The sequence below is a fragment of the Ctenopharyngodon idella genome, chromosome 17 (genome assembly GCF_019924925.1).
Source record: "Ctenopharyngodon idella isolate HZGC_01 chromosome 17, HZGC01, whole genome shotgun sequence".
Classification (NCBI taxonomy): domain Eukaryota; kingdom Metazoa; phylum Chordata; class Actinopteri; order Cypriniformes; family Xenocyprididae; genus Ctenopharyngodon; species Ctenopharyngodon idella.
The window spans coordinates 11,363,200-11,416,178 of NC_067236.1; the positions used below are offsets into that span (position 1 = coordinate 11,363,200).

General features: G+C 37.2%; 2 protein-coding genes across 7 annotated transcripts; one reads left to right on the top strand and one right to left on the bottom strand.

Moving 5' to 3' along the window:
- Positions 1-21,295: 21,295 nt before the first annotated feature.
- Positions 21,296-27,586, bottom strand: tmem30b (transmembrane protein 30B). 3 transcript variants are annotated; one of them, XM_051868299.1, is made up of 8 exons: positions 27,445-27,586; positions 25,906-26,092; positions 25,485-25,592; positions 25,296-25,403; positions 25,077-25,167; positions 24,841-24,984; positions 24,525-24,731; positions 21,296-22,419 (listed from the first exon to the last, which is right to left on the bottom strand). In XM_051868299.1, the coding sequence occupies exons 2-8, from the start codon at positions 26,089-26,091 to the stop codon at positions 22,235-22,237; spliced, it is 1,029 nt and encodes a 342-aa protein (XP_051724259.1). In that variant the 5' UTR covers position 26,092; positions 27,445-27,586; the 3' UTR covers positions 21,296-22,234. The 3 variants fall into 3 exon arrangements, with proteins under 3 accessions (XP_051724259.1, XP_051724260.1, XP_051724261.1); XM_051868300.1 differs by having other exon boundaries at positions 27,403-27,471; XM_051868301.1 differs by having other exon boundaries at positions 27,308-27,452.
- A 180-nt stretch (positions 27,587-27,766) lies between these two features.
- kdm1a (lysine (K)-specific demethylase 1a) lies at positions 27,767-42,698 on the top strand. Of its 4 annotated transcripts, none has more exons than XM_051868288.1 (21): positions 27,767-27,912; positions 28,814-29,095; positions 29,627-29,804; positions 29,935-30,068; positions 30,677-30,755; positions 32,087-32,179; positions 32,357-32,463; positions 32,559-32,640; positions 32,767-32,861; positions 33,356-33,373; positions 33,936-34,078; positions 34,209-34,299; positions 34,381-34,515; positions 36,714-36,787; positions 36,897-37,008; positions 37,208-37,340; positions 37,434-37,621; positions 39,381-39,495; positions 39,811-39,938; positions 41,468-41,614; positions 41,703-42,698. In XM_051868288.1, exons 2-21 carry the CDS (start codon positions 28,835-28,837, stop codon positions 41,889-41,891), a joined length of 2,502 nt encoding a protein of 833 aa, XP_051724248.1. In that variant the 5' UTR covers positions 27,767-27,912; positions 28,814-28,834; the 3' UTR covers positions 41,892-42,698. The 4 variants fall into 4 exon arrangements, with proteins under 4 accessions (XP_051724248.1, XP_051724250.1, XP_051724247.1 ...); XM_051868290.1 differs by having other exon boundaries at positions 29,627-29,792; XM_051868287.1 differs by having other exon boundaries at positions 28,814-29,094; positions 29,623-29,804.
- Positions 42,699-52,979: the final 10,281 nt, after the last annotated feature.

Below are 52,979 nucleotides of genomic sequence, written 5' to 3' on the forward strand. Positions count from 1 at the left end.
TATTATGAAGAAAATATGAATTATGCAGCGACTGAATGGAGGCGGAGAATTGAAGAGCAAGATAGACGGAGACAGATAGAGAGAGATAGAGAATACACAAAGTGATATCTGTATAATAGACCTTGATGTGAAACACATGGTCCAGAGCACAGGTTAATTCATTTGAACTCGGTTTGGAATTGGATGATAGTTTAGGGAGCATAAGTATTACATATGAATGCTTTTGCACTGGCCTGCCATCCATCTGAGATGAGGTCTGCTCTGTATTACATAAAACAAGTGGAAGGATAAGGCAACGTCTGGCATGCCCTTCATCAAGACCCACAGTCTCAATAATGAACAAACTGCAGCCATCTGTTGTCAAACTTAGCTTGATGTTGGGCTGATTGGAAAAAATCTATGCCCCTTTGTGTCCATATTACTCCAGATAAAAGCTAAATCCTCTCTGAATTTGAACTTGAATACAATGCTCTTTCATATCAGGATGTCAAATCTTTTTTGAAATGCCAAACTGTGACAAGTCGTACACATAATGATATGACTCATTCGACAAGCGGGGCAGCTGGGAATTTAATTTGGAATGGTGGTGAATGGGGAATGTTCCAGGTCATGTCAGAAATATGAAAATTAAAATGAACAAATTTAAGGTGGGAATAACTCGTATTTACATACAGTATTTCTGGCATGGCAACACACAGCAGTGTTTCCAGCACCAGTGCTCTTCATGAGCTGCACGCAAAAACAAACCTACAGAGCGACCTGCATAGAACGATCCATATGACCCGTATGAATCTTTCATTTAATTATTCGTTCAAAAGACTCACAAACTAAGTCTGATGAATCCTCCACTAAATAAACTCACCAAATCCATCATAGCAGCTGCAAATCAACATGATTCACCTACTGAACTGCAAATTACTTCAATATAAGCATTAAGACTGTTATTATTTGCAATGCCACCAAGAAAGCAAAAACATATTTTTCTCATTAATTATTAGATTTCTTTGTGTATACCACATTTATGATTTTGTGCATGTTTTTATTCATTTTTACAGCTTATCTGAGACAATTAAATTGATAAGCAGGCCTACCCAAATGCAATACTATATGTATAGAAAATACATTTAAAAAGAAACTTAAAAGAGAACAAATGCAGAACAGTTTTTCCTCATATTTCACTAAAAAAGTTTACAGTGAGCCCCAGGGCCTGTGATTTTAAGCTGACTGCGTATACATGAATAAATTCATGTTTTTCTTTTATTTGTCTGTACTCAATACAAAGCTATTGAACAAACACAGCACTGCAGACTCCGAACAAGTTTTTGAATAATCTTGAACTGAACCTCAATGTAAAGTTATTTTCTATTATATATATATATATATATATATATATATATAGATTATTTTTGGGTACACTGAGTTCATAACTATACAAAATAAATCTCACTAATGAATTTACTGAAACATTAGCTCTGTTTCAAAACCTATTCAGCTGCATCGCTGCCTACATAGGCAGCTGTTTTCTATGAAACAATCCTAACTGAAATGGAACCCATTAGTGATTGATTTGAAACGCTCTACATAATCATGAACTCAGTGCGCCACACAAAAAGCACTCACGCTCCTCACAGGAAGTGAAGGACAGACTCAACTCACAGCTGAATTCAAAACAGGCGAGAGGAACAATGCAATATTTCAATAAGCATAAAAAAACAGCACACACCATTTAAAGGGAAAATAGTTACCAATTTCTATTAGTAATATATATATCTACTGCCTTATAGTGCATTATGGGATTGCGTTCTCTTGAAAGGAAGCATGTGATGCTCTCTTAAAAACTGACTCAAGAAGATTTCTTAGGCTACTAAGATTCTTAATAGCAACCTGTGTATTTGTGGCTTCAAGATAGCGACCATACATCTGTATCGTGTTTTATTTTCTTTATTCTTTTTTTCCCATTTAAATCATTTATAATTCATTCATTTATTCACATATTTAAATTTGAAATGATTTCATTGCTCTTGCAATGCTTGCTTTTGTTGTTTAATCATATGACTGTGTAGTCTCAAGAATTATTTGTCTTCACGAGTTAGAGATAAGAAAATGCCTCCATTTCAAGGTTTTTAATGTCACAAGATGATGTTGGGAAACAGTTATTTTCCATTTCTTATGGTTTATTATAATAACACTTCTTGGAATTGTGCTGGTCAGAAGTACAGGACAAAGTTCAGACGAATTAGGGATTAGTGTGAGTATTGAAACATACACAACTAAGATTGTTCAATAAACACAGGACTTTTAGTTGTACAGTGATTTGGGGTATCAGACAATACTTGCTTTTATCTGTTTTTGGGTATCAGACAATACTCTGCTGACAGTTTTGGATACCAGACAAAATGTATGTCTTCTGACAGGATCTGGTAAAGAGACTGGATCCAATATTCTGGTCATGGAGATTTGATCTAATATTTTTTGTCAGCAGGATGTCGGCACGATCTAACACTTTTGGAACAGCTTTCATGTCGGAAGTGTGCCTATGATACCTCAAAACGCTGCTTATGGAACCAGCCAGTTATCAGTAATAAGAAAACTAACATATTTTGCGGTGCATATTTTGGGGTTGCATCTGCTGAATCATTCCCATCTTGTTTGTTAAGGGCAAAGAGAGTGCAATTTTTCCAGACTAGAGTGAACATGTTAAAGATGTGGTGACCACTAACAGGAGCAGCCGAAAGAAAGAAAGAGAGTGAACATGTTAAACATATCTCCCCACCAGAGACCTGCTGGCATAAGAGGAAATTACAGAAGCTTTACCCTACTTTTCTACATGCGTGTTATCGCTCACCTGCACAAACAGGAAATGAGGCATGCTGAAGATACAACCGCCATTTGGTGTCACAGATGAGCGTTCATGTTGAGAAGGGGAAACGCACACACTCGACATCCTCACCATGAAACCCCCCCCCCACACACACTTCCTGATTCCATCAGCATAATTGCCATGGAATTCTGATAACCTGCTGTAGAGCATGATGGGATTAATTAGAGCAAAGAAGAGACTCTTTTGTTACTGCTACATTTTCCTTCTCCTGCTCATTTACTGCTGTTCACCCTCTCAAAGTCAGTGTAGTCTGGCACTCTGTCAAACAACAACACTCCTTCACTCCACCAGGACTCAACCTGAAGGTCCGAGAGAGACAGAAAGGATTTATGCACTAAGCTCATGTTTAACCACAGCCAAGTCAGCTGGGAATCACAGCATAAAGGCCAGTGTTTCATGTACAAAACACTTTGGGGAATCTCCTGAATAATGATTCAGAGCTTGAGAAAGTCTGCGTAGAGTGAAGCTTTAGTTTTCAGGTCTAGTAGAAGTTGTTTCTGCTATTTTGGCCTAAAGAATTCTTAACTTTTCTTTTCCTCAAGCCTCCCTAATGGAGTCTGAGTGCAACAAATCATCATTAATTGGTTACAAGCCTCAGAGTTGGTAATCAACCTTCATGCAAGCTAAATATTCATCTACCTCTCATTCGCTTCACATTTAGGGAAAGGTATTAAGAATGCATCTGTCAAAGGGCCCTGCAGGAGAGAACGAGGCTCTGTTCGCAACTGCCACCTGAAGGCTGTTATAAACAGTAGGCATCCACAGAAGGCAGCATCTCATAGGCATTGATACAAGCCTATTCAGTACTAAAAATCCGAGTGAGCAAGTTTATTACCTGCATTCAGATTTAGCAATTTTCTTCAGGTCAGTCCTATGTTCATAATAAAAAATCTGTTTAAATGTCCGACGTATTATCTTGTTCTTTTAACAGTTAAGGGGTTTTCCCGTGACTGACAGCACTAGTCAAAGCATTTGTCAGTTGCATCTTGTTCCATGTTCACAACAATTCAGTCTTTTCAATGTAAAAGTCTTCGCTACTGACTGACACACTCATAAAGACAGTCTTTGCCGCCATCTAATGGCATAATAATGTAACTTCTGTTGCTGTTCACAGTCAGGGACTATTTTTTCCGGTGGAAGGAAGGCTTTTAATGAAAGTTTACTTCATGAAAGTTGCACTGATACATATTTTTGCCTTTAATATTTGTATTGTGTGGTAACCCTTTTATAAAAGCAATAAGGCAGTTGAGGCTAGTGCTGTATCATGAATAAGTCACGGCTGAAGGGGTTGCAGGCACTCCCGCTTCGCGTCGTGCCTAACAACGCCCTTCAGCCGTGACTTATTCACGATACAGTACAGCCTCTCGTACCTTATTGCTTACATATCTAATAGACAGCATTATAATGACTGAAATGTTGTTTGTTAGGGCATGTTAGCAGTATGATCAAGTACTGAGTCAGTTGTTAGCTTAGCAAAGAGCTAATGTCAGAATATGTTGAAAAGAACTGTAAGACTTAGTCTCAGTAAACAGTAGTTTGTCATACAATGTGAAGAGCACTATATAGCAAGCGTAATCGATTTGCTGCCTATGTAGAATGTTGCTTTAGAACGTAGAAAATAAACCAATATGTTGGGAAAGCTACAACTGTAACTTGTCAAGCTACATGGTAGACCCATAAGCTAAAGTTGAACAACCATCAAGATACACTTATGAACAAGTAGTTAGCTACACTACAAGGTACTAAAAAATAGTTAGCTTAGTAAGGAGAAAGCATTAAACAGCATTTGATCAGTAGCATTTAACTACACATTAAAATCTTTTCTAAATACCCTGCTGAAAAAAAAAAAAAGTATCGTTAGCAACGTATATGACCTCCCAGTCCTTACAGCCTCATCTGTTGGCTGGTTTTAAAGGGGTTTGGGCCACCAGTTGGCCGCCCAGGTAAACCAGCTAAAACCAGCTTAAACCAGCTAAGCAAAGTTAGTGGCATTGCTACCTTTAGCTAGTTACTTGCCAATATAGGATTTGAAATAGAGGTAGTGTGTTTACTCAATATGTTGCAGCACCCAAACTGAATCACACCCATGAAGGGACTCCAGATATTTGTGTCCTGGCTGGTTATCATTTCTTTTTATAGGTCAAATACCACACTCCACACTTCCAATCTTCTGTCTGCCTCTTATCTCTTACGAAAGGCTGGCCATTGCTTCAACCTGAACTTCATAGCTTGCTGCACAACTCAGATTAGGCCAGACAGCCACTTAATCTCAGAGCCCGAGAGCTCTATCGGCCAAGAGCCAATGAACATGTGATGGAACTCAAAATGACAGAAGAGAGACAGAAAAGAATGGAGAATTGGAGAAAGGGACTGAATAAACAGGAAAAAAGAGAGAAGAGGAGAGATGGACAATGAGACAGCAGGACAGACTGAAAGCGGAGAGATGAAGGGGATAGACCGAGAAAGTGTAAATGGAAACTCAAATGACAGAGGGATAAGGAGATGGGCCATTACACAGATCAGAGGAAGGAGAGGGTAGGTGGGCAGCACTTTATAGTGTGTGAACTTTATCTGAACGCAAAGAGTAGAGAACTTCACAGCGGATACGAAACGGAGAGAAATCCATTCTGCTATTTCCACTCCAACTATGATCAAAACAACCTGCAGATATAGAGGACCACCAACACACACACACACACACACGTTGGTTGACAACCATCACGTATAATATGAAATTGTCCCTTATTTGAGCGCAAAGAATTGCTGTCTGTATTAAATCTAACAAAGTACCAAAATCAAACATTGAAATGTATTAATATACACTGATTTGCATAGACCAAACAAAATGATTTACATGCAAAATGATTAGCATGCCATAGGCTGAACAGGAAAAGTGGCAATTTCATAAATGCATAAAGCAAAAGTGCAATTGACATTCTTTATTGCTTGAGTGTTTGATTTGTAAATGTCAAGTGAATTCAAATTTTAATGCTCTTGGCGGCTATACAAAACACTTTGTGATCGTCATAAATATAATGAGTCATAATTATAAAGTCATGCATTCAAATCTCTTTGATTGGAGGCAGATGGCAATGTACCTTTTCTACCAAAAATGCAGCAAAGTTTTTTTAACTCTACCTCTACAAAATGACGAATAAAGAATGCGCATCAGGAGTGTTTGTGAAGATTAATGAAGATGCTATAAACAAAATTGTTAAATATTCTAGATCTATCCACTTTTCTCACAACTTGGAAACTCAAAGAAAATCCTGAGCTTCCCACTCATAATTACGACATTGTGATGGCATTCAACTTGAAGATAGATTTTTCTGACATGACTTGAACACACTATGGCATTCATTGACTAACTGAGACTCAAGATGGTGCCAGTTGCATTTATATGAAACAAGAGACATCGCGAGTCCAGTGTGGCTATGAGAGGTGTGAAAGTATCACCAGTTTCAATAATGAAGCAAGATCAGACTGAAATACAGTGCTGCCATGGATGACAGAGAATATTATGAAATATCTTGTTGCTAAATGTAGCGACTCACCAATCAGAATCAATTATTCCAATGTGTGTTGAAATAAGCCTATTTATTTAGCTATCCTACCTGTACATGGTTATAGTTGTATTTTATTATTTGCATTAAGCTTTGCTTATTGAGAACAGGTCTGCACTGCACCTGTGTTTTCTCAGGAAAGAGCTATATTTTCTCTTCTAAGCTCAATCTGAGCAAAATCCAACAGTAAACTTGTGTTTCTCTCGCTCTTTCAGGTCTTCACTGTGAAAGGTGAATAAAGATGGAGTCCTAGTAGAGCAAGACACACACGCACACCTATTTGGGAGTCCAGGGGATTGATGGCTGACAGTTCTTAGCCAGTAAAGAAGAAGAGCTGTCATAACGCTGATAAAAGACTGATGTCCCGCTCAGCATGATGAGCTCTTGTCAGAACCAAGCCCTTAACCAGAATGAGGGAAAGCCTGACCTCTGTGACACTGCTGTCAGCATGGAGGAAATACAGCTGTCTGGCAGTCTGCTTACAGCGCACCGGCCTTCGCACCACAGTCAGGGGTTACACAGACTGCTGAGAGTTTTACATGCTCTACATGTGTGTGAAAACAGTATTAATAGACTCGGGTCAAAGCCTCAGGGGCTGTGGAAATGTAACACACACTGCTTAGCATTCTTTCATGCCTTACCCAAGGTAGCTGTGGCCTCCTTAATTGTGTCTACTGGTCAGCAGGGATGCGCCAGAGAGGATCTTGGGTATGAGAATATGAATATTACTCTGTGTCCTAACCAGGTGTGATACATTTCTAGTGACAAGCAATTTGTCTAAATGTAAAACTGCTGCATGACACAAAGTAGATTTACATGCACAGTTATGGTCAAGCTGCAGCAGATTTTTGCATTGTCAAGTTCAAGAATCATGTGACACTGAAGTCTGGAGTAATGGCTGCTAAAAAATTCAGCTTGAACATTAAAGAATAAATTACATTTTAAAATATATTAAAACAGAAAACAGTTCTATAAAATTGTAACAATATTTTGCAATATTACTGTTTTATTTTTGATCAAATAAATACGGTCTTATTGAGCATAAGAGACGTTAAAATTTTTTAAAAAATCTTTCTGACTTTTGATGGTACTATATCTGTAAAAAAAAAATTATTGATTTTATCACTTGTTTTTCCTGTTGCATCTTATGATTTGGTGTTAAGTTATTAACGAAACATTAATTGTCCAAATTGTGAAATATCTGTATATATTTTACCAGTGAAAGCTACTACCCTGCATTTACTATAGTAGAAAAGTGCCAGAGGGCAAAGCTGATGTTCACACAATTACACAGGTGTGTAGAGTGATCCAGTGCAAACATTAAATCTTAATTTAACAACAAAAACAAAAGAACCCTGGATCAATTTTTAAAGTGTATGGAGGAAGATGCTTTATGTAATAAAATAGGGGTAAAAGGCAATACACCTGCTACCCACAGAAAACAAATGGACAGCTCTTCTGGCTCATGTAAACAGACACTGGTGGGTTCATCAAAAGCTCTGGGCTGAAAATGCTTTAAAGGCATAGTTCACCCAAAACTGACAATTCTGTTATCATTTACCCACACTTATGTTGCTCCGAACCTGTATGAATTTCTTTCTTTTTTTTAAAAGAATGCTGGTCACAACCTGCAAGCACCTGCAAATGTTTACAACGCAAGCAAATACAGAAACGTGCTGCAAAAAGCAAAGACCACAACGGAAATATTTCAAGGGGACCCCAACAAGTGACGAACCTCGCTGGGACCGCTTATTGTTCAATGTCTAGTGGTGTTGTCGATGATCTGAAAGATGTTTTTGTTTGTTTTAACATCCTGATTGTATGTGCGTTGTGTGAGTATTTGCAGCACATGTTGTCAACAGGGCTTGGCATTAACTTTTTTGTTCCCCAGCCACTGTTGCTAGTGGTTTTCCAAAGTTACAAGCCACTCAGCATTTTCAATGGCCACAATTTTGCCATCAATACCATGGGGAAAAAATGCCATATAGATATTTCTAATATTATCTCATAATTTGGCAGCAGGTATATATGGCTGCTGTCACTTTAAGACCTGATGCACAGATCCATTATTCTGTTAAACATGCGTTTTCTTTCTTAACGGTTTACGTTCACTTAAAACATAGGCCTAACTGACTGTTTACATGAATACTCGTGAAGACTGACATTTTGACATTATTTTGTGTGTATTTGACTGTTTAAGCACAATAAGCAGTGAAAAAGAACTCAATGTAGTACTGAGAAGTGCCTTTATGTGCACGCACTTTGGGTGTGAGCACAAAATCTGCAGGAATGAATAAGATTATGCGCAATATGTAAAATCCCACGCCAAAATTCAAGCCCTGTAACACCAACAATATTCATCCGGTGCAAATAAAATTAGTGAATAAGGGGAGGCGGGTTTGTGTCAACTTGCTGTCGGAGACATGAGAGAGCGAGAAAGCGCAGTTGCTATCGTGTATCTGTTCTGCGGAAAATGAGTATTGGAAGTATTGAGTATTCAGATGTTTCAGTATCGAAATGTATAAAAAAAATCTATATTTTTTGACAACACTACATTGCACTTAGTTTATTATTTCAGATGCCTTTTTAAAAAAAAACTACAATTGAAAAAAATTTATATTACATATTCAATTCAACCCGCCAAAGTGGCTAGTAGGAGTGACTGTGTTACACGCCATTGCTGAAATCCACCTGCATTTGGCGGGTGTTAATGTCAAGTACTGGTTGTCAAACTGATTAAGATGTTTTTTTAAATTTTCTGGGGGTTTTTTGTTTTTTTTTCTATTTACATGTATTTTCTTCAGTTGCAGCGTGTTGAGCTCTCTCGGCCATCGTATGGAACTGTCAAACTCCAAAATAAAAAAAGGCACCATAAAAGTAGCATGAAATATTCCAGCTCTTCTGAAGTCATATCATAGTTTTGTGTGACAGAAAGTCACTATTTACTGAAAATCAGCCATGACGAAAGCAGCACACTCTTGGTGGATGAATCATTCCTTTAAATCACCAGTTTTTCAAAATTGGTGTGCATATTTTGTTCATGAATTTGACTAATCAAGTTCTCGAGTTCAACTCACTGACTCGATGATCTTGGTGCAGCTATTAACAAGCCAATGGAGGGAAATATTATCAGTGAATAACAACTTACATTTCAAAACTATCGTATGGCTTACAAACTATGGAATACATGGTGAGCAAATTTTCACACCGGTAGGGGTGCGGGTGGGAGGGGTATTCTATATAACATATTCTATAACTGTTTTCCCTGCAGCGTCTCAACGTCTGTCTGCTAGTCACATTATGTCTAGGATACTTTCCTTTGTGTAATCCAGAAAGCACGATCACAGTAGAACGCCGACAATAAGCACTCTTTGCTGCGAAGAAAACAATAAATCGCCGCGGGAGTCTTCAAGAGGACTCCGTGAAGTATACTCAATGCCACCCGGCCGCCGCCATCTTGCTGTGAGTGACACATGTCATCCAGATAAAGATAACTAGGGGCTGGACTAAAGACATCGCCATCTCGGACATTATATAGAACAATGACTGTAGATCTAAAGAATAGTGACATTTTTTAATATTTGTGGATAATAATCAGATTTATTTCACAGATGAATGATGACTGATAAATGCAAGACAGATAAATAAATACATTTCAATGAAGTGTTAATTTCATGATGAAATCGTCACATATTAAAATTGCTTTTGAATGCACGCTAGCTTTTTACGAATCGTGTACTATGTGTATAGGGAGCAACAGTACTTGACCGCACATTTTACAAAATATTTGTCAATGACGCTCAGGATCTGTTGCACAACAAATACCCCGCCATCGTCTTGTCAGTCATCTCTCCTTACTTATCACGTGATAAGTGAAATCTGACTCCTGCTGCATTGTGCTGCATGGAACAGAGCAGATGCATTCAGTTTATAATTGTAGCGTCCATTGTCCAACTGAACTAAATGGTTTTTATTTCTATAAAAGAGCAAAACGACAGGGTAAGTAATGTAATTGGTGTACCGCCGAACACAGATAACACCGACTACCGCAGCAAGCCAATTATGAACACATGGAATGATTCACATGGACCACATTTATGATACTTAAATGGTTATTTTTTGCTCTGTTTGAAGCTTGAAAACTCCAGTTCCCATTCATTGCAATTTCATAGAAGAGCACCCAGCACATTACTCAAAATTCAAAAATTCAAAAGAAAGGTGATGTAGGTGAATAAAAGATGACAGGTATTATTTTCAGGTGCACTAATCCCTTAAATACAACTTTCCCTTCAATGCCAGTTGATGTGGTGTCACAGTATCACACTTTTTGTGGGATGTCACAGCATTTTTCTCTTTGCTATCCCTCCCTATAGCTCTCCAGTCAGTCTCCACAATGCAACAACATGCCAACTGCTCCGTCAGTCCAAAGGGATTGTTTGAGAGCAAGACAGCCTCAGGGTTGATGGGCAGAGGAAGACAGAGTGTGTGAAGGGCAGTGTCATCTGCTCAGCTCTGAGTGGATGTGGCAGTGTGAAACAGCGCTTCATCGTTCAGCTTTTCCAAGCTGCACACCATCAAACACTGACACATAAATATGAAACAACACTTATGAGGCTCAGAAATACATGAGAGGTGCACAAAATGTCAAAAGATGAGCAAATCCATTCAAAGATGTTGAGTCACATCAGAAAGAATATTCCCAAATGAGACCTATGTAATATCTCAACTGTTTTTCCTAGACAGCGGTGATATCAAAAGGAGAGCAGAATAAGAGAGACTTGGAAGAGTTCACCCAAATTCTATCATTTGATTCACCGTCATGTCATTCCAAACCCATATGCTGTTATTTTTTTCTGTCAAGCACAAAAGGAGACATTTTGGCTATTGTTCATACGAGTACAATTCATTGTGCCCACGGTTTTCATGCTCAAAGAAGGACCAAAAAAGACCATGAAAGCATTCATATTCTGAAGCAATATATTAGCTTTGTGAGGATTGGACCATCAGTATTCACAAATAATCTTTCCCTTTTCTAAAGCTCTGATATGTTATTGGTCTATGCATATGTGCTCAGATTGAAAACCATCATAGAAGAAAATCCTGAAACCTCCTTCAAAAAGCTTTTACAAGTGGAAAATAAAGTTTTCTCCTGGGAAGCTGTGATGCACAAATAAAGATTCAGACAATGACAACCCTTGGCCAATTTCTACACAGTCTTCCCTGTTTGTGTTCAGAAAAAGACTTGTAGACCTGAAGTCATTACCGATGTTATCAAAACGCACTTATTGAGGGACGCTATAGAAAAAGAAAGGCAGCGTCAGAGCGGGAGATAAATATCAGTCACGTAGTAGATTAAAAGCAGTGTGAAAGAGAGATAAAAGCACATAACATAGACACTGCATTGGCACAGAAATGTAATTTCTAAGTTCTAATTAAAGATTTCAACTTGTAAATTATAAAATGGAGATTTCCACAAAGCAGCTTAGGATGTCAACCCTTAGCCCCGTGGTGACCAAGCACAAGGACATTACAAGAAAAGGTCTAAAGTGCCAGAAAGTAACCTTGGGAGGAATGGCCAAAGTTGACAAATATGAAACAACAATTTCAAGCCCCAGAAGCGAAGCTGTCTGTCCAGAATGATTACTGCTCCCAACCGCTGTAATCTCCATGTCTGAAAAAGTTATATGTCATTATATATCGTCTATATGGTATCGTAATTGGTATTGTAATACAAATACCAAGCAAAAACACACCCATTGAGTGTATGCATACACTATGTAACATAGTCCAGTAGGTTAGACTACTGCGTGTGCATATATAGAGTGTACGCTTTCACTGTGTGATTTAGTCTATTAAAATGCATTTATAATGCCCCCAGAATTCAAGATAAGGGGCAAAAAAGCCCCTGTATGTCTTTTATATTTATATAATTTAATATAGTTAACCAATATTACACAAAGAGCACCATTTTTCTCCAAATATCAGCATGATTACAAAATGTGATATTGATTTTATACAACATACAGTTTAATAAACAAGCTGTTTATATTAATTGATTTACATTTTAGACACCAAATCGCTTGTTTTGCTCTATTTCGCCGACGAAAACAGTTCCAAACAAAGTCCACAGAATTGTTTTGCGTCTCTGAGCAACGCTGAATGAATCGGCAGTTTGAATGAATCGGTTGAATCTCAATGACTCACTCATTAGGGACTTGCTGCCACCTACTGGCGGGTTTAATTTCAGTATCTTTATAAAATGATAAGTATCTTTTCATTTTATAAATAATTTCAAATTCAAATGACAGTATTTATCGTTTTATATTTTCAACATAAACATTATTTATGCATCTGTAACTGCTCTTGACTGATTAACTTCAATAAAGTTTAAACCAATAGGCTAGTTATATAGTTATACATTAGATTTCTGTACCTGAAAATCTCCTGTTTAAGCCTATATAAAAAACCTGAAAAGCATCATTTATTTCATTGATATGTTTATTCTGTTGTATCTATTTGTGCTATAATCTGATTATTTGTTAGTGAGTTAGAAGGTTTTAGTGTCATAACCTTATTTATTAAGGTTACATCTATCAAAAACAATGAAAACAATAACTAAGCTTATTTTATAAGCTGATTTTCTTTTTTTTTACTTTATTAATTTTTTTGTTGTGGGGCCAGTGAAAATTTTGGCAGGGCAAGTAAAAATTTGTAACATAGTAACAACTATATTTTATATATATATATATATATATATATATATATATATATATATATATATATATATATATAGTTGCAAGAAAAAGTATGTGAACCACTTGCAGAATCTGTGAAAATGTTAATAATTTTAACAAAATAAGGGAGATAATACAAAATGCATGTTATTTTTTATTTAGTACTGTCCTGAGTAAAATATTTTACATAAAAGATGTTTACATATAATCCACAAGACAAAAAAAATAGCTGAATTTATTAAAATAACCCCATTCATAAGTATGTGAACCATTGATTCTTAATACTGTGTGTGGTTATCTGGATGATCTACGACTGTTTTTTTGTTTTGTGATGGTTGTTCATGAGTCCCTTGTTTGTTCTGAGCAGTTAAACTGAGCTCTGTTCTTCAGAAAAAATCTCCAGGTCCTGCAGATTCTTCAGTTTTCCAGCATTTTTTGCATATTTGAACCCTTTACAGCAGTGACTGAATGATTTTGAGATCCGTCTTTTCACACTGAGGACAACTGAGGGACTCAAACACAGCTAATAAAAAAGGTTCAAACATTCACTGATGGTTCAGAAAAAAATATGATGCATTAATAGATGGGGGGTGAAAACATTTGGAATTTGAAGACCAAGGTAAATTGTATTTAATTTGTCTTCCGGGAAACAAGTAAGTATTTTCTGTTGCTTCCGAAGGGCAGTACTAAATGAAAAAAAAACTCCTTCTGGAGCATCAGTGAATGTTTGAACCTTTTTTAATAGTTGTGTTTGAGTCCCTCAGTTGTCCTCCATGTGAAAAGATGGATCTCAAAACCATTCAGTCACTGTTGTAAAGGGTTCAAATACGCAAAAGATGGTGGAAAACTGAAGAATTTTTGGGACCTGGAGATTTTTTCTGAAGAACAGAGCTCAGTTTAACTGTTAACTGTCGTAGATCATCCAGGTAATGACACACAGTATTAAGAATCAATGGTTCACAAACTTTTGAACTGGGTCGTTTTAATAAATACAGCTATTTTTTTGTCTTATGGATTATATGTAAACATCTTTCATGTAAAATATCTTACTCAGGACAGTACTAAATAAAAAATAACATGCATTTTGTATTATCTCCCTTATTTTGTTAAAATTATTAACATTTTCACAGATTCTGCAAGTGGTTCACATACTTTTTCTTGCAACTGTATATATATATATATATATATATATATATATATATATATATACACACTTAAGTAATAACTAAACGTTACATTTCCAATGCTGCATTTTATAAATATAGGTACCTCTGACCAAAAAAAAATATCTGAAAATATCTGAATAAACTTCTTACTGTCAAGGCTCATATCACCTAATCAAAATATTTTCTTAATATAATAATTATGATGATACATTACCATTTCATTACTTATTTAATTACTGTGAAATATTATACATAATTAAATTAAATGTATATGATTCAATATTGAATTATATTCACTTACATAAATATTAAAGTCACCATGAAATCAAAATGGACAAATCTTGTTTTTTAATGGAATATAACAGTATTTATTAAGGGCACATAATTTAAAAAAAATTTGCAGCTTCATCTCTTTGATGACGTGTTTACTATTGTGAGGGCGAGGCGACCTGTCACTCACATGAGATCGCAGTAATAGAAAACCAAAATGATCCAATCAAAAGTCAATGGGCAAAATCAAGTCCCCGCCCTACATTTTTTCTTGTCTGAGAAGCAATATCAATCAGGTATACGTCACACAATAAGGAAGGAAAGACTATTTAATGATTAATTTAATTAAAAAATATTAATACATTTCATTTCACTTTTTATATTTTATTTTCATATTTTAAAATAACCTAATTCCAAAGGATTGTGAGAATATAAAAGCGCATTTATTTACAGCTCTTGGTGGCTTCAGCTGTACTGTGACTTAAAAAACATGATTTTTTATGCACACAATCATCAGTGAATGTAAAGCAGAGTTCATCATGAAAACACCAAATGTATACATACTAAATCGATTCTCTCACTCATCAAATCAAAATCGATTTGATGAGTGCATAAAAACAGTACAAAATCTCAGGAGGACTGCCACAAAAACAAAGTCACGAGGCAACCTAGAAACCACAATGGCCTGAATCCCAAACTCAGCCAGCTAGTTTATGTCTATATTGGAGACAGTGAGGTGACACGAAGAAGCTAAATTTATCCATGCGGACTCGAAACTAACACCCTGTTTTGCATAGAGTCTGCCCATCTTTGCTTTATGTGACATGAAAGAAATAGAAAGCAAAGAGACAGTCAAACACAATGATCAGTCCCTTATTTTAGAACAAACTTTTATGTCCCTCAGTCATGCAATGAGGGGTAACCGTTGGGTTCTCACAAGATCAAAAAATAAAGATGCCAATTCTCATTACCGTCACACAGAGCAAAACAGCAAGACACATCCTCAAATCTGTTGTGTAGGTTTACTTACAGATTCACTAGCTAGAAAAAATAACAAATGCAAATCAAGCAACTCAACTGAATATAGGGGAATTGCAGCAGCGCTGTGGCTGAGTTTTTGCTATGCCCTCTGAATCCATCTGACCTGGGTGTTATAAAACGCATGAATTGTTGAATTGTGCCCTACTTTAAATCAATATTAATTTTAAACACACACGGTCGACTGGCTGAATATAACTCAACCTCTCCTCTGCATTTGGGTGGCTGATGAAGTCAGAGCAGGCTAGTTATCAAGCACACCAAATGAGACCACAATTACAGTGATTAGCATTGAACTGCCAGCCATTTACTTCCAATTAGAAGCAAATCAGGGTTTAATGAGAGAGACAATGTAGAAAGATGATACAAATTGTGAATGTTAATGCAAATTTAAGACTGTATCCAGACCTGTGAACAGTGACGCCTAAGGTCAAGACTCTCTTTCCTACTGCTTGAAATTTATTATCACTCTCCCATCGTCTTTCATTCTTTCTGTCACATTTCTTCCAGATAAAGTTAACGTGTACATTATAAATTTGGCCACTTTGTCATAGAGATGATGCTTTAAATTAATAAGCTTCTGTTCGCAGTTGATAATATTTCTTTGGCATTTATAATGTTTTATAGTTTTATAATAATGTCTCTCCCAAAGGGAAGACTGTGCAGCCCAACACCGAGTTCTTTCCCAAATGAAGGTGGCCAGAGGGAGTGAGGACCATCATCCACTTGTGTGGGAATCTTTTTCTAATTAATGTCAAGATTGATGATCACTTGCAAAACTCAGCTGCAGGGTGCAGTTATCAGAAGTTCCATTTCACGTTAATGGAAAGCCATTTAAATGGAGTCTTTAAATACTTCAGGGTATTATGTGTATTTCGGGATATTTATCATTTCTGTAACTTCACTGTAATGCTATTTGTCTTTTTAAAGCTATAAATCAGCACTGATCATGCAAATTAATTAATGGTAACTGGAATGCCACAATATCTAATCTGATTCATGAATAAATTGAGCTCTTAGTTATTTACTCCACATTTTTGGTTTGTAATGACATTATATATGCATGAAATGCAAATCATTTATCAAACTCAACCCTCAGTTCAAATGGAAAGAAAATGTAAATGACCTTTTCTTGTTTTAAGCATACACTACAGTTCAAAAGTTTGGGGTTGGTAAAAAAAATTTGTAAGACGTTTCTTATGCTCACCAATGCTGCATTTGTTTGACCAAAAACACACTAAAACAATAATAATGTGAAATATTATTACAATTTATAACCATTACATTTAGGTTACATTTACCAAAATGTATGCTAGAGACTTTATGCTTAAAAAAAAGTCCCAAGGAAAGAGTATTGGTCAGTTTTGCTTCTCAAGTAAACATGCCTTTATGGATATTTGTATTGGAAATAAAGACACAAATACTTTCTTTTTTTAAATTGTTTTTGCGGTTTCTGACACAGTCCTGTCCTCTTCAGATGAGTGTTGTTGTTCCTCTCCTATCTGACAACGAGCAAGCTGTTATCTGCGTGAAAGTGATGGGTGCGACCAGACAGACACACAGACCATCACTGGATTCATCTGCTCATGTCTGTTTTGCATAAATGCCTGCAGTCATATTCGCCGTGTACTTGTTTGGCATTCTATGATGCCGAATCCGCATTAAAACCCTCTCTAAAAACTCAAAGGAGTTGTGAAGGCTTGCCATCACTTCAGAAACCATAACACGGCTCCTAATTGCTTGATAATGTGGAATCAATCTATTATTAGAGCTTGAGTGAAGTTAAGCACTTATTTAAATAAGGGTACTGTCGCAGGATGTGCGAGAGAGTTCTGAATGCTTGAATTCATCTGAATTGATGTTTATCAACACTTGCAAACACTGCAGAACTGAATCACTGTGAGGACTTAGGGCTAAATGTAGCCTATACTCAATTTTCCTATAGCCTATACTAAAATTTCTTCCACTCACTTACGGCATCAATACCGTCGAAGTGTGCTAATGAAGTCTTGGCGAGTAAGTAAAGATTCGACCCTTCACTTTCATTTAAGTTGTCCAGCCCTAATGGCACTTCAGGAGCATGCCGCCTTACCTCGCTCCGAAATAAAAACCTTTCGTGCTTGTTCATGAAACTGGTCATTATGTAGAGGATTTGTTGTTATGGCAACACTTATGACTTCAATAATGACACAGTGCTCTGCATTATTGGTCTGGATCCGAAAAATGAAATAAATATGAAGAGTAGAACAATATATGTGGAGCTTTCCAGAAGGGCGGAACCAGTAGGATAATAATAACTACCTGTTCTGTTCATAAAATCCCTCGCTCTCCAGAGTAAAAGAAAAAAATCACCCACACAAGAAGAACCATCATCACTTGCACTTATAATGCAATGCCTATATTAGGAAGAGAGAGAGAGAGAGAGAAATTAAAGTGAGAGAAAGAGATGCACCTCTGGCCTTGTTGTTGTTGGTTTTTCACTCTCTTCTCTCAGCCTTTCCAATATCAGTCCTGCTTCACCCATCTGAAAGAACAGGAAATTAAGGCACCCATATCACGGGCTAATAATACAAAACAGTGATAGCGGCCTGGCCAAGACGGCACAGAGTCATCGGTGAGAAAGCCGCCACTACATGCTCTTTCACGTTCAACACATCCCGCCGGTGCCCCTCAAGTATACAAACATAACAACCGACTGAGGTGAGGCTTTTCTCCTTCTAAAGCGATTAAGAACTGAAATAAAGGGATTTGAGCAGAGCTTTACTATTGCTTTAATAAAAAAGCCATTTTTGATCGTAAAACAGTTAATTACAAAGCAGATATTTATACAACAGCTAAGAGTTTACAAAGAGAAAAAGAAGATAAGAGAGTGGGAGATGTAAGTAGGCAGCAGGTGTAGGCTACTAAGGCAAACATTGTTAACCTTGACCCAACCATGCCACCTAGTGCACATACAGCAGTGTTACGAATTTCATTGTTGAGGCTCATCACCTCAATTGATACTTTATCATTTAGCAGATGTTGTTTTACATCAAAATCAATTTATAAATTATCTTACAATACAATACCGTTCAAAAAAAAAACTTTTTTCAGTTTTTTTTTTTCTTCAGTAAGGATGCGTTAAATTGATCAAGTGACAGTAAAGACATTTATATTATAAAATATTTCTATTTCAAATAAATGCTGTTTTTTTAACTTTATATTCATCAAAGAATCCTGAAAAAAAAGCGTATAGTTTCCACAGCACAATGCAGCATCTTTAAAAATAAGGTTTCATAGGATTTGAGCTACATTAATTGGGCTATAGGCAATAATTTGTTTGTATTAATTAATTGCTTTATTTATTTCCAATGTTTGAACCAATGTCAGTACATATTTACATTAATCTATTCTAAGCGCTCTCGTGGGCGGCGTCTGGATGTTCGTTAACAGTATATTGCTGAAAAGGTATTTCCAACTTCTTTTTATATCTAAGCGAAGAACGAAAAAGAATTCGCCATGAGTATATCGGGGCCTTGAATCATGGGCTGCGTCCGAAAACTTGGCGCTGCGCAGACCGATCGGCGTATGACATAAAAGTACCGCGAGAACGATTGGAGAGCAGACGACTTTTGAATCGCTCTCGCGGTACTTTGATGTCATACGCCGATAGGCGCCGATGCATCTCGAATAAGCCTAATGTCTTTGTAGGCAGCGCACGAAACTGATTTTAGACAGACTTATGAGGCAGCTTAACGGTTTAATGATCTATTCTACAGCAAAATAGAGAGAGCTTTGGTGGAAACTAAGTGAATATTTCAAAGTAGAAATGTCATTAAAAGTGGAAAACGTTCATAAAAACGTACATTTACACACAAACTGACCAACAACCGCAACTCTCAGACGCCATCTTTCTTTCATAGCTTAACTGTCATGGAATGGAACGCACAGGATTGTGGGATATCAAATGCAGCGAAGGATACATCTATGCTGCCTTCAAAAATTAATCAGATGAAGACATCTCAGGAGACAGGAAGTGATGCTAAGGGTGCATTCACACCATGTTGTAATAACTGTAATTACGAGGTTTCAACTTGTAAAAAGTGTTCATGTCCTCGTAGAGCTCATTATTACAGCTTATAAAATAGGAATTTTCTGAAAGCTCCTACTTGTACCCTGTGAACGTTGTACCATCTGACTGCTGCAGATTCATTTAGGCATTGATAGTGTTGCCATAGAAACACATAATTCCCAGTCAGAGGCCCTGTCCCAAATGGCACCCTAAACACTCACGGTCTTCCACAAATACGCACTTTCAAGACGTAACGCTGCCTTGACTGTCGGGAAGAAGTCTGCTGCGGAGCTCACTTCAGTGCGGGCTTGGCAATAGTGCACATCGAGGGTGCATATCGACCGCAAAGGGGGCGCTCACGAGTACACCTCTGAAACCTAAAATGACAAATCATGGACTTAAAGGGTTAGTTCACCCAAAAATGAAAATAATGTCATTTATTACTCACCCTCATGCCATTCCACACCCGTAAGACCTTCATTAATCTTCGGAACACAAATTAAGATATTTTTGTTGAAATCCGATGGCTCAGTGAGGCCTCCGTAGCCAGCAATGACATTTCCTCTCTCAAGATCCATTAATGTACTAAAAACATATTTAAATCAGTTCATGTGAGTACAGTGGTTCAAAATAATATTATAAAGCAACAAGAATATTTTTGGTGCGCCAAAAAAACAAAATAACGACTTATGTAGTGATGGCCGATTTCAAAACACTGCTTCATGAAGCTTCGGAGCGTTATGAATCAGTGTGTTGAATCATGATTCGGATCGCGTGTCAAACCGCCAAACTGCTGAAATCACGTGACTTTGGCGCTCCGAACCGCTGATTCGACACACTGATTCGACACGCTGATTCATAACGCTCCGAAGCTTCATGAAGCAGTGTTTTGAAATCGGCCATCACTATATAAGTCGTTATATTGTTTCTTTGGTGCACCAAAAATATTCTCGTCACTTTATAATATTAATATTGGAAACACTGGATTCGGGCGTGCCTTGATGCCTTCCTACTTTGAAAAGCATCCTCCATAGGGGCAACATTTTTAAAATTTCAGACGCAGCCACGTTCAGTCTCTTATATGTTACATGAGCTGAACATAAGAAATAAATTGCTAGCTGCAGTTCACTTAACGGCCACCGGTGTAGCTAATAACAAAGGTTTCTGAATTCTACATACTGCCTCTTTAAAAATCAGGTCCACACAATGAAAAGTTTGAAATATTACAGTTTGATCAAAGCATTAAATTATGAGTGAGATCAATCTGAAGCTTTATCCTCACTTCTCAAACACTTAACTTCACAAAACAGCGAACCACTGTGCAGAATTAGAGCTAAACTCTGCAGAGAATACTGCTCCCAAATAAAATCTTTCACTAACAGGGATCAATATCACTGGTGCGTGCAAACGAAGACTCTGTGAGTCAGTCAAGATTCGCCCTTCACTTTCATTTAACTTGTCCAGAACAAATGGCACTGTAAAAGCACAAGGTTTTCCTTGCTTGGAAATACAATCTTTCATGCTTGTTATGGTCATAAGCTCACAACAAAACAGTGCTGCTGTTATGGCTAAACATTATAAGACAGCAATAATATGCTTGTGTAAACTTTAATATTATAAAACAGCATTTAAAGTTTATTAGAGAAAATAAACAAGTCACAATACATTTTAAATTTTCAATATATTAAACTAAACCTGGATTTGACAAGTATACATGGCACCTAAATCTCTCTGTCTATATATCTGTTAAACTTCTTGTGTAGTCAAGAGATCAAATTTAAAGAAATTTAAAAATATTATGAGCTCTTTTTATCTGTATTGTCCAGAAACTAATTGAACTGCTAATTCATCTTTTATACCTGAGACAGTCTAAGTAGACTAAAAACCTGTAACAGTCCTGAATAATAACCTCAGATAACCAATTTAATCTTCAGTGAACTCATTTGAAAATGTCACATTGAAGCTTTTTGCTCTTTGACAATTAGCATAATTGAGTTTTTGCATATTCTGTTATTAAAGTTATTTTAGTAAACAAACAATTCCTGATTAAAAATAAATAAATAAATGACCTGAAGTTAAAACTTTTTAGCAAGTGAATGCAAAATGATTATCTAGAACTTGATTTTTCTTGTTATTGTTTGAAAGCAAAATATGGTTCCATCTTAATGGGATAGTTCACCCAAAAATGAGATTTCTGTTATCATTTGTTGTTGAACAACAAGTTGTTCCAAACCTGTATGAATTTCTTTCTTCTGCTGAACACAAAAGAAGATATTTTGAAGAATGTCGGTAACCAAACAGTTGATGGTCCCCATTGACTTCCATAGTATTTTTTTCCCCCATATAGTGGGGCCCATGAACTGTTTGGCTACTCATGTTCTTCAAAATATCTTCTTTTGTGTTCAGCAGAAATTCATACAGGTTTGGAACAATTTGAGGGTGAGTAAATGATGACATAATTTTCATTTTTGGTTGAACTATCCCTTTAATGAGACCCTTATTTCTATCCTTTCATGTTTTTGGATGTATCATTACATATCATCATCATCTGAGAATTTGAATTTTGCATATACAATGAGCATAACCACTGACATGACCACACACAAGGAGCCAACCACTAAATAAGCAATTCCCAAGAAATCATTCTTCCCTCCCATCCAAGACACATTGCTGAAGACCACCTTCTTACGTCCATCAAAACTCAGTACTGGGTAGTCTGGAAAATTATGTGGTTAAGGAACAAACACGGTTCATTCATGCTGCACATGAGCACTTCTATTACATTTAAAAAAACAAAACAATAAAGCTTCCTCAGATAAATAAAGCTTCCTTTAAAGGTGCACTAAATAATGTTAAGTTTATGCTGCACAGACAGACAGATATGGACACATATTGACAACTAATATAAAAGGATGTTTTTAATCACAATAGCATTTTAGAAATACTCTAGTATTTCTAGTTGTCCAATAACTGGAGGTTTAAATCTGCTTTTATTACAGCGAGTCTTAATCTTATGTGAATGTACACTACCGTAAACTCAATTTAAGATCAGTAAGATTCAGCAAAGATGCATTAAAGGTGCTGTGTGCGATTTCTCAAATTCGTTGTTGAACACTGTTGATATTTGAAATCAACCCAAACAAACCCCCCTTCTCTTCATTGCTCCGCCTCCAAAACTCACACTCCAATCCCAACCACCCTGCTCCGAGTCTGTCTCGAACCCTGAAAGGCCGCTGCTGGCAGGCGAGGCAAGTGCACTAACAATGACACTAAACACCGCATTCTCTAGCGGCCGTCGGTGTGCAGTGGTTTAACTGCAAAACTCTCAGTATCTGGCCACTGTTACACACGCAATGCGAGAGTGGGTGTCTGTTTATCACAGCTGACGTGCAACAAAATGAGAAGGAATCAAAGCAGCCTCCGCATCTGCTTTCAGGCCTTCCCAGCACTGGAAAGCTTTTCTAATATAAACGCGGTCCTTAAGCGCTTGCCCAGTCATAAACCTTCATTCCAGTGATATACTTTTGAGCTGTTTTGTATTGCGTCCCATCTCTCGTTCTGAATTTTTTTCTTTCTTATTTTTAAATATCCCTCTCTCCTCGACCGTCATACTATGCTGATTGGGTACAAGTTTGTTGTTGGTGTCGGCCCGACTAACTTCCAAACAGTGTTGTTGAAAAAATGCATACCCCACCTTTAAATTGGTCAAAAGTGACAATAAAGATGTTTATAATGTTACAGAAGATTTCTGTTTTTAAATAAATGCTGTTCTTTTAAACTTTCTATTAATCAAGGAATCTTAAAAAAAAAATGTATCATGGTGTCCTCAAAAATATTAAGCAGAACTTAAACACTGATAATAATATTAAATGTGTCGTGAGCACCAAATCAGCATATTAGAATGATTTCTGAAGTATCATGTGACACTGAAGACTCAGTAAGGAATATTTCACAATATTCCTTACTGTACTTTATTTTGATCAAATAAATGATTGGTGAGCATAAGAGACCTCTTTCAAAACATTTTTAAAAAAAATCTTACTGATCCCAAACAATTTGACCAGTATTGCACATAAACATATTTTTCAAAATTTAAATAAATTTTCTTTTGTGTAAAACTTGTATATTCACCTTATTTTTAACATAGCCATTTGAAGGGATCATTTTAAGTTTTATTTTTAACTATACAAAACAGCTTGTTATACTGCATGATTTTGAAAACTTGCATTTCTTATATTATTTTAATGTGTAGTTGTAGTTATAAACATACCGTTTTGTAGCAAAAAATAGTTTTACAGTTTACTGCACATTATTATTCCTAGTTAATATTTACCTATAGTAGCTAATGAATCGGAAGCCTCGCACATTCACAGTAAATAGCTTACTTCCATATTTCAAAATAAGGTGGATAAGAAAACAAACTTTACAAAAGTGCACCTTTAAGACAAATCTCAGCTGCTCTTTTGACTGTCATGCCTTTTCAATGATTTGCATAGGCACATAATGCATATTCAAAAAAAAAACCCCTCTGTTTCTTCTACATTCTGCTCAGGATCAGCTAAAAGCCACACCCAACCTGTAAAACCTGTTTGCCTGGATCACAAACCCTGTCAAAAGACATCTGCGAAACAGGACTGAAGCCATATCTGACGAGGTCTAGAGACTACAGATATCTGAAGACTTCCTGACTGTAACCATGACGTGGCTTAGATAAAATCCTACTAACTTTAGAACTCTGAATGAATGAATAAAATATGATAATCCTAATATTAATTCCCAAGTAATGTCTTGAGTAAATTTTAACTTTCAGATGAAGGATACTGTAATGGACTGTCAGAGAGTAGTTCCCAGCAGGGAGCCCCTCGGCATAATCACCCTGTGTGATTCGTCGGTATAGCTTCCTGAAATCAGGAAGTGCTGCTCTCCTCATCCACACAAGAAAGTCCTGGTTCAGGAAACCATTGTTGTTTTGGTCTGTGAGGTCCAGCTCATATACTGGCTTGGGCCAGTTTATGGGATTCCTTGTACCTGTTAATCAGCATTAATAAAGATAAAGCATTAAGGTTCTATTCCAAGTCTCAAATCAATCAAGTTCATAGCGAATTTTTACATTACTGCAAACTTAAAGGCTAATTACCAGAGAAAGCATTTGCAAAAGAGCCGTTCACAGGTGAAGGGTTCCTGTACTTGATGCTGTAATCAGTCCACCAGGAGATTCCTTTACCATCTAATGGAACCTGCTTCTTTGTACCATTGATTAATTGGTAGAGCTCAAATGTGTCTTTGCAGAAACAAGCAAAGAAAAAAATATATTAGTAATCGATTCCAGAGCTAAATATATACATAAAGTTATGCACAAAACTGAAATGATACCATTAAACATGCTATTTGCTATAGCGCCACATGGGACAATGGGGTTCTTTTTAGAGTCATAGTCAAATGGAGAGCAGGCCTCTTGTGGACTCTGGAAAGTCAGATGAAAATTAAAACAAGGAACGTATGATCCATTACATGGAAAGAAAGATCCAAAATAATACTAATAATAATAATAATAATAAAACATTTAAAAGATCATTCTCTGCAAAAACAAACCGTGAAGTATTGTGTATCGCCAGTGAGCTGATAGTAGTCTTTTGACACGCCATATTTCCTGAAGTTCTGGAAGTAGTTAGACAGGCCATAGTAAAAGAAGACGGGACCCTGTAAGCACCACAGACGTTATCAGTCACTTTCTAACATTGAAAGAGAAATATTTCAGGCTTTAAAACTCAACGACTTTACCTTAAACAATGTGCTGAGGGAGAATTGGATTTCACAAGTGCAGTTTTGGATTGTTGGGATCGTACAGCCAAAACAGGGTTTATCGTTCTCAACGCCTGTGTAATCCATCTGTGACATGGTGAGAAAACAGAGCATTAATCTTTAATTAACATCTCTCACCTTGCACAAAACACCCTGGCATGATAACACCTCCAAACTAACTCAGCTACTAGGCAGTGTAATGTAGAGCCAAGGGTTAAGTAACTCTAAAACAGACATTAATGTTTAAATAGAGTCTATCCTTTAACAAACAAGCAAAAACTGATCTCAGTACAACTGTTAAACTACTAGAAAGGCTGAACAAACTCTACAATAAAATGCCTTGTCATCCACCCAGGGAACTTGCTCCTGTTGTTGAACTTGTCATGCAGTAAATGCTTACCTCTAGCACGGTAATGGTCTGTGAGGTCAGAAAGAGGCCAACTCCGATGCCTATGAAGGCCAAGCCAATGAGTAGAAAGCCAGGAATGACAATGCCAGCGGACAGTATGGGCTGCCATGCCGGGAGCCGTTGCTGCGTGAATGCTGTGTTGTCAGGCCGTTCAGCCGTCTCTCCCTCTTTCTTCATCCTGATGTTTTTAAAAAAGGAAAGACAAGCTTACTGTGTGCACCAAAATGACACTGATAAAACAATAATACTCTTCTAAAACATTAATGGAAAACAGAGTTCGATGCAACAAATAATACATCAGAAAAGGGGTGTTTCTTCATCTTTGAGAACTTTTATATCCCAGGGGTTGATATTTTATTTAATTATTAGATTTTAACTTTTATCTTTTTGTTTTATGAAGGTTACGTTTAAAATTGTATTGTAAACTTTCATCATTAATGACTTTTCAAATGACTTATGTATAGATTTTATTATTTTCGATGTCTTAAAATCTTGAATCTTACAATATGAAAATCCATCATAAAAATATGAATTAATATGAACTATCTACTATTATAAACCATTTCAATATTTTTTGTGTGGACAATACCAGCAACACTTGCGAAGTCAAGGGGTCAAAATAAACAACCATGCACCTTGTTGATCATGTGAAGTTGCACCAGATTAACTACACAATATTTTTTGTGTGGAAATTATTCATATACATTTATAAAAAAAAAACAAATTACCCCTCAGCTGTGACATCATTTCCACACACAGAACAATAATTAAGAGCATAAATATTAGATAAAATAAAACATGTGATGTGTACTGAACACACAAAAAATACATAAAACAATAATTAAATGAATAATAATAAAAAAGTAAATCACCTTACATTTATATTAAGCATTATTGTCATTTAATTATGTGTATTCAGGATAAATAAATCAATTTTCAAATAATACACTGCTCTGCTGTTCTAATAAATTTCCATTACAGAATCTTATTAAATGCAATACATGATTTGAGTAAAAAGTGTCTTAAAAGACAATTATTCTGTGATGCTCAGACAGTTAGATATTGACAGTAAAAACAAATAGTTTAGTGACAGTAATAAGTGTTTTAAACAGTTTCTTTTTTAAATAAATTAAAAATATGTTTTTTTTTTTTTTTTTTGGTGAATATCAGGTTTAATATATTTGGCGTTAATGGAATTATTATTAATGAATCCTTACAAATATATTTGCTGTCAGTTAACGACAGTCAAACAAGTTTTTGTGACAATCACCGGCACTACAACAACAACGGGTGACGTTACAGGAAAACAGAACTATGCTTCATGAATCTCGATCAGTAATTACTCACTCTGAGAGCAGAAAGATCAAAGCTTAATATACAGATTAAAACTAACCTTTAGAAAAAGATCCGCGCGGTCAGTTTGGCCTATTTTAGTTGCCCGCTTTAAAAAATCGCGAGGAAGAGTACATCAACAAACAGAAGACACACCTTCACACAGTCCCGTACTTGTTTTACCTGTCCCGCACTCACCTGCCTGGATCAACATTTCCGTTTTACGTACGCTTCTCCCAAAGCGCATACGTCACACATAGCTCCTCCTAAAGCGCATACGTCACATACATTACCCCTTCCAGTTCCACTCATTTCACTTCATTCTGGTGGATTGTTAAGATGGTTTAATATAAAAATATATTGTTTAGAAGTCTTAAACCTTGTTATTTATTGGAGAAATCTCATAATCATAAATATTATTTTTTTGGGATGGGTTGGGTTTCTGGGGGGTACTAGTTTGCATACAGTTGAACAATGCAAGTAGAATTTGCATAAATTAAACTTGACTTTCCGAAACATTTGATCGATGGCATTTTACCCAATTACAACACTGGGCAATTTGGATCCCGCCTTCTTTACTCTTGTCGTCTACCCTGATTGGCTGTTCGGTTCCGGCAGGGACAAGCGTCTGTTTCTTTGTGCAAGACTTCCCACAGCCGCGAGGAGGTAAATATAAATAATATTTTTTTATAAACCGAGCATAACGCGTTATATAACGCATAACATTTAATATTTATATGATAAATATAATAAATAAACAGTAATGAACAACTGGGATTTTCTCTAGTATCTTAAGCAGACGGAAGAGCTCGTGTCGTTAGCAATAGCATATTAGCTAACCAGTGCATGAGCGCATCAGTTATAGTCTTATTTCTTCATAGTTTCAAATTATATTGTTCATGTACGTTTGATAAAATAAATTCGTTAATACATTAGCCCACATTCAGAGCTGCGACTAGTGTTCTGGCTTTAAATATTTGCGGTATAACGTTTATCTGCTATCGCTATTAATACAGCTAAACTTGCAAATTATATTCAGGCCGCTCATTTATTGCATTAGTGTCCGAATAAAAGAGTCAAGTTGCTTAAAATATAGCTTTCATTTGGTTTAATGCTACAGAATTTGTTCACGATCTGTTTGAGCAGAGAAATTGGGCCAAAATAAGATAAGTTTTCTTATAATTTACAGTCAGTTAATAAGCAAAATTTACCCAAATCTCTAAGCTGACCTCATGCCTGAGTGTCTCCAACAATGCCTGTTTGCACAAGTGCGACATTAAACTTATGCACAGCTCTTTTTTTTTTTTTTTTTTTAAATGAGGATAAGCATTCAGATCCATTGGTACATGTGCTGTGTGGCAACCAACAGTGCATTCACTATGTTATGTATGGGACCAAACCAAACATTGTGGAAAGAAAGATGATCATTATTAATCTTAAAGCGTTTATAGTTTATGACAGGGACTCATAGATGTATAGATAGAGAGCATGTTGTATTGTCTCTCTTTAGATTGCTGGTCATCTTTTGTTTGTACACCTACATTCAGCTTTTCTTTCCTCATTTCAGGAGAGGCCTCTGTCACCTGTGATGCTGTCCAGTAAGAAGTCAGACCCAGGCTCCTCTTCCTCAGGGAGTAACGGCGGTGACCGTGCTCCTGAAACCCTCTCTGCCCCTCAAGCTGGTCCGGCCGGTCCCTCTGGCCCGGGTTTAGTAGATGTGAAAAAGAAAGAGAGAGCCTCCCCAAGTGGGGAACCAGGTGGACCCCCTCTCTCACACCCTCCTGGGCCAGGAGGGATTGATCAGGACTCTGCAGAGGGGCGCAGAACCAGTCGCCGCAAAAGGGCCAAGGTAAACATCTCTATTAACGTTTCCTGTTCTTTGAAGAGAGAACAGGAATGATTGAGCCAGGCTTATTTATTTAACTGAGTTGAACTGAGAACCTAAAAACTGGGTGCAGTAAAATCATTCAGTCAGGTGATACAGGTCAGTGCTTTTTAAGTTGTTTACATTCATTAATATTGTTATGTTATGTGGTTTGAGACACAAGGTAGTTTAACGGCATCTCTCGTGACGCTTTTGTTTGCTCTGCTGTACATGTTCATTTGTTTTGAAGGAGGCAAGGCTTTGGAGACGCTCTGAAGGGAGGGTGGGATCCTATGTTTTCAAAGCTAGCCCGCTATTGCTAGCCTCCGAAAATGGCCTACCCTACCTTTAAGTAGAAACTGGATAAAACATTACCACACAAGAAATGTAAAAAAAGTGCCATTGGTGTAAGACCATTTGTGAGATTCTGCCTAAGTAGACAATAATGGTCCTGTTTTACCCTAGGTGAAGCAGAACAAGGTTTTAATGTAGCTTTTATTGTGCCTCCTGCTGCAGGTGGAGTACAGGGAGATGGACGAGAGTCTCGCTAATCTGTCGGAGGATGAGTATTACTCAGAGGAAGAGAGGAACGCTAAAGCTGAGAAAGAACGAAAACAGGTGGTTCCTCCACCAGCCCCACCAATAGAGGAGGAGAATGACAGCGAGCCTGAGGAACCATCAGGTATGGAAAGAGGTTGGCCTAATCTATAATTTCGCACCTTTTACTGAATTTTAAAAGCACTTTCACAAACATTTCAAAATTGTCATTTTGACATGAATGAGGTGTTTATAAAAGAAAGTTTTATAAATATTGTGATTTTCAGGTGTAGAGGGGGCTGCCTTCCAGAGCCGTCTCCCACATGACCGTATGACATCACAGGAAGCTGCATGCTTCCCTGACATTATCAGTGGACCACAGCACACTCAGAAGGTGTTCTTATACATCCGGAACCGCACAGTGAGTTCATAGCTGGAGACATCATTTTGTGATATTTGATTTAAGTTTGATTTGATTTGATTTCTGAAGCTGAAACTCTTCTAGAAGTCTTATTGGCTGACATTACTGTTCTAAAGTTTGAGGTCAGTAAGATTTTTTTTTTTCAAAGAGGAAGAAATTAATACTTTTATTCAGAAAGAAAGCATTAAATTGATCAAAATGGCCAGTAAAGGCATTAATAAATTAATGTTAAAAAAGATTTCCATTTCAAATAAATGCTGTTCTTTTGAACTTTCTATTCACTGAGGAATCCTGAAGAAATGGTTTCCACTGTTTTCAACACTTTTAATAATAAATGTTTCTTGAGCACCAAACTGGCTTATTAGAATATTTTTGAAAGTTCATGTGACATTGAGAAAATTTAGCTTTGCCATCACAGGGATAAATTACATTTTAAAATATATTAAAATAGAAAACCAGTTATTTTAAATTTTAGTCATATACTTAATGACCCCAAACTACTGAATAGTAGTGTAGATATTTAAAGTTGCTCCAACAGAAACATTTCAGGAACAAGATCTCTAGTGTTTTGCAGTCAGTTGTCAAAATGTCTTCTTTCAATTTTTTAGCTTCAGCTATGGTTGGACAACCCCAAAATTCAGCTGACTTTTGAGGCCACTGTGCAACAGCTAGAAGCTCCATACAACAGTAAGTCTGTTCCACCTGACATTGCTCTGATTCCAAAAATCCTCTCTCAGAGGATTTGATGTTATTACACTGAATGTATAGACTTAAAGGTACACTATGTAACTTTTGGCCCTTGTGGTAGAAATTCCCCTAAGCACCTGACTTAAGTTAAACTAGGTGTCCCCGACAAATTTATACTCTACTAGGTGTCTCCTTGGCGTCCCCGTCCGTTATGACGTCTCGTCCGTTATGAACACTATCACTTGGGAATAAGATCTCTAGTGTTCCCCTTCAGCACTATCACTTGAGAATGGAAATAAGATCTCTAGTGTTTAACCTGCTGCGCAGCAGTAATCAAACAAATCAAACTCCAAACGATGCCTTCGAATATGCTTTAATCACGGCCGGGAGGACCTCGTATCAATCACAGAGAATCCCCCCCAACAAAAAGTGTACAACAGTTTTTATAGAATAGGAGCATGAAAAAGATGACTTGATTCATTACATCACTTTTCTACAGTATTATGGTTCTTCATATGTATAATTCAGCAAACCCTTCTGTTACTAAGTAAAAGCAAATTTCTTCATTACTCAATTCATGAGGTTATATATTTAGACAGCTGTCTAGTTTTGTTTCCCCATTTGTTACATTCAGACACGCTTTGGTCCAAGTGTTGGCCCAACTTCCTTGAAAATAAATTTCAACACAGCGCTACAACAACCCATAATGAAATGACACTTAATAATAGATAATGCTTTACAGTGTATGAGCTACAAATTTCAATTTATCTATTCAATGAAATACCTTACTCGCCAATAAAAATGCCATCTTTGTTTTGCTTTTAAAACATTTCAAATCCCTCAGTTCTCGCCATCTCCAAAAAGCCAAGCCAATGTTTATTCTTGTTTTATTACGAGCTCTGTCGTGTTCAGTCTTTGACAGCAGACTCTCCCATGTTGTGGTTTTGAGATAGGTTGACATGAAGCACGCAAAATCTTGAATCACCATTCTCGATCATTGTGACAACTAACCTATGCCACTCCCACACCATACACACGTCAAAGTAGTCAGAGCAACTTTTCTCCATTTACTGATATAACGAGACATGCACAGGCCCATAACGCATGTACTCAATTCCCTGTGAAAACATCCTGACAGGTCTAAAATATAAACCCTTATAATAGTGAATCAAAAGTGGGTAAGACAAAAAAATGTTTTGGAAAAAAGATTGATGTATTGACTCATTTAAATTTTGTTAATTTTGAACAAAAAGTTACATAGTGTACCTTTTATTGTATTTGTTAAATATTCTTGTATATATTTTTAATTTGCCTGTTGTTGCTCTCTGCAGGTGATGCTGTGCTGGTGCACCGGATACACAGCTACCTGGAGAGACATGGGTTTATCAACTTTGGTGTCTACAAGAGAGTAAAGCCTCTGCCAAGTAAATGAGACTTAATGTTACTTAATGTAATGTTAATGTTAGAGCAGAACTAGAGATATTCATGTCCAAACGAACAGGATGACAACATACAAGGCTTTTTTTCATAATTATGTTTAATTTGTTTGTTGTAGAGACAACTCTATGTTGTTCTGATTATACTCTCTTATGTTCTTGTAGCGAAGAAGACTGGAAAGGTGATAGTGATTGGAGGTGGAGTGTCAGGGTTGGCAGCAGCAAGACAACTGCAGAGTTTTGGGATGGATGTGACTGTTCTGGAAGCAAGAGTAAGTACACTTTGCTACGATACAGCATTACAGCATACTGCAAGTTTTTTTTCTTTTTTTTTTTTTCTTTTACAAACCTTGATTGTTCTTGATAGGATCGTGTAGGAGGGCGAGTGGCCACTTTCAGGAAAGGGAACTATGTAGCTGACCTGGGTGCCATGGTGGTGACTGGACTGGGTAAGAAAAACAAATGCTCCTCTCTCCAGCAGGTGGCACTGTTGACCACGGAAAAGAGTCATATGTTCAGGCAGAAGTCTCAGACTTTTTACATCAGTTTGAAATTGAAGTGTACTTCTCTTTCAGGTGGAAACCCTATGGCTGTAATCAGCAAACAGGTCAACATGGAGCTGGCCAAAATCAAACAGAAGTGTCCGCTCTATGAGGCCAATGGACAGGCTGTGAGTGCTCTTGAAACACTGACAGACACACATCACTCTGGCTTCATACACATTTCAGTTACATTTACTCATATGTCTGTATGTATAGGATCAAAGTATTAAACTATTAAGTAATATATCAAAAGTAAATGTAATGTTAAAATAGGAATATAATGTAAAAAGTGTCACAATTTTGATCAGCGTCCTTAACCTCAGTGTATTCACAATGTTACAGTGCAGTTGTTTCTCAGACCAGTTAACATGATGTTTAAATCACATGAAAAGTCAGTGCTCCTTCCATTCTCTTCTGATTGGTATCTTAACTATGTTTAAAGTCAAGCACTCAGACTCTAATTAGAGGAAAAAACATTCTAACAGTCTTTTTGTCTCTCTCACTCTCTGCCCCCTCTTAACCCCTGAACATTTTCTCTTTGCTACATTCCATCCTATTCTTTTTGTTTTTCTCTCACTCGCTTTCACTTCATTTTCATTTCTTAAAATGGTGGAATACACAGGGAGAGCGCTGCACAAGTGTAAGTATTTCTGTTTATAATTTCATACAACATATATAATTAGAGGAATTGTTCTAATGAATTTATTCACATACTTAGAAACAACACCCAACAACTGCATAATCAATACAGGTTTATGCCTTATTTTATGCCAAGAACATGATGGAAATGAACACCTGTTAAATGGCAGATATCCTACTTTCATAATGATCTTCTAAATGCATGAGGTTAATTGTCTGCATTGTTTGGTGATACAATGGAAATTATGAATTATTAAGCTCTGTCTGTCAGTTAAGGTCAATATAATCCCTCTGGGAAAATGAGTCTCCATTAATAAAATGTTACATTTTGTTTATAAAAATATAATGCTAATTGATCTTTACAGTTTGATATGCACAGGCTTTTACACTTAAAAGAATAGTTCACCGTAAAATGAACTTGCCTCATGTTTCTCCAAATTATGATTTTTTTTTTTTTCTTCTGTGAAAGACAAAAGGACATTTTTAGCACACAACATACACAGATAGATTATCATCCATATATGTTAATTTAATGGTTAAATGGTTCATGAACTCTGCTGAAGGTCCCTAAAGAGAAGGATGAGATGGTAGAGCAAGAGTTCAATCGCCTGTTAGAGGCGACATCGTATCTCAGCCACCAGCTGGACTTCAACTTTCTTAACAACAAACCTGTGTCTCTGGGACAAGCTCTAGAAGTTGTCATACAGTGAGTGAACTCTTGGTTTATTTGTTTAATCTTGTCTAAGAGCTTTAAAAATTGAGCCTGAGAATAAAAGCAGTCCTTTAAAATGAAAAGACAATAGCGTGGCACTGATATGCTGCTTTTCTCTGTTCAGGCTGCAGGAAAAACATGTGAAAGATGAACAGATTGAACACTGGAAGAAGATTGTGAAGACTCAAGAGGAGCTCAGAGACCTTCTGAATAAGGTAATTAACACACAGTTACACATCCCTCAGTTTCAGCTTACTCATCACACAGTTAATTTGCTTGTTCGTGTTCTTGTTCAGATGGTGGCTACTAAGGAAAAAGTAAAGGAGCTGCATCAGCAGTATAAAGAGGCCAGTGAGGTGAAGCCACCCAGAGACATCACAGCTGAGTTCCTGGTGAAGAGCAAACACAGAGACCTCACAGCTCTCTGCAAGGTAGTACACCAAAATCCCCACATTTACCAAATCCACAAGATATCACCCCACACTGGCCATATAAACATTGTGCACACTTACACATTTAGATAGGAAACCACATGTCAATGATGCAATCAGTTCTGTCTTTTCATTTCCTGATTCCATTGCAGTGGCTAAAAAAACTGGTAAATATGGGCTGTAAAAAACAGTAATTCTGTCCCTCTCAGCCTGTTGTTTTTTTTTTTTTTTTTTTTTTTTTTTGTCAAATTTAAGGAGTTTTTTTTTTTTTTTTTTTTTTTTTTTAATCAAACCAAGGTCCGAATCAAACTATGAAACTCGTTTGCCACCGATGCTGAATGCAAATTCGACAGCCAAGCATCCCTTATGCAATCTTCCTAATTAGGCCCTAGATCTTTTCTGGTAGCAACTGCAGACAGCTCTGGATCCATCATGCTCGATCTTAATATCTTTTTACTGCACAGCAGTGTTTTCCAACCATGCCAAACACCTCTGCGCTTGGTAATGGAGCATAATACCATTTCAGCCTGTTGTTTCAGTTGGGTTCTTTTTAGTACATTTTCCAAACCGCTGTCTAACACTGTCGGACTCTCTTTAGCACCCACAGAGCAGAAAGCTAAATTCCTAACTTAAGCGGTCTACACTGGTGAGATTTTAGCATGTTAATTCACATAATCACTCTCAATTGTAGCCCATTAGAGGCACTTGAACCATTTATGGTTGAAACATGAATTTTGACGCCTGCTCACTCACACTGGGGTTTGGTTTAATTTTAAACTTTTGAGATACTTTTAGTGCATGACTCAGAGATGAAGTCTTAAACCTTGGCCTTCAGGTTTATTGTATGGAAAAATGACTGTTTTATTCACATTTGCATATATTCAAAATCAAAACTTGACTACATTAGGAACTTTTATTAATCATTACACGTTGGCTTATTAGTTTTCAAAGGGGCAAAATCATTGTTTTCCATGACATGGACTACCATTCAAAAGTTTGGGGTCAGTAAGATTTTAGTAAGAGTAAGAGTCTCATGTTCACCAGGGCTGCATTTATTTGATTTAAATAAAATAAAAAAAAATAAATAAAAAAAACAGTAAAAGTGTGAAATTATTTCAATTTAAAATAACTGTTTTATCTTTCAATATAACTTAAAATGTAATTTATCCTTATGGCAAACCTGAATTTTCAGCATCATTGCTCCAGTCTTCTGTGTCACATGATCCTTCAGAAATCATTCTAATATGCTGATTTGCTGCTCAAGACACAATTCTTATCAATGTTAAAAACAGTGGTGCATCTTAATAGTATTTTGAAAACCGTGATGTTTTTCTTTCAGGGTTCTTTGGTGAATATAAAGTTTTAAAAGTAAACATTATGTATCCATTGGTAACATTATAAATGTCTTTACTGCCACTTTTGATCAATTGTTCTTTCAAAAAAAAAATCTTATTGACCCTAAACCTATGAATGGTAGTGTATGCCTTTAAAGGAACTCATGAGAGCAACAGAAATGTGTACCTACACCTGTCATTTTCTGTCTTTCATGCTATTGTATGTGCTTTCACCTTGTGTGGAGAGCAATACCATCCATTGTGCTTGTGGTCTTCATGTGACTAAAAAGACTCTTCTTGCAGACTATAACAGTCACAGAGCAACTGTAGCAGGATATTTCAGAGATGTGTGATGTGGTTTAAGGGTAGAGTTTTCTTTAAATAGTCCTATGCTGGTTAGCTGTGTGAACGGCTGGCCCGTTCAGAGAGGGATGACTCTGCCCTCTGGGATGAAACCACTGCCCGCTGCCTTCAGCTATTCACCGAAGAGTGTAACCTCACACTCAGGTGCTGGGGAGAGAGGACGATCTTATTTTTAACTGTTCTGGGTTTAAGAATCAACTTGTGATTATACCAATTTTGTGATGATTTTTTTCTTCTTTTTTTTTTTTTTTTTTGGTAATTTTAAATTGTGTAAAAAGCCTGCATATTAATTGCTCCATCTACCTTTAAAATGTATTATAAGTCTGTATTGTGTCAGCCTTTGGCCACCCTGCTCTCTACATATGGTTTTGTCATTTAAAAACCCTCATTGGTTCAACCTCTATGTAACCACTTCCTCTTAAGAATATGTAATCCTTAATATACAGTAAGAATAAAAAACGTATAAATGTGTTGATCTGTAATCCTGTCTTTCTGCTGCAGGAGTATGACGAACTAGTGGAGATGCAGGTTAAGCTAGAGGAGAGACTGCAAGAACTGGAGGCCAACCCACCCAGGTAATCATAAAACCCATGCAAATAATCAAACCCATTGAGGTCACATTAACATACCTGTCTAACCTCCTGAATGGAGTCCAAGTAATGTCATTCTGGATCTCTTTCTCAGTGATGTTTATCTGTCTTCGAGAGACAGACAGATTCTTGACTGGCACTTTGCAAACTTAGAGTTTGCCAACGCCACACCTCTGTCCACGCTCTCGCTCAAACACTGGGATCAGGTACTGCACACCTACCTTTTCTTGCAGAACACCTTTAATGGCTTTATAGTTTTCGTGTAGCTCAGCTGGTAGAAAATGGTTCTTATGTTGGCAAGGTCATGGTTTCAACTCCCAGTCAAATGCATATAAATGTAAGAAGTCAGAAATACAGAAAACAAAGCTTCTGCAACCTGTCTCTTTTTCTTCTGTGTTTGAGTAGGACGATGATTTCGAGTTCACAGGAAGTCACCTGACTGTGCGGAATGGATACTCATGCGTCCCAGTGGCACTTGCAGAGGGTTTGGATATCAAACTCAACACTGCAGTGAGACAGGTCCGATACACATCATCTGGTGAGTCAGTCAGTCCAGCTCCTGCTGTTTATGCCTGTATTTTGGTGTGCTTTTTAATGTTTAAGTTTAAGCATCATTTCCTCTCCATCTCAGGTTGTGAGGTGATAGCGGTAAATACCCGCTCCACTACCCAGACGTTTATTTATAAGTGTGATGCCGTGTTGTGTACTCTTCCTTTGGGAGTGATGAAGCAGCAGCCGCCAGCAGTGCAGTTTGTGCCTCCCCTGCCGGAATGGAAGACTGCTGCCATCCAGAGAATGGGCTTTGGGAACCTCAACAAGGTGTGAATAATTCCTTTGCAGGCGTTGATGTAATGACAATGCTGGCCTGTGTCAGCATGGGACATTTTATGTGTCTATCAAACTAATCCACTTTGGCTAATACAGAGTGAAGCTTAAATTGGGCTGGTTCACATCATATTTAACACGATAGATATAGATGTGAATTTAATGTGTCCTTAACAAATTTACCCCCACACACATTAAGTGTCCAGAATGCGTCATCATCATCCTCCTCCACTGCACTCTCACTCTACCTTCACTCCCTCTCCTAGTTCAGCTGCAGCAGAAAAATACTGCAGTATTATGCAATTGTCCCGCTCCATTTCTCAGTTTTTGTCACAAGGGGGCACAGTGTGGTCCCAGATTCATTCACAGTGCTGCTATATCAGAAACAGCTGTCTGTATACACCGCAGGATGTCAGAAATGCTTTTTCTTTGACTCCATTGAAAGCAAGCTTCAGCTACTTTTTTAAGATTGCGTGTTCTTTTTCCTTCTTATCAATTTGTATCATTCTAGTGACAAAAATAAGCTCTTAGTAATAGTTTTTAGCTTCTGGGGTATTGTGCACTGTATTGAAAGTGATTTTGCTTCATAAGCATCTGCTGAAACGCATGTACATATGATAAAGAAATTGCATTATGGTGGTGTTTTAATTTATAGGGGCTAGTTGTAAGTGCTCTTGAATACATTTGAATTATGTTGATGCAGCATTAGACTGCTAGTATTTTATAGGGATTTAATTAAAGGGATAGTTCACCCAAAAATTAAAATTGTCAATTTACTCACCCTCATATTGTTCCAAACCTGTATGAACTCAAAAGAACGTATTTTGAATCTGTTTGTTACCAAAAAGTTTTGGTGCCCATTGACTTACATTGTAAGGGCAAAAACATACATTTCTCCAAATATCTTATATTCCACAGAGTAAACTTAGAGTACAGTTGTAGTTCAGTTATCTTGGTTCTTCCGGTCAGGACCAGAAAAGAAGACTATACATTTAGTCCTGGTTCGCTTAGCATTCACACTGTCATTTTTAAGACTGACAATACAAAGCAAAAAAAAAAAAAAAAAAGGCGGCTTTTGTGACGTTTTTTTTTGCAACGGAACTTAACTTACAAAACAATGCTGTGTGCTGGGCTAAATGTGCTTGTTGTATGTGGGTACATATGATTGTAGTTTTACCAGCTGAGAACTCGTGAAGAGCTTATAAAATGTGTAAAGGACTAAAAACAACACCAGGAATTCCTCTGTTGCGCATGCAAATGAAGAGCCTGCTGCAAGGAGACAGTGTTTCTGATGCTTGTACCAAATTGCAGTTGGCTATGTAGGTCCTATGACAAGAAAAAAGTGATATGCTTGAGAATTGTCCATTTTAGCGTAGCATTGTGTGATGTGATATATCCTGTTTTTGGCTCGTTTAGATGTCTTTGGTCCATGTTGCATTCGTATTTCAGCACCAGAGTCTGTTTGGTAATGGGCCAAGACCCACCTTTTTTTTTGAGTGTTCGGATGGCAGCATTCATGCTTATTCAAATCGATCGCACTGATAGTGCATTCAAACCAGGGACCATTTTAATCAAACCAAACATGCCAAATGTGAACACACCCTAAATCATATTGGTTTGGAACAACATGAGAATGAGTAAATGAGGATAGAATTGTCATTTTTGGGTGAACTATCTCTTTACTGTCCTTCACTAACCATGGTGTGATTAAAAAAAATCTGTTCTGACTCAGTCGGTGTTGTCCTTGTCCTAGGTGGTGTTGTGTTTTGATAGAGTATTCTGGGACCCCAGTGTTAACCTCTTTGGACATGTGGGAAGTACCACGGCCAGTCGAGGGGAACTGTTTCTCTTCTGGAACCTCTACAAAGGTAATCATTCAATTTAGCGATGCACTAATATTTTATGATTTTCATGGGCAATAACCCATTATACATAACCCGATAACCCATTAATGACAAATAAAAATCTTTACTATTTAGTGAAAAATAAAAGAAAATAATTCTAAAAAATTTTAAATGCAAGAATAATTTTAATCATCACAACATTATTTATATTATGACCTTATAACATCTTCATCTTGAGATATGCTAAAGATTACATTTTACAATGGTAATTATTACGTAATATTACATAATTATGTCATTTAGAGCTCCCATTAAATCTGACCTTTTGTCCCTTCTCAGCACCCATACTGCTGGCTCTGATGGCAGGAGAGGCTGCAGGCATTATGGAGAATATAAGTGATGATGTCATCGTTGGCCGTTGTCTGGCAATCCTCAAGGGTATCTTTGGAAGCAGTGCAGTACCTCAGGTGAGCTAGAGTAGCTTGCTCTATTTTTAGTTGCACACTGTACAACAAATCAGATTGTGTGAATAGTCATGAGAGGAAATGTCAACATAAATCTACTGAGAAGAGTTCAGTTCTCTCAGTATCTCAGTACTAGGGATGGGTACTGAAACCTGGTATTAAATGAGCCCTGGGGCTTTATTATGAAAGACCACAGTATCGATAAGCTCCGACGTTATCGGTTCTGCTGTCAGTACTGGAGAAATTCAGAAAATACACTTGTATTTATTATTGTTATATAGATGTTATCTTGCAAATTTTATCTTGTCAAACATTTCTTCATGCAATAACATTATGACATTTGTCTATGATGCATTTTTTTGATATTTGCAGTCCGGAAGAGAGGCTGCTTTTATTTCAGGGCTGTGTGATTAATATTATTTTACCTAATTTAATTTTGAATTTGGCTTCCAAGGATTATGGAGAGAAAAAAAAAAAGATATTTGAGGTAAAACTATTTAAAACTAGTGGCATTCCATCTTGCCGACTTTCCTTTCATTTCCTTCACAGCGTTGCGCATTCGTACCTCCAAAAAGCCCAAAATTATTGTCGAAATCAGTAAAATTGGTGTTTTTGCAGCCTAATGTTGAACATGTTGTCATGCAGTCTAATTTTGTCAAATTGTAGGACATGTTTGATTAAAAAGTTATTAAAAGCACACAATAATCCATGTAAAAGGCACTTTCCCAAGGCGGCTTTCTGTGTGCGTGCTCCGAAGCGGACCACAACGAAATTATACTTTTCTGATGCGCGTCTAAATGATTAAATACACACAAAAATGTCAAAATGACCAGCTTGGGGAGTGTTCACTTAAACACAGTCGTTTATATCTTAAGTGGAGAGAAACAGTTGAGAGAAAATCACATTGAGAAAATATGTGTATCGGTATATTAGATCCGTGCATTCGGTCTTAAAGTGACAGCAGTTTAATAGTCCAGTAAACCTCGGCTGCTGCTTCTGACATTAATGTTAATCAAACAACAAAAGAAAAAGAGAAAATCACTCTCTGCTCTTGACTGAATAACTTGAGTTTTAATAAGCATTAATCTAATTATATTGTATTTATTTGTCCGATTTATTGTACTTTGTTTCTTTGTTTTTGTTCTTATGCATATAAAACACATAAAATGCCTGCACACTGGTGCATTTGCATATCGATGTTTTATATTCATTTTAGTTCAAACATTGCGGTTTCTTTTGCTGTAGATATTTATTTTACTTTTCAGAATATAAAGCACTTAATTCTTCATTTTAGCTCTTTTTTTTTTATAAAAATATAACACAAAAGAACCGATAAGAATACCGTTAAAGTACCGGATCGATAAGCAGTACCGGTAAGAGTAGTAAAACTGTTAAAACCTTAACGAAACCCATCCCTACTCAGTACACGCTCAAACACTTAAGACTTTGTGGCTCATTCCTTGTATGGCTCGTCTGGCTCTGCTCCAACAACAACAAACTGACTATGTGTTATGTGTCTGTTGTCATGGCAGCCAAAAGAGACGGTGGTGAGTCGCTGGCGGGCCGACCCCTGGGCTCGTGGGTCCTACTCGTACGTAGCTGCTGGTTCGTCTGGTAACGATTATGATCTCATGGCCCAGCCCATCACACCTGGTCCTGCCATACCTGGAGCCTCACAGGTGAGTGTCGTAGTTTATTGCTATTTTCCTCCGAGATGCTTGTTACCTGAAGCAGTTGTCATGCTGATTGTGTGTGTGTGTTTTGCAGCCTGTTCCACGTCTGTTCTTCGCGGGTGAACACACCATTAGAAACTACCCCGCTACGGTTCACGGCGCTTTGCTGAGTGGACTGAGGGAGGCAGGAAGGATCGCAGATCAGTTCCTGGGAGCCATGTACACTATGCCGCGCCAAGCCACAGCCAATCCAAACCCACAGCCCTCCCCCAGCATCCAATAAACGTCTAAACCCAGCACATGATGCAGCCAGAGAGAGAATGAGTTGGGGTTGTCTGTGAAAGAATGTCTTGTTAGATAAAGAGCGGGGAGAGTCAAGTAAGGACACTGGGTGACTCCTTAGACTGGGAATGTATGTGTGTATTTATGGGAGAGTTTGTCTGCGTGTAAGAACATGCCTTTAGGGAAATCATTCACTAATCTGGGAGCTGGAGCTGAGGAACCTTTCACTCAGTTCCCTCCTGTCATGCCAGCTTACTCGCTTACTTCTAAGTCATCTCAGTGGACAGGTGGATTGTTCCCGACGAATTCCCAGGTATGTTGGAATTTACCTGGAACGGTTTGCTCTCCACTAAGGCACATATAAAGCCAAGGACAATTATTTACACTTAACGCTATTCATGCAAAGTCTTCAGTCTCAAAGTATCAGGCAGAGCATTAAAATTTCAATTGTAAAAACAAGATAGGAGATGGACATTAATGCATTTGATGAAATCCAACTGCCTACACAACCCTTTCCTTTTTATTTTTTCAGAATAATAAAAAAAGCAAAAAAAAAAGCAGATGTTTTGACTTTGCTATGTCCCTCACTTTGTAGTTTGAATGATTTGTTAGGAAAAAATTGTTAGGAAAAATAGCTGGAATGCATATTAAGTATTGATAATGGGTCTGTTTCTGTTAAAATAGAATATCAGTTATAGCTTTGTATCTTTTGTGAGCAGCTGAAGTTTTTCTTAAGTTTTATTTGTTTAATTATGGTCATCTTTTTTTTATTTTGTTTTTTGGTATTAAAAATAGATATGAAATCTGCTGTCTGTTTCTTTGTAGTTCTTTGTGAGTTTTATTCTATTGAATCATTTCATTATCAAATTTGAGCTGGTTTGGACAGAAAGCATTTTTGTTTTCCACAACATTTTTTCTTTAAGGTAAACATGCGCTAAATGTTTATTTTTCAGCGTCTCGCACATTGGTGCAGCATTCAGCTTCATTCTTTGATGGGCCTTTTTTGCACATTCACTAATGTGACCGCAATTTTACTGATGCGTCTCATTGTTTTAAATGCAATTACGTGTCCTGTGTGAATTGCGTTTTTACACACACACACACACACACACACAGTGGGTACGGAAAGTATTGAGACCCCCTTAAATTTTTCACTTTGTTATATTGCAGCCATTTGCTAAAATAATTTAAGTTCATTTTTTTTTCCTCATTAATGTACACACAGCACCCCATATTGACAGAAAAACACAGAATTGTTGACATTTTTGCAGATTTATTAAAAAAGAAAAACTGAAATATCACATGGACCTAAGTATTCAAACCCTGTGCTCAGTATTTAGTAGAAGCACCCTTTTGATCTAATACAGCCATGAGTCTTTTTGGGAAAGATGCAGTTTTTCACACCTGGATTTGGGGATCCTCTGCCATTCCTCCTTGCAGATCCTCTCCAGTTCTGTCAGGTTGGATGGTAAACGTTGGTGGACAGCCATTTTTAGGTCTCTCCAGAGATGCTCAATTGGGTTTAAATCAGGGCTCTGGCTGGGCCATTCAAGAACAGTCACGGAGTTGTGAAGCCACTCCTTCGTTATGTTAGCTGTGTGCTTAGGGTCATTGTCTTGTTGGAAGGTAAACCTTCGGGCCAGTCTGAGGTCCTGAGCACTCTGGAGAAGGTTTTCGTCCAGGATATCCCTGTACTTGGCCGCATTCATCTTCACTGTTGGGACTGTATTGGACAGGTGATGAGCAGTGCCTGGTTTTCTCCACACATACCGCTTAGAATTAAGGCCAAAAAGTTCTATCTTGGTCTCATCAGACCAGAGAATCTTATTTCTCACCATCTTGGAGTCCTTCAGGTGTTTTTTCATGTGTCTTGCACTGAGGAGAGGCTTCCGTCGGGCCACTCTGCCATAAAGCCCCGACTGGTGGAGGGCTGCAGTGATGGTTGACTTTCTACAACTTTCTCCCATCTCCCGACTGCATCTCTGGAGCTCAGCCACAGTGATCTTTGGGTTCTTCTTTACCTCTCTCACCAAGGCTCTTCTCCCCTGATAGCTCAGTTTGGCCGGACGGCCAGCTCTAGGAAGGGTTCTGGTCGTCCCAAACGTCTTCCATTTAAGGATTATGGAGGCCACTGTGCTCTTAGGAACCTTAAGTGCAGCAGAAATTTTTTTGTAACCTTGGCCAGATCTGTGCCTTGCCACAATTCTGTCTCTGAGCTCTTCAGGCAGTTCCTTTGACCTCATGATTCTCATTTGCTCTGACATGCACTGTGAGCTGTAAGGTCTTATATGGACAGGTGTGTGGCTTTCCTAATCAAGTCCAATCAGTATAATCAAACACAGCTGGACTCAAATGAAGGTGTAGAACCATCTCAAGGATGATCAGAAGAAATGGACAGCACCTGAGTTAAATATATGAGCGTCACAGCAAAGGGTCTGAATACTTAGGACCATGTGATATTTCAGTTTTTCTTTTTTAATAAATCTGCAAAAATGTCAACAATTCTGTGTTTTTCTGTCAATATGGGGTGCTGTGTGTACATTAATGAGGAAAAAAAATGAACTTAAATGATTTTAGCAAATGGCTGCAATATAACAATGAGTGAAAAATTTAAGTATATATATATATATATATATATATATATATATATATATATATATACTTAAAGCTGCAGTCCGTAAGTTGTGCCTCTTTGTTGCCATCTCTGTTTGAAACCTGCAACTGCATATGCGGAATTATCAATTTTATGTGGGTTGTGTATCAGATGAATCTACTGTTTGCTGTCAGTCACCACTTCGCAATCACAATACGTCTTGGAAGTATGACCAAAATAAGAATTTTCACCGGAAAATGTCTAAACAAGTAAGTAACAAATCTGCAACTTTTGTTCTGACCAACTGAGGAAAAAAAAGCATTACAATAAATCATGCTGCCAATGGTGATTTAAGTCTAATGATCGTTTAGCTCTGATCACATCAAACCGTGCATATTATTGTTATACATTGTTCTCAAATTGTTAATGTTAACAACATCAGCATTGCGTGACTGTGTATTTAGTGTGTATTACTGTTACCTGTAGATTTCAATTTCTGTAGCCACTCTGCAGTCTGAAGTCTTTTGCTTTTGACTGCAGTTTACTCTGTGAATCTCCAGTTGTCACTGATGATTGTCATTTGGACCTTTCTGGATTACAATCCGCCATCTAAATGAGAAGTTTCATTATTGCAGCTGCTGTGAGAAAAGGCTATAAAGCATCCTCCACATGCCTTATAGCCTACTAGCTGGGACTCCTCTATGTAAACGGACGTGACGTAATGACGCAAAGATGAATGGCTGCATGCTCGAATTTCCAGCGGAAACCCACCAGTACCATCCGGGTTAGGAAACATTATTACAAGCTTACCTTTGTGAATCGGGCAAAGGTAAGGAGATACTTTTGAACACTGGCTGCTTATGTACTTGCTCAAATTGATTTTGAATCATTTATAACCAAAAAGTTACAGACTGTCGCTTTAATATTTCAGTCAAACACGTCTTACTCTCATTTTTCTTCCTCCTTTGTTTTGTCACCATTTCCTTCAATTTTCTGTCTGCTTTTTTTTTTTCTTCTTTTAATTCTTCGTTTATCCAGTCTCTTCACATGTCATGCTGCCCAGAGGCTTTTTTGGCATCTTTCTCCTGCTCTCTGTTCTTGCTATAACCCCTCCAGGCCTCTGGCTTCAGCCCCAGCTTGTGTGGTGTGGGCCCTGGCAGCTGCACTGTATTGTGGGAGTCTGAGGGACCTGAGCTGATATTGGCCCCAGCAGTTTGGTTCGTGATTAGAGCCTTGAGCAGCCTGCACTAAGATGCCACAACCATATTCTTATTCATAATACTGCAGTCCACCAGTGGTTTTGATAATGTGAGTACATTTGGTTCATTGACCACAGAGCCAGATTGCCCTCAAATCATGTGTATTAGATATTATGGTATTTTGTGGATGCTTTTATCTTGAGCTGTTAACTGCAGGCAAATTCAAGACCAGTTCCTCTAGAGTTCCTGAAGATTTATTGACTTTCCTAGATCCACAATGTTAACGGCTAGCAGGAAATGATGCACAAGCTGCACCGCCTCAAGACAGACTCTACAATCTGTTTGCATATTAAAATTCAGTTTAGACAATATAACTTGTATCGTAACACCTTTGACATTTCATAATATTCTCAAAGACACCTGGATGCCCTCAGGGATCTCTGATCAATATTTCGATGTTATTTTAGTATGTCTCGTTTTGAGAGTGATTTCTGATGCACAGGCCTTGCAATAATGGGTTCATGAGCGTGTCAGAACTCAAACCTGACTCATCCTGTTCACAGGCAGATGTTACACTTAATCACCCACACAACAACTTCACAATGTGCCCTTCAACACAGAAACCCCCACACACCCTGAATGTAGAAATATATTTCACATGGAATAAAATACCCATATATACGCACAAACACTCATACAATACCTCCACACAGAGATAGGCTGTCTAACATGTTTATTTTTTAAATCACCTGGTCGGTTGTGTTAACGCTCCATTAAAATGCTTTTAAAAGCTTCTTCTGTAATGCTGATGAATGTTCTAGACTGGAAGAAAATGCAGGAACAAGATTGAATTCACTGTCTAGACTTTTCTCACTTATCCAGTTGGTTGAAATTTGAATGTCTTTCAAATAACTGTCCAGTTAAATCTGATAATTCTCATTCTCAGAACAGGATTAAAGCTTTAAGAGCCGTTTCAAGGACTTGGACAAACAATAGTGAATTCTGATGCTGAGTGAACTCTGAAAGTCAGGTTTTAAACTTCTGTGCAGCATTCTGTCATATCTTGATTTGTGGTGTCTTTCCTAAATAATCTAAAAAGTCTTAGTTACCTCTTATGAACTTTAAATATCTCAGTCAATATAACTTATCACTACTAGGCCATAAAATGAAGACCATATATTTACTTAACTACGTACTGGTGCCTTAAAGGAACAGTTCATAAGTCATTTACTCACCCTTACAAAAACAAGTTCATTCTATTAAGTACATTTAAATAAAGTTTAAGTATATTTTTAAGAATACTTTATTTAGTAATTATACTACTATTAGTATACTTGTAGGTGTAATATTTCAATACTACTTGGGACTAAATTGGCCCACTTTTTAGTGAAGTATACTTCAAGTGTAACAGTAGTAAACATTGAGTACACAACTAGTTTACAATAACTTTTTTTTGTACTGCAACTATACTATAAGCGAACTTATAGGTATACAGATAGTTTACTAGTTAAATACTAGCCTTTTTAGCTTGAAGTGTACTCTCAGTAAACTACTAGTTTAGTAATTTTATACTGCATGTATACTTGTGAGTTTTAAATGAACATACCATACTTTTAGTTTACTATTTATATATTATTTTTGCACTTTAAGTATGCTACGAAGTATAAGTAAATATTAATGGATATTTTTAGGGATTCATTTTTATACTTAAAATATACCTTTAACTGTACATTAAGTAGATTTGAAGTAAATTCTTATGTGCACTACCAGTGGACAACATAAATTCACATACTTAGAATTAGGAACATGTCTGTTTTCTTTATAAATCTTCTTTTTTCTTTCTTTTTTTTTCAAGCAATGTAAGCTTATAAGACATTATGTAAAACTATGCAAAAAAGTATACACAACTATAAGCCAAGTATACTTAATCATACTCTCAATCAAAATATTGAGTACAAGTATAGGCCAAATATACTTAAGCCTTTTCAAGTCAAGTATACTTGTATAATTTTAAGTATATTTCTGAGAAGTACATAAAAAGTAGACTGAAAGTATACTTTATTTCTTAGTTTAAAAGAAGTAGACTAATAGCACACTTGAATTAACTTCTTTTTTGTAAGGGTACCCTTGTGTTCCAAACTGTGACTTTCTTATATGAAACACTAAAGACCTGTTCACACCAAGGACTGTAACTATAGCTATTAAAAGTTTTAGTAATCATTCCAAAAAAATATATGACAATAGGGAAGTCCACATCCCAACTGTGGACCGATATTTTTGTGGAATCACTTTTTAGCAGTTGCGGACTAATGGTTAGAAAGTCAGACTCATAACCCGAAGGTTGTGGGTTCGAGTACTGGCAGGAAATGTAGGTGGGGGGAGTGAACGGACAGCGCTCTCTTCCACTCTCATTACCCACAACTGAGGTGCCCTTGATCAAGGTACCTAACCCCCAATCACTCCTGGGCGGCGCAGCAAAAATGGCTGCCCACTGCTCCGGGTGTGTGTGCACTTGGAAGGGTGAAATGCAAAGCTCAAATTCCAAGTATGGGACACCGTACTTGGCTACACGTCACTTTAGAATGATTTATTCCAGCTGATGTACAATAAAATCATTGACAGCCAATCAGAATCCAGATGACTTCAAAGAACAGTGTAGTCCAGAAATATGTCTTAATGGTCATAGGAATTTGGCAAGCATGATGGTGGTTCTTCACTTATTGGTAAATCCCCATGTGTAAATCTTGAATGCCCTTGTTGGTGGCACCTACTAAACGCAACACTGATATTAGGATGTATTTCATACAACTTATTACTGCAGCATTCATCCCATCCACTTGCCACTTATTGTTGTAAATATATTTACAAGAATAAGTGGCAGATGCAAAGTGGAATTTGACCATTTTAGGATGAGAGCCTCCTTTGCAATTCAGTTGCTATTAAAAAATATGGTGTAAGATTTACTTTGAAGCAAATTTCACTTCGAAATTGCTAATATATTTCACAAAGAATTGGCAAGTGACACATTAAATTAAAAAATTAATTGAAATTCAGAAGAAGAAAATTGTTTTCTTTAAAATGTACTCAAAACCAATAGTAATAAGAAAAAAATTCACATAAGGAAAGTGAATAAGGATCAGATTTATCAAGCTTTAAAATGACAAAAATGTGTGTGTGGTATAATGACAAACCCCTCATTAGGCTAAACAGAATTATTTATTGTTGTGACTGGAATATAGTTAACTTAAGACCCAAAGAGTTATTTAGATCTATCTGAAGAATATGTTCTGCCAGCTGAAACCAAAGGGCTATGAAATTCCAGTGGTTTATTGTGTTTGATTACTGCTGTTATCACCAATTCATCTATTAAATGACAACAGAGCTTCTTAGATGTACATGCAGTTCTGTAAAGTGATTTATCACACCATCATTCCATTCAGTCATAGTTTTGGTAATCAACTGCCAACAAATGAACTGAAAAAAAGACAAAAGAATGAGCCACTAGATAAACACACACAACCAAACCTGTTACAAACAAGTTGCTTTTTTTATTATATTAGCTGGAATACATATAGTCTGCAGTTCAGCCTAAAGAGATGTCTAGCTCCATGCACAATGCTGAAACATGCACAAATATTACAGTACAAAGGTGTAAGACTGAAACACAGTGTGTGTGTTATTGCTGACACTGAGAGGCTGAATACAATGAGCATGTTCACCTGTGTCCTCACCGCAGGTTCACTCTACACCAACATCTGCTTGACAGCCATTTACAAACACTGCTTTATCAGGAAAACACCACTCAACTTCTGTCTCCCTTCTTTAACTATGCAGACCTGTATTTATATGTGCAGTGTGTTTAAGAGACTGTGTAAGCAAGTATCAGTGAAATTTAATTCAGTTACTGTGTGTGGCGTGTGTGTTAAGGCCTGAAATCTGTCTTTGGCAGCACTTTTAATACAGCACAGGAGATGAATGAACCCTGAATGAACAGAAGGGAAACCCACAGTCTGAGCGGTTAATAAAAGATGAGAACAGTACAGAACTGAACCATACTGAGCCCCTGGCTCAACATATCCATCTTACATTTAGTAAACACTTCACCCAGACACTTCTCTTAGAATGAAAGAAAAAAAAAGCACAAGTTGGTAATGTTTGAAAAGCTGGTTAATTAACACTTTTAACTGAGTCTAACTTTAATAGTTTATACAAATTATGAATAAAACACAAGATTGAAATTAAAAATCAAAAAAACACTCTCCAGGAGCCCAATAAGGTACACATCTACACAAACGAAAAAAGGGGAAAAAAAATCTTAACATATCTTAAACATGGCCCACTTTACAAAATTACAAGATACTTTTAAATAAAACTATCTGATTGTAGTTTGAAAAAAAAAAAAAAAGCAGATAAAAGAAGGAAAAGCTTGACAACAGAAATATTTACCCTTTTAATTTCATAATTGCTTTTAAGAAGCTATTCGTTTTCATGTAAACTACAAAAATACCTTGGAATGATTTTTGGCACATTGTGTCAACTAAAATATATATCGCACATGGCCTTACAGGAAAAAAAAGATGACACAAATGAAAATAAAACGCTTTGCAATCTGTACAAATAATGTGGACAGTCCACCTCTCAACCCAGAAAAATACAAGAGGTGTCTCACAGTTGCTGCAGGTGAAATTATTCTGCTATTTTGGCCAGTGCACAAACACATGTACATATATACACATCTTTGATGGCTGTACATTCACTTAATTCGGGGATAAGTGATTAAAAAAAAGAAAAGAAGGGGAGCCATATTAGAAAATTAAACCCATAAAGGTTAAGAAAATAGGTTAAAAGAGTCATTTAAGTGCTGGTTAAGTGCAGATTCTGCATATTTCATGACACTATGACCTATTTTTGGCCTTTTAGGGCCAATGCCAGCTTATAATGCGGGCACAACATGTCAAAGCCTTCAAATGTTCTCTTCTGTACATTCAATATTACTTTATTGCTTATTAAAATGGCTTTTATAAAATAATTACAACTACTTTCCTTTAAAAATTGTCACTAAAAATGATTAAAAACCATTCTGAGTCGTCACCAACTGTCAGAAGCTAGACATGATAATGCTTCTTGACTGGTGTTATAGCTAGGTTAAGTTTGGCTACTTAAGGTGTACATAAAAGTGATGTAGATGGGAAAACCTTGATGTAGGAAGAAGTATTTTTATGATTTAGTTCTTTTAAATGAACAATATGTGAAACTATATGACCTTTGATCCGTTCTGAGACGTGTAACCGAATCTCGCACTGATTATTTCCACAGAGAGCAAAAGACAAAAGTGGAGGAATGGAAATCAGAGACATGTGTTAGATGACTTCTGAGGGTGAACGGCACATTGACACTTTAGTAAATGGTGTTGAGAAACGAAGAAGAATTCCTTGAGAATTGTGGTTTCAGTCGGCCTCTTTAAAAGAGTTCTTTCAGAAACTCTGGACTGTCTTGTGAGCACATAAAATCTACGGTTTCCGACAGCTGTGGTTGAGCGTTGAAGCCACAGAGCAGCCGAGAGACCTTTGCCTGGCTAGGGGGTTGGGAAAGGGAGATGTAGTCTGCTGGTATTTCCAGTACAGACTTGCTCTATATCATCACATCAATCTGGGTCATGCTGCAGTTTTAGGATCATGTTTGCAAGCTTTGAGTAGGCACAATTTTATTATAAAGGGATTTACAATTCATAATGCCTAAAACTATTTACGGAAGTTGAGAAACAGCTAAAACCTTCCCTCTCTACAGAATCCTGGCTGACCCTCCTGGTTCTTCTTGGTACCACACATGGACACCATCCCGGTCACCAACTCTGCTTCCTCTTTTGCTTTTTTTTTTTTTTTGCTGCCAGCTGGTCCCACTTTCTCCCTCAGAAGTTATAAGCCCATCAAATGCAGCGCTGACCTCCGACCTGCAACCAACCCAGGGACCGTATATCAGGCCTGTTGCCGCTGCTTCAGCCAGCCAATAAAATGGCTTTAGGGACCGGCAGCTTGGATTACAGCAGCCCAGGGCACTAGGGTATTCTGAGAAAGCAAGGGCATGAGATACAGAAGCCAGCATGTTCGCTTCAGCCCAAGACCCCTGAACAGGAAGTAGAGTGAAGCCTGGGATATTCATTTGGAAAGACAAACGTTTGTTTTTACCGTGCAGAATAAAGTAGGGCAAATTTGAGAAGAACAAAGCCAAACTGCCGCCCGAAGTCAAATGAGTTATTGGAAAACGTTCAGAGATTAATACAAAAAATATAGATATTATACATTTTGCATGGGCAGCTTGGTGAAATGTAATACATTTTAAGATGTTTGGCAATATTATTTAGCGATGTGATGGTAACTTTTGTAAGCAAGACTTTTTGCTGTTAAGCCACATCAATCATGTGTAGTCTCTCTACTTCTGAGACAACCAAAGCTAGAGAACATTTTTTAAACATCAGAAAGATGTAGTCTGTTTTCTTACGTTTATAAGACTGTTTTAATGATTTAAGTGCAATTACAAATTTATTAGAATGACTTAAATAAAAAAGATAAATTGATAGACAAACAGAAATTTCCATTTTTGTTTCAAAGACTCCATATAGCCCAAGCCAGAGAGGCGAATAACTATTGAGGACACAGAAGCACAGGAAACCAGAACAAAGCAAAACTGACCGTGATGGTGAGGCGTGGATCTTTTTAAATCTGTAATAACCAAGTGAGACGCTGCAAAGACAGCAAACTGTCCACTTGAACATCAACCCCCAGACCAACATTACACATACAGCATTAGTTTAAAACAAACAGAAAAATAAAACATCCCACATTCCAGTGACATTGGAGATTGAGATCATCTGGTGGGCCGATGGATAACTGACCCTTTGTCGTCATCGTTGGATTCAAGGTATTGGATAAGAGAGATATTAATACACATGGACACTTAAGAATAGTGTACAAGGAGAAAAGGAATCTGAGCCGGAATAAGAAAATAATCATTGGTGGCACTGAACTGTTTAAAATCTAATAGAAACAGTACACAACATTTCAACTGCAGCAGCTCTACTCAGTAATATTTCAACAAGTACTAACCACATGAGGACACGAGGAAGTGATGGGCATTCTGATGTTTTCGATGGTGAAGCCGTTTATCCAGGCATAGGCATTCCTAATTGAAGCATTCTGGATCCTTTGTGGTGTCATGCTAGCCACCCTCAAGGCTCAACAAGCTCTACGGCTGAAATAACATGAAAACACAACCCGTCTAGGGGTTTATTAGACTGACT

What these genes read in the sequence shown, in the direction of transcription:
- kdm1a (XM_051868287.1), top strand. Translation starts at nt 28,835, where the DNA reads ATGCTGTCCAGTAAGAAGTCAGACCCAGGCTCCTCTTCCTCAGGGAGT. An exon ending in GAAGCAGTGCAGTACCTCAG is followed by an intron (nt 39,939 to 41,467) that starts GTGAGCTAGAGT and finishes TTGTCATGGCAG; the next exon opens with CCAAAAGAGACGGTGGTGAG. An exon ending in CCATACCTGGAGCCTCACAG is followed by an intron (nt 41,615 to 41,702) that starts GTGAGTGTCGTA and finishes TGTGTTTTGCAG; the next exon opens with CCTGTTCCACGTCTGTTCTT.
- tmem30b (XM_051868299.1), bottom strand. Translation starts at nt 26,091, where the DNA reads ATGAAGAAAGAGGGAGAGACGGCTGAACGGCCTGACAACACAGCATTC. An exon ending in GCGATACACAATACTTCACG is followed by an intron (nt 25,168 to 25,295) that starts GTTTGTTTTTGC and finishes CTGACTTTCCAG; the next exon opens with AGTCCACAAGAGGCCTGCTC. An exon ending in CTCTCTGACAGTCCATTACA is followed by an intron (nt 22,420 to 24,524) that starts GTATCCTTCATC and finishes ATAATTTTCCAG; the next exon opens with ACTACCCAGTACTGAGTTTT.